Genomic DNA, 72,089 nt, shown 5'->3' with positions numbered 1-72,089 from the left:
ACAACAGGCACGATGCCGACTTCTATCGAAGTGAGTAATACTTCAAGCGGTCTGTGTTTGGAACCGATCCTATGAGTTCAGTATTAGTTTCCGATGAACCACTGCAGGTTCACTGTAACCCTTGGACGTTCACAGTGCCGATGCAACAATGATATTGTATCGGAATTGAATACAACAGGCACGATGCCGACTTCTGTCCAAGTGAGTAATACTTCAAGCGGTCTGTGTATGGAACCGATCCTATGAGTTCAGTAATAGTTTCCGATGAACCACTGCAGGTTCACTGTAACCCTTGGACGTTCACAGTGACGATGCAACACTGATATTGTATCGCAATTGAATACAACAGGCACGATGCCGACTTCTGTCCAAGTGAGTAATACTTCAAGCGGACTGTGTTTGGAACCGATCCCATGAGTTCAGTAACAGTTTCCGATGAACCACTGCAGGTTCATTGTAACCCTTGGACGTTCACAGTGACGATACAACACTGATATTGTATCGGAATTGAATACAACAGGCACGATGCCGACTTCTGTCCAAGTGAGTAATACTTCAAGCGGTCTGTGTTTGGAACCGATCCTATGAGTCCAGTAATAGTTTCCGAAGAACCACTGCAGGTTCACTGTAACCCTTGGACGTTCACAGTGACGATGCAAAACTGATATTGTATCGGAATTGAATACAACAGGCACGATGCCTACTTCTGTCCAAGTGAGTAATACTTCAAGCGGTCAGTGTTTGGAACCGATCCTATGAGTTCAGTAATAGTTTCCGATGAACCACTGCAGGTTCATTGAAACCCTTGGACATTCACAGTGACGATGCAACACTGATATAGTATCGGCATTGAATACAACAGGCACGGTGCCTACTTTGGTCCAAGTAAGTAATACTTCAAGCGGACTGTGCTTGGAACCGATCCCATGAGTTCAGTAACAGTTTCCGATGAACCACTGCAGGTTCATTGTAACCCTTGGACGTTCACAGTGACGATAAAACACTGATATTGTATCGGAATTGAATACAACAGGCACGATGCCGACTTCTGTCCAAGTGTGTAATACTTCAAGCGGTCTGTGTTTGGAACCGATCCTATTAGTCCAGTAATAGTTTCCGATGAACCACTGCACGTACACTGTAACCCTTAAAACGTTCGCAGTGACGATGCAACACTGATATTGTATCGGAATTGAATACAACAGGCACGATGCCGACTTCAGTCCAAGTGAGTAATACTTCAAGCGGTCTGTGTTTGTAACCGATCCTATGAGTTCAGTAATAGTTTCCAATGAACTACTGCACGTTCACTGTAACCCTTGGACGTTCACAGTGACGATACAACACTGATATTGTATCGGAATTGAATACAACAGGCACGATGCCGACTTCTGTCCAAGTGAGTAATACTTCAAGCGGTCTGTGTTTGGAACCGATCCTATGAGTCCAGTAATAGTTTCCGAAGAACCACTGCAGGTTCACTGTAACCCTTGGACGTTCACAGTGACGATGCAAAACTGATATTGTATCGGAATTGAATACAACAGGCACGATGCCTACTTCTGTCCAAGTGAGTAATACTTCAAGCGGTCAGTGTTTGGAACCGATCCTATGAGTTCAGTAATAGTTTCCGATGAACCACTGCAGGTTCATTGAAACCCTTGGACATTCACAGTGACGATGCAACACTGATATAGTATCGGCATTGAATACAACAGGCACGGTGCCTACTTTGGTCCAAGTAAGTAATACTTCAAGCGGACTGTGCTTGGAACCGATCCCATGAGTTCAGTAACAGTTTCCGATGAACCACTGCAGGTTCATTGTAACCCTTGGACGTTCACAGTGACGATAAAACACTGATATTGTATCGGAATTGAATACAACAGGCACGATGCCGACTTCTGTCCAAGTGTGTAATACTTCAAGCGGTCTGTGTTTGGAACCGATCCTATTAGTCCAGTAATAGTTTCCGATGAACCACTGCACGTACACTGTAACCCTTAAAACGTTCGCAGTGACGATGCAACACTGATATTGTATCGGAATTGAATACAACAGGCACGATGCCGACTTCAGTCCAAGTGAGTAATACTTCAAGCGGTCTGTGTTTGTAACCGATCCTATGAGTTCAGTAATAGTTTCCAATGAACCACTGCACGTTCACTGTAACCCTTGGACGTTCACAGTGACGATGCAACACTGATATTGTATCGGAATTGAATACAACAGGCACGATGCCGACTTCTGTCCAAGTGAGTAATACTTGAAGCGGTCTGTGTTTGGAACCGATCCTATGAGTTCAGTTATAGTTTCCGATGAACCACTGCAGGTTCCTGTAACCCTTGGACGTTCACAGTGACGATGCAACACTGATATTGTATCGGAATTGAATACAACAGGCACGATGCCGACTTCTGTCCCAGTGAGTAATACTTCAAGCGGTCTGTAATAGGAACCGATCCTGTGAGTTCAGTAATAGTTTCAGATGAACCACTGCAGGTTCACTGTAACCCTTGGACTATCACATTGACGATGCAACACTGATATTGTATAGGAATTGAATACAACAGACACGATGCCGACTTCTGTACAAATGAGTAATATTTCAAGCGGTCTGTGTTTGGAACCGATGCTATGAGTTCAGTAATAGTTTCCAATGAACCACTGCAGGTTCACTGTAACCCTTGGACGTTCACAGTGACGAAGCAACACTGATATTGTATCGGAATTGAATACAACAGGCACGATGCCGACTTCTATCGAAGTGAGTAATACTTCAAGCGGTCTGTGTTTGGAACCGATCCTATGAGTTCAGTAATAGTTTCCGATGAACCACTGCAGGTTCACTGTAACCCTTGGACGTTCACAGTGCCGATGCAACAATGATATTGTATCGGAATTGAATACAACAGGCACGATGCCGACTTCTGTCCAAGTGAGTAATACTTCAAGCGGTCTGTGTATGGAACCGATCCTATGAGTTCAGTAATAGTTTCCGATGAACCACTGCAGGTTCACTGTAACCCTTGGACGTTCACAGTGACGATGCAACACTGATATTGTATCGCAATTGAATACAACAGGCACGATGCCGACTTCTGTCCAAGTGAGTAATACTTCAAGCGGACTGTGTTTGGAACCGATCCCATGAGTTCAGTAACAGTTTCCGATGAACCACTGCAGGTTCATTGTAACCCTTGGACGTTCACAGTGACGATACAACACTGATATTGTATCGGAATTGAATACAACAGGCACGATGCCGACTTCTGTCCAAGTGAGTAATACTTCAAGCGGTCTGTGTTTGGAACCGATCCTATGAGTCCAGTAATAGTTTCCGAAGAACCACTGCAGGTTCACTGTAACCCTTGGACGTTCACAGTGACGATGCAAAACTGATATTGTATCGGAATTGAATACAACAGGCACGATGCCTACTTCTGTCCAAGTGAGTAATACTTCAAGCGGTCAGTGTTTGGAACCGATCCTATGAGTTCAGTAATAGTTTCCGATCAACCACTGCAGGTTCACTGTAACCCTTGGACGTTCACAGTGACGATGCCACACTGATATTGTATCGGAATTGAATACAACAGGCACGATGAAGACTTCTGTCCAAGTGAATAATACTTCAAGCGGTCTGTGTTTGGAACCGATTTCTATGAGTTCAGTAATAGTTTCCGATGAACCACCGCAGGTTCACTGCAACCCTTGGACCTTCACATTGACGATGCAAAACTAATATTGTATCGGAATTGAATACAACGGGCACGATGTCGAGTTCTGTCCAAGTGAGTAATACTTCAAGCGGTCCGTGTTTGGAACCAATCCTATGAGTTCAGTAATAGTTTCTGATGAACCGCTGCAGGTTCACTGTAACCCTTGGACGTTCACAGTGACGATGCAACACTGATATTCTAACGGAATTGAATACAACAGGCACGATGCCGACTTCTGTCCAAGTGAGTAATACTTCAAGCGGTCTGTGTTTGGAACCGATCCTATGAGTTCAGTAATAGTTTCCGATGAACCACTGCAGGTTCATTGTAACCCTTGGGCAATCGCAGTGACGATGCAACTCTGATATTGTATCGGTATTGAATAGAACAGGCACGATGCTGACTTCTGTCCAAGTGCGTAGTACTTCAAGCGGTCTGTGTTTGGAACCGATCCTATGAGTTCAGTAATAGTTTCCGATGAACCACTGCAGGTTCACTGTAAACCTTGGACGTTCACAGTGACGATGCAACACTGATATTGTATCGGAATTGAATACAACAGGCACGATGCCGACTTCTGTCCAAGTGAGTAAAACTTCAAGCGGTCTGTGTTTGTAACCGATCCTATGAGTTCAGTAATAGTTTCCGATGAACCACTGCAGGTTCACTGTATCCCTTGGACGTTCACAGTGGCGATACAACACTGATATTGTATCGGAATTGAATACAACAGGCACGATGCCGACTTCTGTCCAAGTGAGTAATACTTCAAGCGGCCTGTGTTTGGAACCGATCCTATGAGTTCAGTAATAGTTTCCGATGAACCACTGCAGGTTCACTGTAACCCTTGGACGTTCACAGTATCGATGCAACACTGATATTGTATCGGAATTGAATACAACAGGCACGATGCCGACTTCTGTCCAAGTGAGTAATACTTCAAGCGGTCTGTGTTTGGAACCGATCCTATGAGTTCAGTAATAGTTTTCGATGGACCACTGCAGGTTCACTGTAACCCTTGCACGTTCACAGTGACAGTGCAACACTGATATAGTATCGGAATTGAATACAACAGGCACGATGCCGACTTCTGTCCAAGTGAGTAATACTTCAAGCGGTCCGTGTTTGGAGCCGTTCCTATGAGTTCAGTAATAGTTTCCAATGAACCACTGCAGGTTCACTGTAACCCTTGGACGTTCACAGTGACAATGCAACACTGATATTGTATCGGAATTGAATACAACAGGCACGATGCCGGCTTCTGTCCAAGTGAGTAATACTTCAATCGGTCTGTGTTTGGAACCGATCCTGTGAGTTCAGTAATAGTTTCCGATGAACCACTGCATGTTCACTGTAACACTTGGACGTTCACATTGACGATGCAACACTGATATTGTATCGGAATTGAATACAACAGGCACGATGCCGACTACTGTCCAAGTGAGTAATACTTCAAGCGGTCTGTGTTTGGAACCGATCCTATGAGTTCAGTAATAGTTTCCGATGAACCACTGCAGGTTCACTGTTACCCTTGGACGTTCACAGTGACGATGCAACACTGATATTGTATCGGAATTGAATACAACAGGCACGATGCCGACTTCTGTCCAAGTGAGTAATACTTCAAGCTGTCTGTGTTTGGAACCGATCCTATGAGTTCAGTAATAGTTTCCGTTGAACCACTGCAGGTTCATTGTAACCCTTGGACAATCGCAGTGACGATGCAACACTGATATTGTATCGGCATTGAATAGAACAGGCACGATGCTGACTTCTGTCCAAGTGAGTAATACTTCAAGCGGTCTGTGTTTGGAACCGATCCTATGAGTTCATTAATAGTTTTCGATGGACCACTGCAGGTTCACTGTAACCCTTGCACGTTCACAGTGACAGTGCAACACTGATATTGTATCGGAATTGAATACAACAGACACGATGCCGACTTCTGTCCAAGTGAGTAATACTTCAAGCGGTCCGTGTTTGGAGCCGTTCCTATGAGTTCAGTAATAGTTTCCAATGAACCACTGCAGGTTCACTGTAACCCTTGGACGTTCACATTGACGATGCAACACTGATATTGTATTGGAATTGAATACAACATGCACGATGCCGACCTCTATCCAAGTGAGTAATACTTCAAGCGGTCTGTGTTTGGAACCGAACCTATGAGTTCAGTAATAGTTTCCGATGAACCACTGCACGTTCACTGTAACCCTTGGACGTTCACAGTGACGATGCAACACTGATATTGTATCGGAATTGAATACAACAGGCACGATGCCGACTTCTGTCCAAGTGAGTAATACTTGAAGCGGTCTGTGTTTGGAACCGATCCTATGAGTTCAGTAATAGTTTCCGATGAACCACTGCACGTTCACTGTAACCCTTGGACGTTCACAGTGACGATGCAACACTGATATTGTATCGGAATTGAATACAACAGGCACGATGCCGACTTCTGTCCAAGTGAGTAATACTTGAAGCGGTCTGTGTTTGGAACCGATCCTATGAGTTCAGTAATAGTTTCCGATGAACCACTGGAGGTTCCTGTAACCCTTGGACGTTCACAGTGACGATGCAACACTGATATTGTATCGGAATTGAATACAACAGGCACGATGCCGACTTCTGTCCCAGTGAGTAATACTTCAAGCGGTCTGTAATAGGAACCGATCCTGTGAGTTCAGTAATAGTTTCCGATGAACCACTGCAGGTTCACTGTAACCCTTGGACGTTCACAGTGACGATGCAACACTGATATTGTATCGCAATTGAATACAACAGGCACGATGCGTACTTCTGTCCAAGTGAGTAATACTTCAAGCGGTCTGTGTTTGCAACTGATCCTATGAGTTCAGTAATAGTTTCCGTTGAACCACTGCAGGTTCATTGAAACCCTTGGACATTCACAGTGACGATGCAACACTGATATAGTATCGGCATTGAATACAACAGGCACGGTGCCTACTTCGGTCCAAGTGAGTAATACTTCAAGCGGACTGTGTTTTGAAGCGATCCCATGAGTACAGTAACAGTTTCCGATGAACCACTGCAGGTTCATTGTAACCCTTGGACGTTCACAGTGACGATACAACACTGATATTGTATGGGAATTGAATACAACAGCCACGATGCCGACTTCTGTCCAAGTGAGTAATACTTCAAGGGGTCTGTGCTTGGAACCGATCCTATGAGTCCAGTAATAGTTTCCGATGAACCACTGCAGGTTCACTGTAACCATTGGACTTTCACAGTGACGATGCGACACTGATATTGTATCGGAATTGAATACAAGAGGCACGATGCTGACTTCTGTTCAAGTGAGTAGTGCTTCAAGCGGTCTGTGTTTGGAACCGATCCTATGAGTTCAGTAATAGTTTCCGATGAACCACTGCAGGTTCACTGTAACCCTTGCACGTTCACAGTGACGATGCAACACTGATATTGTATCGGAATTGAATACAACAGGCACGATGCCGACTTCTGTCCAAGTGAGTAATACTTCAGCGGGCTGTGTTAGGAGCCGTTCCTATGAGTTCAGTAAGAGTTTCCAATGAACCACTGAAGTTTCTCTGTAACACTTGGACGTTCACAGTGACCATGCAACACTGATATTGTATCGGAATTGAATACAACAGGCACGATGCCGGCTTCTGTCCAAGTGAGTAATACTTCAATCGGTCTGTGTTTGGAACCGTTCCTATGAGTTCAGTAATAGTTTCCGATCAACCACTGCAGGTTCACTGTAACCCTTGGACGTTCACAGTGACGATGCCACACTGATATTGTATCGGAATTGAATACAACAGGCACGATGCCGACTTCTGTCCAAGTGAGTAATACTTCAAGCGGTCTGTGTTTGGAACCGATTTCTATAAGTTCAGTAATAGTTTCCGATGAACCACTGCAGGTTCACTGCAACCCTTGCACCTTCACATTGACGATGCAAAACTGATATTGTATCGGAATTGAATAGAACAGGCACGATGCTGACTTCTGTCCAAGAGAGTAATACTTCAAGCGGTCTGTGTTTGGAACCGATCCTATGAGTTCATTAATAGTATCCGATGAACCACTGCAGGTTCACTGTAAACCTTGGACATTCACAGTGACGATGCAACACTGATATTGTATCGGAATTGAATACAACAGGCACGATGCCGACTTCTGTCCAAGTGAGTAAAACTTCAAGCGGTCTGTGTTTGGAACCGATTCTATGAGTTCAGTAATAGTTTCCGATGAACCACTGCAGGTTCACTGTAACCCTTGGACGTTCACAGTGACGATACGACACTGATATTGTATCGGAATTGAATACAACAGGCACGATGCCGACTTCTGTCCAAGTGAGTAATACTTCAAGTGGCCTGTGTTTGGAACCGATCCTATGAGTTCAGTAATTGTTTCCGATGAACCACTGCAGGTTTACTGTAACCCTTGGACGTTCACAGTATCGATGCAACACTGATATTGTATCGCAATTGAATACAACAGGCACGATGCCGACTTCTGTCCAAGTGAGTAATACTTCAAGCGGTCTGTGTTTGGAACCGATCCTATGAGTTCAGTAATAGTTTCCGATGAACCACTGCAGGTTCATTGAAACCCTTGGACATTCACAGTGACGATGCAACACTGATATAGTATCGGCATTGAATACAACAGGCACGATGCCTACTTTGGTCCAAGTAAGTAATACTTCAAGCGGACTGTGTTTGGAACCGATCCCATGAGTTCAGTAACAGTTTCCGATGAACCACTGCAGGTTCATTGTAACCCTTGGACGTTCACAGTGACGATAAAACACTGATATTGTATCGGAATTGAATACAACAGGCACGATGCCGACTTCTGTCCAAGTGTGTAATACTTCAAGCGGTCTGTGTTTGGAACCGATCCTATTAGTCCAGTAATAGTTTCCGATGAACCACTGCAGGTTCACTGTAACCCTTGGAGGTTCACAGTGACGATGCAACACTGATATTGTATCGGAATTGAATACAAGAGGCACGATGCTGACTTCTGTCCAAGTGAGTAATGCTTCAAGCGGTCTGTGTTTGGAACCGATCCTATGAGTTCAGTAATAGTTTCCGATGAACCACTGCAGGTTCACTGTAACCCTTGGACGTTCACAGTGCCGATGCAACAATGATATTGTATCGGAATTGAATACAACAGGCACGATGCCGACTTCTGTCCAAGTGAGTAATACTTCAAGCGGTCTGTGTTTGGAACCGATCCTATGAGTTCAGTAATAGTTTCCGATGAACCACTGCAGGTTCACTGTAACCCTTGGACGTTCACAGTGACGATGCAACACTGATATTGTATCGCAATTGAATACAACAGGCACGATGCCGGCTTCTGTCCAAGTGAGTAATACTTCAAGCGGACTGTGTTTGGAACCGATCCCATGAGTTCAGTAACAGTTTCCGATGAACCACTGCAGGTTCATTGTAACCCTTGGACGTTCACAGTGACGATACAACACTGATATTGTATCGGAATTGAATACAACAGGCACGATGCCGACTTCTGTCCAAGTGAGTAATACTTCAAGCGGTCTGTGTTTGGAACCGATCCTATGAGTCCAGTAATAGTTTCCGAAGAACCACTGCAGGTTCACTGTAACCCTTGGACGTTCACAGTGACGATGCAAAACTGATATTGTATCGGAAATGAATACAACAGGCACGATGCCTACTTCTGTCCAAGTGAGTAATACTTCAAGCGGTCAGTGTTTGGAACCGATCCTATGAGTTCAGTAATAGTTTCCGATCAACCACTGCAGGTTCACTGTAACCCTTGGACGTTCACAGTGACGATGCCACACTGATATTGTATCGGAATTGAATACAACAGGCACGATGAAGACTTCTGTCCAAGTGAATAATACTTCAAGCGGTCTGTGTTTGGAACCGATTTCTATGAGTTCAGTAATAGTTTCCGATGAACCACTGCAGGTTCACTGCAACCCTTGGACCTTCACATTGACGATGCAAAACTAATATTGTATCGGAATTGAATACAACGGGCACGATGCCGAGTTCTGTCCAAGTGAGTAATACTTCAAGCGGTCCGTGTTTGGAACCAATCCTATGAGTTCAGTAATAGTTTCTGATGAACCGCTGCAGGTTCACTGTAACCCTTGGACGTTCACAGTGACGATGCAACACTGATATTGTAACGGAATTGAATACAACAGGCACGATGCCGACTTCTGTCCAAGTGAGTAATACTTCAAGCGGTCTGTGTTTGGAACCGATCCTATGAGTTCATTAATAGTTTCCGATGAACCACTGCAGGTTCATTGTAACCCTTGGGCAATCGCAGTGACGATGCAACTCTGATATTGTATTGGTATTGAATAGAACAGGCACGATGCTGACCTCTGTCCAAGTGCGTAATACTTCAAGCGGTCTGTGTTTGGAACCGATCCTATGAGTTCAGTAATAGTTTCCGATGAACCACTGCAGGTTCACTGTAAACCTTGGACGTTCACAGTGACGATGCAACACTGATATTGTATCGGAATTGAATACAACAGGCACGATGCCGACTTCTGTCCAAGTGAGTAAAACTTCAAGCGGTCTGTGTTTGTAACCGATCCTATGAGTTCAGTAATAGTTTCCGATGAACCACTGCAGGTTCACTGTAACCCTTGGACGTTCACAGTGGCGATACAACACTGATATTGTATCGGAATTGAATACAACAGGCACGATGCCGACTTCTGTCCAAGTGAGTAATACTTCAAGCGGCCTGTGTTTGGAACCGATCCTATGAGTTCAGTAATAGTTTCCGATGAACCACTGCAGGTTCACTGCAACCCTTGGACGTTCACAGTATCGATGCAACACTGATATTGTATCGGAATTGAATACAACAGGCACGATGCCGACTTCTGTCCAAGTGAGTAATACTTCAAGCGGTCTGTGTTTGGAACCGATCCTATGAGTTCAGTAATAGTTTTCGATGGACCACTGCAGGTTCACTGTAACCCTTGCACGTTGACAGTGACAGTGCAACACTGATATTGTATCGGAATTGAATACAACAGGCACGATGCCGACTTCTGTCCAAGTGAGTAATACTTCAAGCGGTCCGTGTTTGGAGCCGTTCCTATGAGTTCAGTAATAGTTTCCAATGAACCACTGCAGGTTCACTGCAACCCTTGGACGTTCACAGTGACAATGCAACACTGATATTGTATCGGAATTGAATACAACAGGCACGATGCCGGCTTCTGTCCAAGTGAGTAATACTTCAATCGGTCTGTGTTTGGAACCGATCCTGTGAGTTCAGTAATAGTTTCCGATGAACCACTGCATGTTCACTGTAACACTTGGACGTTCACATTGACGATGCAACACTGATATTGTACCGGAATTGAATACAACAGGCACGATGCCGACTTCTGTCCAAGTGAGTAATCCTTCAAGCGGTCTGTGTTTGGAACCGATCCTATGAGTTCAGTAATAGTTTCCGATGAACCACTGCAGGTTCACTGTTACCCTTGGACGTTCACAGTGACGATGCAACACTGATATTGCATCGGAATTGAATACAACAGGCACGATGCCGACTTCTGTCCAAGTGAGTAATACTTCAAGCTGTCTGTGTTTGGAACCGATCCTATGAGTTCAGTAATAGTTTCCGTTGAACCACTGCAGGTTCATTGTAACCCTTGGACAATCGCAGTGACGATGCAACACTGATATTGTATCGGCATTGAATAGAACAGGCACGATGCTGACTTCTGTCCAAGTGAGTAATACTTCAAGCGGTCTGTGTTTGGAACCGATCCTATGAGTTCAGTAATAGTTTTCGATGGACCACTGCAGGTTCACTGTAACCCTTGCACGTTCACAGTGACAGTGCAACACTGATATTGTATCGGAATTGAATACAACAGGCACGATGCCGACTTCTGTCCAAGTGAGTAATACTTCAAGCGGTCCGTGTTTGGAGCCGTTCCTATGAGTTCAGTAATAGTTTCCAATGAACCACTGCAGGTTCACTGTAACCCTTGGACGTTCACATTGACGATGCAACACTGATATTGTATTGGAATTGAATACAACAGGCACGATGACGACTTCTATCCAAGTGAGTATTACTTCAAGCGGTCTGTGTTTGGAACCGAACCTATGAGTTCAGTAATAGTTTCCGATGAACCACTGCACGTTCACTGTAACCCTTGGACGTTCACAGTGACGATGCAACACTGATATTGTATCGGAATTGAATACAACTGGCACGATGCCGACTTCTGTCCAAGTGAGTAATACTTGAAGCGGGCTGTGTTTGGAACCGATCCAATGAGTTCAGTAATAGTTTCCGATGAACCACTGCACGTTCACTGTAACCCTTGGACGTTCACAGTGACGATGCAACACTGATATTGTATCGGAATTGAATACAACAGGCACGATGCCGACTTCTGTCCAAGTGAGTAATACTTGAAGCGGTCTGTGTTTGGAACCGATCCTAGGAGTTCAGTAATAGTTTCCGATGAACCACTGCAGGTTCCTGTAACCCTTGGACGTTCACAGTGACGATGCAACACTGATATTGTATCGGAATTGAATACAACAGGCACGATGCCGACTTCTGTCCCAGTGAGTAATACTTCAAGCGGTCTGTAATAGGAACCGATCCTGTGAGTTCAGTAATAGTTTCCGATGAACCACTGCAGGTTCACTGTAACCCTTGGACGTTCACAGTGACGATGCAACACTGATATTGTATCGCAATTGAATACAACAGGCACGATGCCTACTTCTGTCCAAGTGAGTAATACTTCAAGCGGTCTGTGTTTGCAACTGATCCTATGAGTTCAGTAATAGTTTCCGATGAACCACTGCAGGTTCATTGAAACCCTTGGACATTCACAGTGACGATGCAACACTGATATAGTATCGGAATTGAATACAACAGGCACGGTGCCTACTTCGGTCCAAGTGAGTAATACTTCAAGCGGACTGTGTTTTGAACCGATCCCATGAGTACAGTAACAGTTTCCGATGAACCACTGCAGGTTCATTGTAACCCTTGGACGTTCACAGTGACGATACAACACTGATATTGTATGGGAATTGAATACAACAGGCACGATGCCGACTTCTGTCCAAGTGAGTAATACTTCAAGGGGTCTGTGTTTGGAACCGATCCTATGAGTCCAGTAATAGTTTGCGATGAACCACTGCAGGTTCACTGTAACCATTGGACGTTCACAGTGACGATGCAACACTGATATTGTATCGGAATTGAATACAAGAGGCACGATGCTGACTTCTGTTCAAGTGAGTAATGCTTCAAGCGGTCAGTGTTTGGTACCGATCCTATGAGTTCAGTAATAGTTTCCGATGAACCACTGCAGGTTCACTGTAACCCTTGCACGTTCACAGTGACGATGCAACACTGATATTGTATCGGAATTGAATACAACAGGCACGATGCCGACTTCTGTCCAAGTGAGTAATACTTCAGCGGGCTGTGTTAGGAGCCGTTCCTATGAGTTCAGTAAGAGTTTCCAATGAACCACTGCAGGTTCACTGTAACACTTGGACGTTCACAGTGACCATGCAACACTGATATTGTATCGGAATTGAATACAACAGGCACGATGCCGGCTTCTGTCCAAGTGAGTAAAACTTCAATCGGTCTGTGTTTGGAACCGTTCCTATGAGTTCAGTAATAGTTTCCGATCAACCACTGCAGGTTCACTGTAACCCTTGGACGTTCACAGTGACGATGCCACACTGATATTGTATCGGAATTGAATACAACAGGCACGATGCCGACTTCTGTCCAAGTGAGTAATACTTCAAGCGGTCTGTGTTTGGAACCGATTTCTATAAGTTCAGTAATAGTTTCCGATGAACCACTGCAGGTTCACTGCAACCCTTGCACCTTCACATTGACGATGCAAAACTGATATTGTATCGGAATTGAATAGAACAGGCACGATGCTGACTTCTGTCCAAGAGAGTAATACTTCAAGCGGTCTGTGTTTGGAACCGATCCTATGAGTTCATTAATAGTTTCCGATGAACCACTGCAGGTTCACTGTAAACCTTGGACATTCACAGTGACGATGCTACACTGATATTGTATCGGAATTGAATACAACAGGCACGATGCCGACTTATGTCCAAGTGAGTCAAACTTCAAGCGGTCTGTGTTTTGAACCGATTCTATGAGTTCAGTAATAGTTTCCGATGAACCACTGCAGGTTCACTGTAACCCTTGGACGTTCACAGTGACGATACGACACTGATATTGTATCGGAATTGAATACAACAGGCACGATGCCGACTTCTGTCCAAGTGAGTAATACTTCAAGCGGCCTGTGTTTGGAACCAATCCTATGAGTTCAGTAATAGTTTCCGTTGAACCACTGCAGGTTCACTGTAACCCTTGGACGTACACAGTATCGATGCAACACTGATATTGTATCGCAATTGAATACAACAGGCACGATGCCGACTTCTGTCCAAGTGAGTAATACTTCAAGCGGTCTGTGTTTGGAACCGATCCTATGAGTTCAGTAATAGTTTCCGATGAACCACTGCAGGTTCATTGAAACCCTTGGACATTCACAGTGACGATGCAACACTGATATAGTATCGGCATTGAATACAACAGGCACGGTGCCTACTTTGGTCCAAGTAAGTAATACTTCAAGCGGACTGTGTTTGGAACCGATCCCATGAGTTCAGTAACAGTTTCCGATGAACCACTGCAGGTTCATTGTAACCCTTGGACGTTCACAGTGACGATAAAACACTGATATTGTATCGGAATTGAATACAACAGGCATAATGCCGACTTCTGTCCAAGTGTGTAATACTTCAAGCGGTCTGTGTTTGGAACCGATCCTATTAGTCCAGTAATAGTTTCCGATGAACCACTGCAGGTTCACTGTAACCCTTGGAGGTTCACAGTGACGATGCAACACTGATATTGTATCGGAATTGAATACAAGAGGCACGATGCTGCCTTCTGTCCAAGTGAGTAAAGCTTCAAGCGGTCTGTGTTTGGAACCGATCCTATGAGTTCAGTAATAGTTTCCGATGAACCACTGCAGGTTCACTGTAACCCTTGGACGTTCACAGTGCCGATGCAACAATGATATTGTATCGGAATTGAATACAACAGTCACGATGCCGACTTCTGTCCAAGTGAGTAATACTTCAAGCGGACTGTGTTTGCAACTGATCCTATGAGTTCAGTAATAGTTTCCGATGAACCACTGCAGGTTCATTGAAACCCTTGGACATTCACAGTGACGATGCAACACTGATATAGTATCGGCATTGAATACAACAGGCACGGTGCCTACTTCGGTCCAAGTGAGTAATACTTCAAGCGGACTGTGTTTTGAACCGATCCCATGAGTACAGTAACAGTTTCCGATGAACCACTGCAGGTTCATTGTAACCCTTGGACGTTCACAGTGACGATACAACACTGATATTGAATGGGAATTGAATACAACAGGCACGATGCCGACTTCTGTCCAAGTGAGTAATACTTCAAGGGGTCTGTGTTTGGAACCGATCCTATGAGTCCCGTAATAGTTTCCGATGAACCACTGCAGGTTCACTGTAACCCTGGACGTTCACAGTGACGATGCAACACTGATATTGTATCGGAATTGAATACAAGAGGCACGATGCTGACTTCTGTTCAAGTGAGTAATGCTTCAAGCGGTCTGTGTTTGGAACCGATCCTATGAGTTCAGTAATAGTTTCCGATGAACCACTGCAGGTTCACTGTAACCCTTGCACGTTCACAGTGACGATGCAACACTGATATTGTATCGGAATTGAATACAACAGGCACGATGCCGACTTCTGTCCAAGTGAGTAATACTTCAGCGGGCTGTGTTAGGAGCCGTTCCTATGAGTTCAGTAAGAGTTTCCAATGAACCACTGCAGGTTCACTGTAACACTTGGACGTTCACAGTGACCATGCAACACTGATATTGTATCGGAATTGAATACAACAGGCACGATGCCGGCTTCTGTCCAAGTGAGTAATACTTCAATCGGTCTGTGTTTGGAACCGTTCCTATGAGTTCAGTAATAGTTTCCGATCAACCACTGCAGGTTCACTGTAACCCTTGGACGTTCACAGTGACGATGCCACACTGATATTGTATCGGAATTGAATACAACAGGCACGATGCCGACTTCTGTCCAAGTGAGTAATACTTCAAGCGGTCTGTGTTTGGAACCGATTTCTATAAGTTCAGTAATAGTTTCCGATGAACCACTGCAGGTTCACTGCAACCCTTGCACCTTCGCATTGACGATGCAAAACTGATATTGTATCGGAATTGAATAGAACAGGCACGATGCTGACTTCTGTCCAAGAGAGTAATACTTCAAGCGGTCTGTGTTTGGAACCGATCCTATGAGTTCATTAATAGTTTCCGATGAACCACTGCAGGTTCACTGTAAACCTTGGACATTCACAGTGACGATGCTACACTGATATTGTATCGGAATTGAATACAACAGGCACGATGCCGACTTATGTCCAAGTGAGTAAAACTTCAAGCGGTCTGTGTTTGGAACCGATTCTATGAGTTCAGTAATAGTTTCCGATGAACCACTGCAGGTTCACTGTAACCCTTGGACGTTCACAGTGACGATACGACACTGATATTGTATCGGAATTGAATACAACAGGCACGATGCCGACTTCTGTCCAAGTGAGTAATACTTCAAGCGGCCTGTGTTTGGAACCGATCCTATGAGTTCAGTAATAGTTTCCGATGAACCACTGCAGGTTCACTGTAACCCTTGGACGTTCACAGTATCGATGCAACACTGATATTGTATCGCAATTGAATACAACAGGCACGATGCCGACTTCTGTCCAAGTGAGTAATACTTCAAGCGGTCTGTGTTTGGAACCGATCCTATGAGTTCAGTAATAGTTTCCGATGAACCACTGCAGGTTCATTGAAACCCTTGGACATTCACAGTGACGATGCAACACTGATATAGTATCGGCATTGAATACAACATGCACGGTGCCTACTTTGGTCCAAGTAAGTAATACTTCAAGCGGACTGTGTTTGGAACCGATCCCATGAGTTCAGTAACAGTTTCCGATGAACCACTGCAGGTTCATTGTAACCCTTGGACGTTCACAGTGACGATAAAACACTGATATTGTATCGGAATTGAATACAACAGGCACGATGCCGACTTCTGTCCAAGTGTGTAATACTTCAAGCGGTCTGTGTTTGGAACCGATCATATTAGTCCAGTAATAGTTTCCGATGAACCACTGCAGGTTCACTGTAACCCTTGGAGGTTCACAGTGACGATGCAACACTGATATTGTATCGGAATTGAATACAAGAGGCACGATGCTGACTTCTGTCCAAGTGAGTAATGCTTCAAGCGGTCTGTGCTTGGAACCGATCCTATGAGTTCAGTAATAGTTTCCGATGAACCACTGCAGGTTCACTGTAACCCTTGGGCGTTCACAGTGCCGATGCAACAATGATATTGTATCGGAATTGAATACAACAGGCACGATGCCGACTTCTGTCCAAGTGAGTAATACTTCAAGCGGTCTGTGTTTGGAACCGATCCTATGAGTTCAGTAATAGTTTCCGATGAACCACTGCAGGTTCACTGTAACCCTTGGACGTTCACAGTGACGATGCAACACTGATATTGTATCGCAATTGAATACAACAGGCACGATGCCGACTTCTGTCCAAGTGAGTAATACTTCAAGCGGACTGTGTTTGGAACCGATCCCATGAGATCAGTAACAGTTTCCGATGAACCACTGCAGGTTCATTGTAACCCTTGGACGTTCACAGTGACGATACAACACTGATATTGTATCGGAATTGAATACAACAGGCACGATGCCGACTTCTGTCCAAGTGAGTAATACTTCAAGCGGTCTGTGTTTGGAACCGATCCTATGAGTCCAGTAATAGTTTCCGAAGAACCACTGCAGGTTCACTGTAACCCTTGGACGTTCACAGTGACGATGCAAAACTGATATTGTATCGGAATTGAATACAACAGGCACGATGCCTACTTCTGTCCAAGTGAGTAATACTTCAAGCGGTCAGTGTTTGGAACCGATCCTATGAGTTCAGTAATAGTTTCCGATCAGCCACTGCAGGTTCACTGTAACCCTTGGACGTTCACAGTGACGATGCAACACTGATATTGTAACGGAATTGAATACAACAGGCACGATGCCGACTTCTGTCCAAGTGAGTAATACTTCAAGCGGTCTGTGTTTGGAACCGATCCTATGAGTTCAGTAATACTTTCCGATGAACCACTGCAGGTTCATTGTAACCCTTGGGCAATCGCAGTGACGATGCAACTCTGATATTGTATTGGTATTGAATAGAACAGGCACAATGCTGACTTCTGTCCAAGTGCGTAATACTTCACGCGGTCTGTGTTTGGAACCGATCCTATGAGTTCAGTAATAGTTTCCGATGAACCACTGCAGGTTCACTGTAAACCTTGGACGTTCACAGTGACGATGCAACACTGATATTGTATCGGAATTGAATACAACAGGCACGATGCCGACTTCTGTCCAAGTGAGTAAAACTTCAAGCGGTCTGTGTTTGTAACCGATCCTATGAGTTCAGTAATAGTTTCCGATGAACCACTGCAGGTTCACTGTAACCCTTGGACGTTCACAGTGGCGATACAACACTGATATTGTATCGGAATTGAATACAACAGGCACGATGCCGACTTCTGTCCAAGTGAGTAATACTTCAAGCGGCCTGTGTTTGGAACCGATCCTATGAGTTCAGTAATAGTTTCCGATGAACCACTGCAGGTTCACTGTAACCCTTGGACGTTCACAGTGTCGATGCAACACTGATATTGTATCGGAATTGAATACAACAGGCACGATGCCGACTTCTGTCCAAGTGAGTAATACTTCAAGCGGTCTGTGTTTGGAACCGATCCTATGAGTTCAGTAATAGTTTTCGATGGACCACTGCAGGTTCACTGTAACCCTTGCACGTTCACAGTGACAGTGCAACACTGATATTGTATCGGAATTGAATACAACAGGCACGATGCCGACTTCTGTCCAAGTGAGTAATACTTCAAGCGGTCCGTGTTTGGAGCCGTTCCTATGAGTTCAGTAATAGTTTCCAATGAACCACTGCAGGTTCACTGTAACCCTTGGACGTTCACAGTGACAATGCAACACTGATATTGTATCGGAATTGAATACAACAGGCACGATGCCGGCTTCTGTCCAAGTGAGTAATACTTCAATCGGTCTGTGTTTGGAACCGATCCTGTGAGTTCAGTAATAGTTTCCGATCAACCACTGCATGTTCACTGTAACACTTGGACGTTCACATTGACGATGCAACACTGATATTGTATCGGAATTGAATACAACAGGCACGATGCCGACTTCTGTCCAAGTGAGTAATCCTTCAAGCGGTCTGTGTTTCGAACCGATCCTATGAGTTCAGTAATAGTTTCCGATGAACCACTGCAGGTGCACTGTTACCCTTGGACGTTCACAGTGACGATGCAACACTGATATTACATCGGAATTGAATACAACAGGCACGATGCCGACTTCTGTCCAAGTGAGTAATACTTCAAGCTGTCTGTGTTTGGAACCGATCCTATGAGTTCAGTAATAGTTTCCGTTGAACCACTGCAGGTTCATTGTAACCCTTGGACAATCGCAGTGACGATGCAACACTGATATTGTATCGGCATTGAATAGAACAGGCACGATGCTGACTTCTGTCCAAGTGAGTAATACTTCAAGCGGTCTGTGTTTGGAACCGATCCTATGAGTTCAGTAATAGTTTTCGATGGACCACTGCAGGTTCACTGTAACCCTTGCACGTTCACAGTGACAGTGCAACACTGATATTGTATCGGAATTGAATACAACAGGCACGATGCCGACTTCTGTCCAAGTGAGTAATACTTCAAGCGGTCCGTGTTTGGAGCCGTTCCTATGAGTTCAGTAATAGTTTCCAATGAACCACTGCAGGTTCACTGTAACCCTTGGACGTTCACATTGACGATGCAACACTGATATTGTATTGGAATTGAATACAAGAGGCACGATGCCGACTTCTATCCAAGTGAGTATTACTTCAAGCGGTCTGTGTTTGGAACCGAACCTATGAGTTCAGTAATAGTTTCCGATGAACCACTGCACGTTCACTGTAACCCTTGGACGTTCACAGTGACGATGCAACGCTGATATTGTATCGGAATTGAATACAACAGGCACGATGCCGACTTCTGTCCAAGTGAGTAAAACTTCAAGCGGTCTGTGTTTGTAACCGATCCTATGAGTTCAGTAATAGTTTCCGATGAACCACTGCAGGTTCACTGTAACCCTTGGACGTTCACAGTGGCGATACAACACTGATATTGTATCGGAATTGAATACAACAGGCACGATGCCGACTTCTGTCCAAGTGAGTAATACTTCAAGCGGCCTGTGTTTGGAACCGATCCTATGAGTTCAGTAATAGTTTCCGATGAACCACTGCAGGTTCACTGTAACCCTTGGACGTTCACAGTGTCGATGCAACACTGATATTGTATCGGAATTGAATACAACAGGCACGATGCCGACTTCTGTCCAAGTGAGTAATACTTCAAGCGGTCTGTGTTTGGAACCGATCCTATGAGTTCAGTAATAGTTTTCGATGGACCACTGCAGGTTCACTGTAACCCTTGCACGTTCACAGTGACAGTGCAACACTGATATTGTATCGGAATTGAATACAACAGGCACGATGCCGACTTCTGTCCAAGTGAGTAATACTTCAAGCGGTCCGTGTTTGGAGCCGTTCCTATGAGTTCAGTAATAGTTTCCAATGAACCACTGCAGGTTCACTGTAACCCTTGGACGTTCACAGTGACAATGCAACACTGATATTGTATCGGAATTGAATACAACAGGCACGATGCCGGCTTCTGTCCAAGTGAGTAATACTTCAATCGGTCTGTGTTTGGAACCGATCCTGTGAGTTCAGTAATAGTTTCCGATCAACCACTGCATGTTCACTGTAACACTTGGACGTTCACATTGACGATGCAACACTGATATTGTATCGGAATTGAATACAACAGGCACGATGCCGACTTCTGTCCAAGTGAGTAATCCTTCAAGCGGTCTGTGTTTCGAACCGATCCTATGAGTTCAGTAATAGTTTCCGATGAACCACTGCAGGTGCACTGTTACCCTTGGACGTTCACAGTGACGATGCAACACTGATATTGCATCGGAATTGAATACAACAGGCACGATGCCGACTTCTGTCCAAGTGAGTAATACTTCAAGCTGTCTGTGTTTGGAACCGATCCTATGAGTTCAGTAATAGTTTCCGTTGAACCACTGCAGGTTCATTGTAACCCTTGGACAATCGCAGTGACGATGCAACACTGATATTGTATCGGCATTGAATAGAACAGGCACGATGCTGACTTCTGTCCAAGTGAGTAATACTTCAAGCGGTCTGTGTTTGGAACCGATCCTATGAGTTCAGTAATAGTTTTCGATGGACCACTGCAGGTTCACTGTAACCCTTGCACGTTCACAGTGACAGTGCAACACTGATATTGTATCGGAATTGAATACAACAGGCACGATGCCGACTTCTGTTCAAGTGAGTAATACTTCAAGCGGTCCGTGTTTGGAGCCGTTCCTATGAGTTCAGTAATAGTTTCCAATGAACCACTGCAGGTTCACTGTAACCCTTGGACGTTCACATTGACGATGCAACACTGATATTGTATTGGAATTGAATACAAGAGGCACGATGCCGACTTCTATCCAAGTGAGTATTACTTCAAGCGGTCTGTGTTTGGAACCGAACCTATGAGTTCAGTAATAGTTTCCGATGAACCACTGCACGTTCACTGTAACCCTTGGACGTTCACAGTGACGATGCAACGCTGATATTGTATCGGAATTGAATACAACAGGCACGATGCCGACTTCTGTCCAAGTGAGTAATACTTGAAGCGGTCTGTGTTTGGAACCGTTCCTATGAGTTCAGTAATAGTTTCCGATGAACCACTGCACGTTCACTGTAACCCTTGGACGTTCACAGTGACGATGCAACACTGATATTGTATCGGAATTGAATACAACAGGCACGATGCCGACTTCTGTCCAAGTGAGTAATACTTGAAGCGGTCTGTGTTTGGAACCGATCCTAGGAGTTCAGTAATAGTTTCCGATGAACCACTGCAGGTTCCTGTAACCCTTGGACGTTCACAGTGACGATGCAACACTGATATTGTATCGGAATTGAATACAACAGGCACGATGCCGACTTCTGTCCCAGTGAGTATTACTTCAAGCGTTCTGTAATAGGAACCGATCCTGTGAGTTCAGTAATAGTTTCCGATGAACCACTGCAGGTTCACTGTAACCCTTGGACGTTCACGGTGACGATGCAACACTGATATTGTATCGCAATTGAATACAACAGGCACGATGTCTACTTCTGTCCAAGTGAGTAATACTTCAAGCGGTCTGTGTTTGCAACTGACCCTATGAGTTCAGTAATAGTTTCCGATGAACCACTGCAGGTTCATTGAAACCCTTGGACATTCACAGTGACGATGCAACACTGATATAGTATCGGCATTGAATACAACAGGCACGGTGCCTACTTCGGTCCAAGTGAGTAATACTTCAAGCTGACTGTGTTTTGAACCGATCCCATGAGTACAGTAACAGTTTCCGATGAACCACTGCAGGTTCATTGTGACCCTTGGACGTTCACAGTGACGATACAACACTGATATTGTATGGGAATTGAATACAACAGGCACGATGCCGACTTCTGTCCAAGTGAGTAATACTTCAAGGGGACTGTGTTTGGAACCGATCCTATGAGTCCAGTAATAGTTTCCGATGAACCACTGCAGGTTCACTGTAACCATTGGACGTTCACAGTGACGATGCAACACTGATATTGTATCGGAATTGAATACAAGAGGCACGATGCTGACTTCTGTTCAAGTGAGTAATGCTTCAAGCGTTCTGTGTTTGGAACCGATCCTATGAGTTCAGTAATAGTTTCCGATGAACCACTGCAGGTTCACTGTAACCCTTGCACGTTCACAGTGACGATGCAACACAGATATTGTATCGGAATTGAATACAACAGGCACGATGCCGACTTCTGTCCAAGTGAGTAATACTTCAGCGGGCTGTGTTAGGAGCCGTTCCTATGAGTTCAGTAAGAGTTTCCAATGAACCACTGCAGGTTCACTGTAACACTTGGACGTTCACAGTGACAATGCAACACTGATATTGTATCGGAATTGAATACAACAGGCACGATGCCGGCTTCTGTCCAAGTGAGTAATACTTCAATCGGTCTGTGTTTGGAACCGTTCCTATGTGTTCAGTAATAGTTTCCGATCAACCACTGCAGGTTCACTGTAACCCTTGGACGTTCACAGTGACGATGCCACACTGATATTGTATCGGAATTGAATACAACAGGCACGATGCCGACTTCTGTCCAAGTGAGTAATACTTCAAGCGGTCTGTGTTTGGAACCGATTTCTATAAGTTCAGTAATAGTTTCCGATGAACCACTGCAGGTTCACTGCAACCCTTGCACCTTCACATTGACGATGCAAAACTGATATTGTATCGGAATTGAATAGAACAGGCACGATGCTGACTTCTGTCCAAGAGAGTAATACTTCAAGCGGTCTGTGTTTGGAACTGATCCTATGAGTTCATTAATAGTTTCCGATGAACCACTGCAGGTTCACTGTAAACCTTGGACATTCACAGTGACGATGCAACACTGATATTGTATCGGAATTGAATACAACAGGCACGATGCCGACTTTTGTCCAAGTGAGTAAAACTTCAAGCGGTCTGTGTTTGGAACCGATCCTATGAGTTCAGTAATAGTTTCCGATGAACCACTGCAGGTTCACTGTAACCCTTGGACGTTCACAGTGACGATACGACACTGATATTGTATCGGAATTGAATACAACAGGCACGATGCCGACTTCTGTCCAAGTGAGTAATACTTCAAGCGGCCTGTGTTTGGAACCGATCCTATGAGTTCAGTAATAGTTTCCGATGAACCACTGCAGGTTCACTGTAACCCTTGGACGTTCACAGTATCGATGCAACACTGATATTGTATCGCAATTGAATACAACAGGCACGATGCCGACTTCTGTCCAAGTGAGTAATACTTCAAGCGGTCTGTGTTTGGAACCGATCCTATGAGTTCAGTAATAGTTTCCGATGAACCACTGCAGGTTCATTGAAACCCTTGGACATTCACAGTGACGATGCAACACTGATATAGTATCGGCATTGAATACAACAGGCACGGTGCCTACTTTGGTCCAAGTAAGTAATACTTCAAGCGGATTGTGTTTGGAACCGATCCCATGAGTTCAGTAACAGTTTCCGATGAACCACTGCAGGTTCATTGTAACCCTTGGACGTTCACAGTGACGATAAAACACTGATATTGTATCGGAATTGAATACAACAGGCACGATGCCGACTTCTGTCCAAGTGTGTAATACTTCAAGCGGTCTGTGTTTGGAACCGATCCTATTAGTCCAGTAATAGTTTCCGATGAACCACTGCAGGTTCACTGTAACCCTTTGAGGTTCACAGTGACGATGCATCACTGATATTGTATCGGAATTGAATACAAGAGGCACGATGCTGACTTCTGTCCAAGTGAGTAATGCTTCAAGCGGTCTGTGTTTGGAACCGATCCTATTAGTCCAGTAATAGTTTCCGATGAACCACTGCAGGTTCACTGTAACCCTTGGACGTTCACAGTGACGATGCAACACTGATATTGTATCGGAATTGAATACAAGAGACACGAAGCTGACTTCTGTCCAAGTGAGTAATGCTTCAAGCGGTCTGTGTTTGAAACCGATCCTATGAGTTCAGTAATAGTTTTCGATGAACCACTGCAGGTTGACTGTAACCCTTGCACGTTCACAGTGACGATGCAACACTAATATTGTATCGGAATTGAATACAACAGGCACGATGCCGTCTTCTGTCCAAGTGAGTAATACTTCTAGCGGTCTGTGCTTGGAGCCGTTCCTATGAGTTCAGTAATAGTTTCCAATGAACCACTGCAGGTTCACTGTAACCCTTGGACGTTCACAGTGACAATGCAACACTGATATTGTATCGGAATTGAATACAACAGGCACGATGGCGGCTTCTGTCCAAGTGAGTAATACTTCAATCGGTCTGTGTTTGGAACCGATTCTATGAGTTCAGTAATAGGTTCCGATGAACCACTGGAGGTTCACTGTAACCCTTGGACGTTCACAGTGACGATGCAACACTGATATTGTATCGGCATTGAATAGAACAGGCACGATGCTGACTTCTGTCCAAGTGAGTAATACTTCAAGCGGTCTGTGTTTGGAACCGATCCTATGAGTTCAGTAATAGTTTTCGATGGACCACTGCAGGTTCACTGTAACCCTTGCACGTTCACAGTGACGATGCAACACTGATATTGTATCGGAATTGAATACAACAGGCACGATGCCGACTTCTGTCCAAGTGAGTAATACTTCAAGCGGTCCGTGTTTGGAGCCGTTCCTATGAGTTCAGTAATAGTTTCCAATGAACCACTGCAGGTTCACTGTAACCCTTGGACGTTCACATTGACGATGCAACACTGATATTGTATTGGAATTGAATACAAGAGGCACGATGCCGACTTCTATCCAAGTGAGTATTACTTCAAGCGGTCTGTGTTTGGAACCGAACCTATGAGTTCAGTAATAGTTTCCGATGAACCACTGCACGTTCACTGTAACCCTTGGACGTTCACAGTGACGATGCAACGCTGATATTGTATCGGAATTGAATACAACAGGCACGATGCCGACTTCTGTCCAAGTGAGTAATACTTGAAGCGGTCTGTGTTTGGAACCGTTCCTATGAGTTCAGTAATAGTTTCCGATGAACCACTGCACGTTCACTGTAACCCTTGGACGTTCACAGTGACGATGCAACACTGATATTGTATCGGAATTGAATACAACAGGCACGATGCCGACTTCTGTCCAAGTGAGTAATACTTGAAGCGGTCTGTGTTTGGAACCGATCCTAGGAGTTCAGTAATAGTTTCCGATGAACCACTGCAGGTTCCTGTAACCCTTGGACGTTCACAGTGACGATGCAACACTGATATTGTATCGGAATTGAATACAACAGGCACGATGCCGACTTCTGTCCCAGTGAGTATTACTTCAAGCGGTCTGTAATAGGAACCGATCCTGTGAGTTCAGTAATAGTTTCCGATGAACCACTGCAGGTTCACTGTAACCCTTGGACGTTCACGGTGACGATGCAACACTGATATTGTATCGCAATTGAATACAACAGGCACGATGTCTACTTCTGTCCAAGTGAGTAATACTTCAAGCGGTCTGTGTTTGCAACTGATCCTATGAGTTCAGTAATAGTTTCCGATGAACCACTGCAGGTTCATTGAAACCCTTGGACATTCACAGTGACGATGCAACACTGATATAGTATCGGCATTGAATACAACAGGCACGGTACCTACTTCGGTCCAAGTGAGTAATACTTCAAGCTGACTGTGTTTTGAACCGATCCCATGAGTACAGTAACAGTTTCCGATGAACCACTGCAGGTTCATTGTGACCCTTGGACGTTCACAGTGACGATACAACACTGATATTGTATGGGAATTGAATACAACAGGCACGATGCCGACTTCTGTCCAAGTGAGTAATACTTCAAGGGGACTGTGTTTGGAACCGATCCTATGAGTCCAGTAATAGTTTCCGATGAACCACTGCAGGTTCACTGTAACCATTGGACGTTCACAGTGACGATGCAACACTGATATTGTATCGGAATTGAATACAAGAGGCACGATGCTGACTTCTGTTCAAGTGAGTAATGCTTCAAGCGTTCTGTGTTTGGAACCGATCCTATGAGTTCAGTAATAGTTTCCGATGAACCACTGCAGGTTCACTGTAACCCTTGCACGTTCACAGTGACGATGCAACACAGATATTGTATCGGAATTGAATACAACAGGCACGATGCCGACTTCTGTCCAAGTGAGTAATACTTCAGCGGGCTGTGTTAGGAGCCGTTCCTATGAGTTCAGTAAGAGTTTCCAATGAACCACTGCAGGTTCACTGTAACACTTGGACGTTCACAGTGACAATGCAACACTGATATTGTATCGGAATTGAATACAACAGGCACGATGCCGGCTTCTGTCCAAGTGAGTAATACTTCAATCGGTCTGTGTTTGGAACCGTTCCTATGTGTTCAGTAATAGTTTCCGATCAACCACTGCAGGTTCACTGTAACCCTTGGACGTTCACAGTGACGATGCCACACTGATATTGTATCGGAATTGAATACAACAGGCACGATGCCGACTTCTGTCCAAGTGAGTAATACTTCAAGCGGTCTGTGTTTGGAACCGATTTCTATAAGTTCAGTAATAGTTTCCGATGAACCACTGCAGGTTCACTGCAACCCTTGCACCTTCACATTGACGATGCAAAACTGATATTGTATCGGAATTGAATAGAACAGGCACGATGCTGACTTCTGTCCAAGAGAGTAATACTTCAAGCGGTCTGTGTTTGGAACTGATCCTATGAGTTCATTAATAGTTTCCGATGAACCACTGCAGGTTCACTGTAAACCTTGGACATTCACAGTGACGATGCAACACTGATATTGTATCGGAATTGAATACAACAGGCACGATGCCGACTTTTGTCCAAGTGAGTAAAACTTCAAGCGGTCTGTGTTTGGAACCGATCCTATGAGTTCAGTAATAGTTTCCGATGAACCACTGCAGGTTCACTGTAACCCTTGGACGTTCACAGTGACGATACGACACTGATATTGTATCGGAATTGAATACAACAGGCACGATGCCGACTTCTGTCCAAGTGAGTAATACTTCAAGCGGCCTGTGTTTGGAACCGATCCTATGAGTTCAGTAATAGTTTCCGATGAACCACTGCAGGTTCACTGTAACCCTTGGACGTTCACAGTATCGATGCAACACTGATATTGTATCGCAATTGAATACAACAGGCACGATGCCGACTTCTGTCCAAGTGAGTAATACTTCAAGCGGTCTGTGTTTGGAACCGATCCTATGAGTTCAGTAATAGTTTCCGATGAACCACTGCAGGTTCATTGAAACCCTTGGACATTCACAGTGACGATGCAACACTGATATAGTATCGGCATTGAATACAACAGGCACGGTGCCTACTTTGGTCCAAGTAAGTAATACTTCAAGCGGATTGTGTTTGGAACCGATCCCATGAGTTCAGTAACAGTTTCCGATGAACCACTGCAGGTTCATTGTAACCCTTGGACGTTCACAGTGACGATAAAACACTGATATTGTATCGGAATTGAATACAACAGGCACGATGCCGACTTCTGTCCAAGTGTGTAATACTTCAAGCGGTCTGTGTTTGGAACCGATCCTATTAGTCCAGTAATAGTTTCCGATGAACCACTGCAGGTTCACTGTAACCCTTTGAGGTTCACAGTGACGATGCATCACTGATATTGTATCGGAATTGAATACAAGAGGCACGATGCTGACTTCTGTCCAAGTGAGTAATGCTTCAAGCGGTCTGTGTTTGGAACCGATCCTATTAGTCCAGTAATAGTTTCCGATGAACCACTGCAGGTTCACTGTAACCCTTGGACGTTCACAGTGACGATGCAACACTGATATTGTATCGGAATTGAATACAAGAGACACGAAGCTGACTTCTGTCCAAGTGAGTAATGCTTCAAGCGGTCTGTGTTTGAAACCGATCCTATGAGTTCAGTAATAGTTTCCGATGAACCACTGCAGGTTGACTGTAACCCTTGCACGTTCACAGTGACGATGCAACACTAATATTGTATCGGAATTGAATACAACAGGCACGATGCCGTCTTCTGTCCAAGTGAGTAATACTTCTAGCTGTCTGTGCTTGGAGCCGTTCCTATGAGTTCAGTAATAGTTTCCAATGAACCACTGCAGGTTCACTGTAACCCTTGGACGTTCACAGTGACAATGCAACACTGATATTGTATCGGAATTGAATACAACAGGCACGATGGCGGCTTCTGTCCAAGTGAGTAATACTTCAATCGGTCTGTGTTTGGAACCGATTCTATGAGTTCAGTAATAGGTTCCGATGAACCACTGGAGGTTCACTGTAACCCTTGGACGTTCACAGTGACGATGCAACACTGATATTGTATCGGAATTGAATACAACATGCATGATGCCGACTTTTGTTCAAGTGAGTAATACGTCAAGCGGTCTGTGTTAGGAACCGATCCTGTGAGTTCAGTAATAGTTTCCGATGAACCACTGCATGTTCACTGTAAACCTTGGACGTTCACATTGACGATGCAACACTGATATTGTATCGGAATTGAATACAACAGTCCTGGTGCCGACTTCTGTCCAAAAGAGTAATACTTCAAGCGGTCTGTGTTTGGAACCGATCCTATGAGTTCAGTAATAGTTTCCGATGAACCACTGCAGGTTCACTGTAACCCTGGGACGTTCACAGTGACGATGCAACACTGATATTGTATCGCAATTGAATACAACAGGCACGATGCCGACTTCTATCCAAATGAGTAATACTTTAAGCGGTCTGTGTTTGGAACCGATCCTATGAGTTCAGTAATAGTTTCCGATGAACCACTGCACGTACACTGTAACCCTTAAAACGTTCGCAGTGAAGATGCAACACTGATATTGTATCGGAATTGAATACAAGCTGCACGATGCCGACTTCAGTCCAAGTGAGTAATACTTCAAGCGGTCTGTGTTTGTAACCGATCCCATGAGTTCAGTAATAGTTTCCAATGAACCACTGCACGTTCACTGTAACCCTTGGACGTTCACAGTGACAATGCAACACTGATATTGTATCGGAATTGAATACAACAGGCACGATGCCGACTTCTGTCCAAGTGAGTAATACTTGAAGCGGTCTGTGTTTGGAACCGATCCTATGAGTTCAGTAATAGTTTCCGATGAACCACTGCAGGTTCCTGTAACCCTTGGACGTTCACAGTGACGATGCAACACTGATATTGTATCGGAATTGAATACAACAGGCACGATGCCGATTTCTGTCCCAGTGAGTAATACTTCAAGCGGTCTGTAATAGGAACCGATCCTGTGAGTTCAGTAATAGTTTCCGATGAACCACTGCAGGTTCACTGTAACCCTTGGACTATCACATTGACGATGCAACACTGATATTGTATAGGAATTGAATACAACAGACACGATGCCGACTTCTGTACAAATGAGTAATATTTCAAGCGGTCTGTGTTTGGAACCGAAGCTATGAGTTCAGTAATAGTTTCCAATGAACCACTGCAGGTTCACTGTAACCCTTGGACGTTCACAGTGACGAAGCAACACTGATATTGTATCGGAATTGAATACAACAGGCACGATGCCGACTTCTATCGAAGTGAGTAATACTTCAAGCGGTCTGTGTTTGGAACCGATCCTATGAGTTCAGTAATAGTTTCCGATGAACCACTGCAGGTTCATTGTAACCCTTGGACGTTCACAGTGACGATGCAACAATGATATTGTATCGGAATTGAATACAACAGGCACGATGCCGACTTCTGTCCAAGTGAGTAATACTTCAAGCGGTCTGTGTTTGGAACCGATCCTATGAGTTCAGTAATAGTTTCCGATGAACCACTGCAGGTTCACTGTAACCCTTGGACGTTCACAGTGACGATGCAACACTGATATTGTATCGCAACTGAATACAACAGGCACGATGCCGACTTCTGTCCAAGTGAGTATTACTTGAAGCGGTCTCTTTTTGGAACCGATCCTATGAGTTCAGTAATAGTTTCCGATGAACCACTGCAGCTTCACTGTAACCCTTGGACGTTGACAGTGACGATGCAACACTGATATTGTATCGGAATTGAATACAACAGGCACGGTGACGACTTCTGTCCCCGTGAGTAATTCTTCAAGCGGTCCATAAAAGGAACCGATCCTGTGAGTTCAGTAATAGTTTCCGATGAACCACTGCAGGTTCACTGTAACCCTTGGACGTTCACAGTGACGATGCAACACTGATATTGTACCGCAATTGAATACAACAGGCACGATGCCGACTTCTGTCCAAGTGAGTAATACTTCAAGCGGTCTGTGTTTGGAACCGATCCTATGAGTTCAGTAATAGTTTCCGATGAACCACTGCAGGTTCATTGAAACCCTTGGACATTAACAGTGACGATGCAACACTGATATAGTATCGGCATTGAATACAACAGGGACGGTGCCTACTTCGGTCCAAGTGAGTAATACTTCAGGCGGACTGTGTTTGGAACCGATCCCATGAGTACAGTAACAGTTTCCGATGAACCACTGCAGGTTCATTGTAACCCTTGGACGTTCACAGTGACGATACAACACTGATATTGTATGCGAATTGAATACAACAGGCACGATGCCGACTTCTGTCCAAGTGAGTAATACTTCAAGCGGTCTGTGTTTGGAACCGATCCTATGAGTCCAGTAATAGTTTCCGATGAACCACTGCAAGTTCACTGTAACCCTTGGACGTTCACAGTGACGATGCAACACTGATATTGTATCGGAATTGAATACAACAGGCACGATGCTGACTTCTGTTCAAGTGAGTAATGCTTCAAGCGGTCTGTGTTTTGAACCGATCCTATGAGTTCAGTAATAGTTTCCGATGAACCACTGCAGGTTCACTGTAACCCTTGCACGTTCACAGTGACGATGCAACACTGATATTGTATCGGAATTGAATACAACAGGCACGATGCCGACTTCTGTCCAAGTGAGTAATACTTCAGCGGGCTGTGTTAGGAGCCGTTCCTATGAGTTCAGTAATAGTTTCCAATGAACCACTGCAGGTTGACTGTAACTCTTGGACGTTCACAGTGACAATGCAACACTGATATTGTATCGGAATTGAATACAACAGGCACGATGCCGGCTTCTGTCCAAGTGAGTAATACTTCAATCGGTCTGTGTTTGGAACCGATTCTATGAGTTCAGTAATAGTTTCCGATCAACCACTGCAGGTTCACTGTAACCCTTGGACGTTCACAGTGACGATGCCACACTGATATTGTATCGGAATTGAATACAACAGGCACGATGCCGACTTCTGTCCAAGTGAGTAATACTTCAAGCAGTCTGTGTTTGGAACCGATTTCTATAAGTTCAGTAATAGTTTCCGATGAACCACTGCAGGTTCACTGCAACCCTTGCACCTTCACATTGACGATGCAAAACTGATATTGTATCGGAATTGAATACAACGGGCACGATGCCGAGTTCTGTCCAAGTGAGTAATACTTCAAGCGTTCCGTGTTTTGAACCAATCCTATGAGTTCAGTAATAGTTTCTGATGAACCACTGCAGGTTCACTGTAACCCTTGGACGTTCACAGTGCCGATGCAACACTGATATTGTATCGGAATTGAATACAAGAGACACGATGCTGACTTCTGTCCAAGTGAGTAATGCTTCAAGCGGTCTGTGTTTGAAACCGATCCTATGAGTTCAGTAATATTTTCCGATGAACCACTGCAGGTTGACTGTAACCCTTGCACGTTCACAGTGACGATGCAACACTAATATTGTATCGGAATTGAATACAACAGGCACGATGCCGTCTTCTGTCCAAGTGAATAACACTTCTAGCGGTCTGTGTTTGGAGTGTTCCTATGAGTTCAGTAATAGTTTCCAATGAACCACTGCAGGTTCACTGTAACCCTTGGACGTTCACAGTGACAATGCAACACTGATATTGTATCGGAAGTGAATACAACAGGCACGATGGCGGCTTCTGTCCAAGTGAGTAATGCTTCAATCGGTCTGTGTTTGGAACCGATCCTATGAGTTCAGTAATAGGTTCCGATGAACCACTGGAGGTTCACTGTAACCCTTGGACGTTCACAGTGACGATGCAACACTGATATTGTATCGGAATTGAATACAACATGCATGATGCCGACTTCTGTCCAAGTGAGTAATACGTCAAGCGGTCTGTGTTAGGAACCGATCCTGTGAGTTCAGTAATAGTTTCCGATGAACCACTGCATGTTCACTGTAAACCTTGGACGTTCACATTGACGATGCAACACTGATATTGTATCAGAATTGAATACAACAGTCCTGATGCCGACTTCTGTCCAAAAGAGTAATACTTCAAGCGGTCTGTGTTTGGAACCGATCCTATGAGTTCAGTAATAGTTTCCGATGAACCACTGCAGGTTCACTGTACCCTTGGACGTTCACAGTGACGATGCAACACTGATATTGTATCGCAATTGAATACAACAGGCACGATGCCGACTTCTGTCCAAGTGAGTATTACTTCAAGCGGTCTGTGTTTGGAACCGATCCTATGAGTTCAGTAATAGTTTCCGATGAACCACTGCAGGTTCACTGTAACCCTTGGACGTTGACAGTGACGATGCAACACTGATATTGTATCGGAATTGAATACAACAGGCACGGTGCCGACTTCTGTCCCCGTGAGTAATTCTTCAAGCGGTAAATAAAAGGAACCGATCCTGTGAGTTCAGTAATAGTTTCCGATGAACCACTGCAGGTTCACTGTAACCCTTGGACGTTCACAGTGACGATGCAACACTGATATTGTATCGCAATTGAATACAACAGGCACGATGGCGACATCTGTCCAAGTGAGTAATACTTCAAGCGGTCTGTGTTTGGAACCGATCCTATGAGTTCAGTAATAGTTTCCGATGAACCACTGCAGGTTCATTGAAACCCTTGGACATTCACAGTGACGATGCAACACTGATGTAGTATCGGCATTGAATACAACAGGCACGGTGCCTACTTCGGTCCAAGTGAGTAATACTTCAAGGGGACTGTGTTTGGAACCGATCCCATGAGTACAGTAACAGTTTCCGATGAACCACTGCAGGTTCATTGTAACCCTTGGACGTTCACAGTGACGATACAACACTGATATTGTATGGGAATTGAATACAACAGGCACGATGCCGACTTCTGTCCAAGTGAGTAATACTTCAAGCGGTCTGTGTTTGGAACCGATCCTATGAGTCCAGTAATAGTTTCCGATGAACCACTGCAGGTTCACTGTAACCCTTGGACGTTCACAGTGACGATGCAACACTGATATTGTATCGGAATTGAATACAAGAGGCACGATGCTGACTTCTGTTCAAGTGAGTAATGCTTCAAGCGGTCTGTGTTTGGAGCCGATCCTATGACTTCAGTAATAGTTTCCGATGAACCACTGCAGGTTCACTGTAACCCTTGCACGTTCACAGTGACGATGCAACACTGATATTGTATCGGAATTGAATACAACAGGCACGATGCCGCCTTCTGTCCAAGTGAGTAATACTTCAGCGGGCTGTGTTAGGAGCCGTTCCTATGAGTTCAGTAATAGTTTCCAATGAACCACTGCAGGTTCACTGTAACACTTGGACGTTCACAGTGACAATGCAACACTGATATTGTATCGGAATTGAATACAACAGGCATGTTGCCGCCTTCTGTCCAAGTGAGTAATACTTCAATCGGTCTGTGTTTGGAACCGATCCTGTGAGTTCAGTAATAGTTTCCGATCAACCACTGCAGGTTCACTGTAACCCTTGGACGTTCACAGTGACGATGCCACACTGATATTGTATCGGAATTGAATACAACAGGCACGATGCCGACTTCTGTCCAAGTGAGTAATACTTCAAGCGGTCTGTGTTTGGAACCGATCCTATGAGTTCAGTAATAGTTTCCGATGAACCACTGCAGGTTCACTGTAACCCTTGGACGTTCACAGTGACGATACAACACTGATATTGTATCGGAATTGAATACAAGAGGCACGATGCTGACTTATGTCCAAGTGAGTAATGCTTCAAGCGGTCTGTGTTTGGAACCGATACTATGAGTTCAGCAATAGTTTCCGATGAACCACTGCAGGTTCATTGAAACCCTTGGACATTCACAGTGACGATGCAACACTGATATAGTATCGGCATTGAATACAAAAGGCACGGTGCCTACTTTGGTCCAAGTAAGTAATACTTCAAGCGGACTGTGTTTGGAACCGATCCCATGAGTTCAGTAACAGTTTCCGATGAACCACTGCAGGTTCATTGTAACCCTTGGACGTTTACAGTGACGATAAAACACTGATATTGTATCGGAATTGAATACAACAGGCACGATGCCGACTTCTGTCCAAGTGTGTAATACTTCAAGCGGTCTGTGTTTGGAACCGATCCTATTAGTCCAGTAATAGTTTCCGATGAACCACTGCAGGTTCACTGTAACCCTTGGACGTTCACAGTGACGATGCAACACTGATATTGTATCGGAATTGAATACAAGAGGCACGATGCTGACTTATGTCCAAGTGAGTAATGCTTCAAGCGGTCTGTGTTTGGAACCGATCCTATTAGTCCAGTAATAGTTTCCAATGAACCACTGCAGGTTCACTGTAACCCTTGGACGTTCACAGTGACGATGCAACACTGATATTGTATCGGAATTGAATACAAGAGACACGATGCTGACTTCTGTCCAAGTGAGTAATGCTTCATGCGGTCTGTGTTTGAAACCGATCCTATGAGTTCAGTAATAGTTTCCGATGAACCACTGCAGGTTGACTGTAACCCTTGCACGTTCACAGTGACGATGCAACACTAATATTGTATCGGAATTGAATACAACAGGCACGATGCCGTCTTCTGTCCAAGTAAGTAATACTTCTAGCGGTCTGTGTTTGGAGCCGTTCCTATGAGTTCAGTAATAGTTTCCAATGAACCACTGCAGGTTCACTGTAACCCTTGGACGTCACAGTGACAATGCAACACTGATATTGTGTCGGAATTGAATACAACAGGCACGATGGCGGCTTCTGTCCAAGTGAATAATACTTCAATCGGTCTGTGTTTGGAACCGATCCTGTGAGTTCAGTAATAGGTTCCGATGAACCACTGGAGGTTCACTGTAACCCTTGGACGTTCACAGTGACGATGCAACACTGACATTGTATCGGAATTGAATACATCATGCATGATGCCGACTTCTGTCCAAGTGAGTAATACGTCAAGCGGTCTGTGTTTGGAACCGATTTCTATAAGTTCAGTAATAGTTTCCGATGAACCACTGCAGGTTCACTGCAACCCTTGCACCTTCACATTGACGATGCAAAACTGATATTGTATCGGAATTGAATACAACGGGCACGATTCCGAGTTCTGTCCAAGTGAGTAATACTTCAAGCGGTCCGTGTTTTGAACCAATCCTATGAGTTCAGTAATAGTTTCTGATGAACCACTGCAGGTTCACTGTAACCCTTGGACGTTCACAGTGCCGATGCAACACTGATATTGTATCGGAATTGAATACAACAGGCACGATGCCGACTTCTGTCCAAGTGAGTAATACTTCAAGCGGTCTGTATTTGGAACCGATCCTATGAGTTCAGTAATAGTTTCCGATGAACCACTGCAGGTTCATTGTAACCTTGGACAATCGCAGTGACGATGCAACACTGATATTGTATCGGCATTGAATTGAACAGGCACGATGCTGACTTCTGTCCAAGAGAGTAATACTTCAAGCGGTCTGTGTTTGGAACCGATCCTATGAGTTCATTAATAGTTTCCGATGAACCACTGCAGGTTCACTGTAAACTTTGGACATTCACAGTGACGATGCAACACTGATATTGTATCGGAATTGAATACAACAGGCACGATGCCGACTTCTGTACAAGTGAGTAAAACTCTAAGCGGTCTGTGTTTGGAACCGATCCTATGAGTTCAGTAATAGTTTCCGATGAACCACTGCAGGTTCACTGTAACCCTTGGACGTTCACAGTGACGATACAACACTGATATTGTATCGGAATTGAATACAACAGGCACGATGCTGACTTCTGTCCAAGTGAGTAATACTTCAAGCGGCCTGTGTTTGGAACCGATCCTATGAGTTCAGTAATAGTTTCCGATGAACCACTGCAGGTTCACTGTAACCCTTGGACGTTCACAGTATCGATGCAACACTGATATTGTATAGCAATTGAATACAACAGGCACGATGCCGACTTCTGTCCAAGTGAGTAATACTTCAAGCGGTCTGTGTTTCGAACCGATCCTATGAGTTCAGCAATAGTTTCCGATGAACCACTGCAGGTTCATTGAAACCCTTGGACATTCACAGTGACGATGCAACACTGATATAGTATCGGCATTGAATACAACAGGCACGGTGCCTACTTTGGTCCAAGTAAGTAATACTTCAAGCGGACTGTGTTTGGAACCGATCCCATGAGTTCAGTAACAGTTTCCGATGAACCACTGCAGGTTCATTGTAACCCTTGGACGTTTACAGTGACGATAAAACACTGATATTGTATCGGAATTGAATACAACAGGCACGATGCCGACTTCTGTCCAAGTGTGTAATACTTCAAGCGGTCTGTGTTTGGAACCGATCCTATTAGTCCAGTAATAGTTTCCGATGAACCACTGCAGGTTCACTGTAACCCTTGGTCGTTCACAGTGACGATGCAACACTGATATTGTATCGGAATTGAATACAAGAGGCACGATGCTGACTTATGTCCAAGTGAGTAATACTTCAAGCGGTCTGTGTTTGGAACCGATCCTATTAGTCCAGTAATAGTTTCCGATGAACCACTGCAGGTTCACTGTAACCCTTGGACGTTCACAGTGACGATGCAACACTGATATTGTATCGGAATTGAATACAAGAGACACGATGCTGACTTCTGTCCAAGTGAGTAATGCTTCAAGCGGTCTGTGTTTGAAACCGATCCTATGAGTTCAGTAATAGTTTCCGATGAACCACTGCAGGTTGACTTTAACCCTTGCACGTTCACAGTGACGATGCAACACTAATATTGTATCGGAATTGAATACAACATGCACGATGCCGTCTTCTGTCCAAGTAAGTAATACTTCTAGCGGTCTGTGTTTGGAGCCGTTCCTATGAGTTCAGTAATAGTTTCCAATGAACCACTGCAGGTTCACTGTAACCCTGGGATTTTCACAGTGACAATGCAACACTGATATTGTGTCGGAATTGAATACAACAGGCACGATGGCGGCTTCTGTCCAAGTGAGTAATACTTCAATCGGTCTGTGTTTGGAACCGATCCTATGAGTTCAGTAATAGGTTCCGATGAACCACTGGAGGTTCACTGTAACCCTTGGACGTTCACAGTAACGATGCAACACTGATATTGTATCGGAATTGAATACATCATGCATGATGCCGACTTCTGTCCAAGTGAGTAATACGTCAAGCGGTCTGTGTTAGGAACCGATCCTGTGAGTTCAGTAATAGTTTCCGATGAACCACTGCATGTTCACTGTAAACCTTGGACGTTCACATTGACGATGCAACACTGATATTGTATCGGAATTGAATACAACAGTCCTGATGGCGACTTCTGTCCAAAAGAGTAATACTTCAAGCGGTCTGTGTTTGGAACCGATCCTATGAGTTCAGTAATAGTTTCCGATGAACCACTGCAGGTTCACTGTAACCCTTGGACGTTCACAGTGACGATGAAAAACTGATATTGTATCGGAATTGAATACAACAGGCACGATGCCTACTTCTGTCCAAGTGAGTAATACTTCAAGCGGTCTGTGTTTGGAACCGATTTCTATGAGTTCAGTAATAGTTTCCGATGAACCACTGCAGGTTCACTGCAACCCTTGGACCTTCACATTGACGATGCAAAACTGATATTGTATCGGAATTGAATACAACAGGCACGATGCCGAGTTCTGTCCAAGTGAGTAATACTTCAAGCGGTCCTTGTTTGGAACCAATCCTATGAGTTCAGTAATAGTTTCTGATGAACCACTGCAGGTTCACTGTAATCCTTGGACGTTCACAGTGACGATGCAACACTGATATTGTATCGGAATTGAATACAACAGGCACGATGCCGGCTTCTGTCCAAGTGAGTAATACTTCAATCGGTCTGTGTTTGGAACCGATCCTATGAGTTCAGTAATAGGTTCCGATGAACCACTGGAGGTTCACTGGAACCCTTGGACGTTCACAGTGACGATGCAACACTGATATTGTATCATAATTGAATACAACAGGCATGATGCCGACTTCTGTCCAAGTGAGTAATACGTCAAGCGGTCTGTGTTAGGAACCGATCCTGCGAGCTCAGTAATAGTTTCCGATGAACCACTGCAGCTTCACTGCAACCCTTGGACGTTCACATTGACGATGCAACACTGATATTGTATCGGAATTGAATACAACAGGCATGATGCCGACTTCTATCCAAGTGAGTAATACTTCAAGCGGTCTGTGTTTGGAACCGATCCTATGAGTTCAGCAATAGTTTCCGATGAACCACTGCAGGTTCATTGAAACCCTTGGACATTCACAGTGACGATGCAACACTGATATAGTATCGGCATTGAATACAACAGGCACGGTGCCTACTTTGGTCCAAGTAAGTAATACTTCAAGCGGACTGTGTTTGGAACCGATCCCATGAGTTCAGTAACAGTTTCCGATGAACCACTGCAGGTTCATTGTAACCCTTGGACGTTTACAGTGACGATAAAACACTGATATTGTATCGGAATTGAATACAACAGGCACGATGCCGACTTCTGTCCAAGTGTGTAATACTTCAAGCGGTCTGTGTTTGGAACCGATCCTATTAGTCCAGTAATAGTTTCCGATGAACCACTGCAGGTTCACTGTAACCCTTGGACGTTCACAGTGACGATGCAACACTGATATTGTATCGGAATTGAATACAAGAGGCACGATGCTGACTTATGTCCAAGTGAGTAATACTTCAAGCGGTCTGTGTTTGGAACCGATCCTATTAGTCCAGTAATAGTTTCCGATGAACCACTGCAGGTTCACTGTAACCCTTGGACGTTCACAGTGACGATGCAACACTGATATTGTATCGGAATTGAATACAAGAGACACGATGCTGACTTCTGTCCAAGTGAGTAATGCGTCAAGCGGTCTGTGTTTGAAACCGATCCTATGAGTTCAGTAATAGTTTCCGATGAACCACTGCAGGTTGACTTTAACCCTTGCACGTTCACAGTGACGATGCAACACTAATATTGTATCGGAATTGAATACAACATGCACGATGCCGTCTTCTGTCCAAGTAAGTAATACTTCTAGCGGTCTGTGTTTGGAGCCGTTCCTATGAGTTCAGTAATAGTTTCCAATGAACCACTGCAGGTTCACTGTAACCCTGGGATTTTCACAGTGACAATGCAACACTGATATTGTGTCGGAATTGAATACAACAGGCACGATGGCGGCTTCTGTCCAAGTGAGTAATACTTCAATCGGTCTGTGTTTGGAACCGATCCTATGAGTTCAGTAATAGGTTCCGATGAACCACTGGAGGTTCACTGTAACCCTTGGACGTTCACAGTGACGATGCAACACTGATATTGTATCGGAATTGAATACATCATGCATGATGCCGACTTCTGTCCAAGTGAGTAATACGTCAAGCGGTCTGTGTTAGGAACCGATCCTGTGAGTTCAGTAATAGTTTCCGATGAACCACTGCATGTTCACTGTAAACCTTGGACGTTCACAGTGACGATTCAACACTGATATTGTATAGGAATTGAATACAACAGGCACGATGCCGACTTCTGTACAAATGAGTAATATTTCAAGCGGTCTGTGTTTGGAACCGATGTCATGAGTTCAGTAATAGTTTCCAATGAACCACTGCAGGTTCACTGCAACCCTTGGACGTTCACAGTGACAATGCAAAACTGATATTGTATCGGAATTGAATACAACAGGCACGATGCCGAGTTCTGTCCAAGTGAGTAATACTTCAAGCGGTCCTTGTTTGGAACCAATCCTATGAGTTCAGTAATAGTTTCTGATGAACCACTGCAGGTTCACTGTAATCCTTGGACGTTCACAGTGACGATGCAACACTGATATTGTATCGGAATTGAATACAACAGGCACGATGCCGGCTTCTGTCCAAGTGAGTAATACTTCAATCGGTCTGTGTTTGGAACCGATCCTATGAGTTCAGTAATAGGTTCCGATGAACCACTGGAGGTTCACTGGAACCCTTGGACGTTCACAGTGACGATGCAACACTGATATTGTATCATAATTGAATACAACAGGCATGATGCCGACTTCTGTCCCAGTGAGTAATACGTCAAGCGGTCTGTGTTAGGAACCGATCCTGCGAGCTCAGTAATAGTTTCCGATGAACCACTGCAGCTTCACTGCAACCCTTGGACGTTCACATTGACGATGCAACACTGATATTGTATCGGAATTGAATACAACAGGCATGATGCCGACTTCTATCCAAGTGAGTAATACTTCAAGCAGTCTGTGTTTGGAACCGATCCTATGAGTTCAGTAATAGTTTCCGATGAACCACTGCAGGTTCACTGTAACACTTGGACGTTCACAGTGACGATTCAACACTGATATTGTATAGGAATTGAATACAACAGGCACGATGCCGACTTCTGTACAAATGAGTAATATTTCAAGCGGTCTGTGTTTGGAACCGATGTCATGAGTTCAGTAATAGTTTCCAATGAACCACTGCAGATTCACTGCAACCCTTGGACGTTCACAGTGACAATGCAAAACTGATATTGTATCGGAATTGAATACAACAGGCACGATGCCGACTTCCATCCAAGTGAGTAATACTTCAAGCGGACTGTGTTTGGAACCGATCCTATGAGTTCAGTAATAGCTTCCGATGAACCACTGCAGGTTCACTGTAACCCTTGGACGTTCACAGTGACGATGGAACACTGACATTGTATCGGAATTGAATACAACAGGCACGATGCCGACTTCTGTCCAAGTGAGTAATACTTCAAGCGGTCTGTGTTAGGGACCGATCCTATGAGTTCAGTAATAGTTTCCGATGAACCACTGCAGGTTCACTGTAACCCTTGGACGTTGACAGTGACGATGCAACACTGATATTGTATCGGAATTGAATACAACAGGCACTGTGCCGACTTCTGTCCCCGTGAGTAATTCTTCAAGCGGTCCATAAAATGAACCGATCCTGTGAGTTCAGTAATAGTTTCCGATGAACCACTGCAGGTTCACTGTAACCCTTGGACGTTCACAGTGACGATGCAACACTGATATTGTATCGGAATTGAATAGAAGGGGCACGATGCTGACTTCTGTCCAAGTGAGTAATGCTTCAAGGGTTCTGTGTTTGGAACCGATCCTATGAGTTCAGGAATAGTTTCCAATGAACCATTGCAGGTTCACTGTAACCCTTGCACGTTCACAGTGACCATGCAACACTGATATTGTATCGGAATTGAATACAATAGGCACGATGCCGACTTCTGTCCAAGTGAGTAATACTTCAAGCGGGCTGTGCTTGGAGCCGTTCCTATGAGTTCAGTAATAGTTTCCAATGAACCACTGCAGGTTCACTGTAACCCTTGGACGTTCACAGTGACAATGCAACACTGATATTGTATCGGAATTGAATACAACAGGCACGATGCTGGCTTCTGTCCAAGTGAGTAATACTTCAATCGGTCTGTGTTTGGAACCGATCCTATGAGTTCAGTAATAGGTTCCGATGAACCACTGGAGGTTCACTGTAACCCTTGGACGTTCACAGTGACGATGCAACACTGATATTGTATCGGAATTGAATACAACAGGCATGATGCCGACTTCTGTCCAAATGAGTAATACTTCAAGCGGTCTGTGTTTGGAACCGATCCTATGAGTTCAGTAATAGTTTCCGATGAACCACTGCAGGTTCACTGTAACCCTTGGACGTTCACAGTGACGATGAAAAACTGATATTGTCTCGGAATTGAATACAACAGGCACGATGCCTACTTCTGTCCAAGTGAGTAAAACTTCAAGCGGACTGTGTTTGGAACCGATCCTATGAGTTCAGTAATAGTTTCCGATCAACCACTGCAAGTTCACTGTAACCCTTGGACGTTCACAGTGACGATGCCACACTGATATTGTATCGGAATTGAATACAACAGGCACGATGCCGACTTCTATCCAAGTGAGTAATACTTCAAGCGGTCTGTGTTTGGAACCGATTTCTATGAGTTCAGTAATAGTTTCCGATGAACCACTGCAGGTTCAATGCAACCCTTGGACCTTCACATTGACGATGCAAAACTGATATTGTATCGGAATTGAATACAACGGGCACGATGCCGAGTTCTGTCCAAGTGAGTAATACTTCAAGCGGTCCGTGTTTGGAACCAATCCTATGAGTTCAGTATTACTTTATGATGAACCACTGCAGGTTCACTGTAACCCTTTGACATTCACAGTGACGATGCAACACTGATATTGTATCGAAATTGAATACAACATGCACGATGCCGACTTCTGTCCAAGTGAGTAATACTTCAAGCGGTCTGTGTTTGGAACCGATCCTATGAGTTCAGTAATAGTTTCCGATGAACCACTGCAGGTTCAGTGTAGCCCTTGGACGTTCACAGTGACGATACAACACTGATATTGTATCGGAATTGAATACAACAGGCACGATGCCGACTTCTATCCAAGTGAGTAATACTTCAAGCGGTCTGTGTTTGGAACCGATCCTATGAGTTCAGTAATAGTTTCCGATGAACCACTGCACGTACACTGTAACCCTTAAAACGTTCGCAGTGACGATGCAACACTGATATTGTATCGGAATTGAATACAACAGGCACGATGCCGACTTCTGTCCCAGTGAGTAATACTTCAAGCGGTCTGTAATAGGAACCGATCCTGTGAGTTCAGTAATAGTTTCCGATGAACCACTGCAGGTTCACTGTAACCCTTGGACTATCACATTGACGGTGCAACACTGATATTGTATAGGAATTGAATACAACAGACACGATGCCGACATCTGTACAAATGAGTAATATTTCAAGCGGTCTGTGTTTGGAACCGATGCTATGAGTTCATTAATAGTTTCCAATGAACCACTGCAGGTTCACTGTAACCCTTGGACGTTCACAGTGACGAAGCAACACTGATATTGTATCGGAATTGAATACAACAGGCACGATGCCGACTTCTATCCAAGTGAGTAATACTTCAAGCGGTCTGTGTTTGGAACCGATCCTATGAGTTCAGTAATAGTTTCCGATGAACCACTGCAGGTTCACTGTAACCCTTGGACGTTCACAGTGACGATGCAACAATGATATTGTATCGGAATTGAATACAACAGGCACGATGCCGACTTCTGTCCAAGTGAGTAATACTTCAAGCGGTCTGTGTTTGGAACCGATCCTATGAGTTCAGTAATAGTTTCCAATGAACCACTGCAGGTTCACTGTAACCCTTGGACGTTCACAGTGACGATGCAACACTGATATTGTATCGCAATTGAATACAACAGGCACGATGCCGACTTCTGTCCAAGTGAGTATTACTTCAAGCGGTCTGTGTTTGGAACCGATCCTATGAGTTCAGTAATAGTTTCCGATGAACCACTGCAGGTTCACTGTAACGCTTGGACGTTGACAGTGACGATGCAACACTGATATTGTATCGGAATTGAATACAACAGGCACGGTGCCGACTTCTGTCCCCGTGAGTAATTCTTCTTGCGGTCCATAAAATGAAGCAATCCTGTGAGTTCAGTATTAGTTTCCGATGAACCACTGCAGGTTCACTGTAACCCTTGGACGTTCACAGTTACGATGCAACACTGATATTGTATCGCAATTGAATACAACAGGCACGATGCCGACTTCTGTCCAAGTGAGTAATACTTCAAGCGGTCTGTGTTTGGAACCGATCCTATGAGTTCTGTAATAGTTTCCGATGAACCACTGCATGTTCATTGAAACCCTTGGACATTCACAGTGACGATGCAACACTGATATAGTATCGGCATTGAATAGAACAGGCACGGTGCCTACTTCGGTCCAAGTGAGTTATACTTCAAGCGGACTGTGTTTGGAACCGATCCCATGAGTACAGTAACAGTTTCCGATGAACCACTGCAGGTTCACTGTAACCCTTGGACGTTCACAGTGACGATGCAACACTGATATTGTATCGGAATTGAATACAAGAGGCACGATGCTGACTTCTGTTCAAGTGAGTAATGCTTCAAGCGGTCTGTGTTTGGAACCGATCCTATGGGTTCAGTAATAATTTCCGATGAACTACTGCAGGTTCACTGTAACCCTTGCACGTTCACAGTGACGATGCAACACTGATATTGTATCGGAATTGAATACAACAGGCACGATGCCGACTGCTGTCCAAGTGAGTAATACTTCAAGCGGGCTGTGTTAGGAGCCGTTCCTATGAGTTCAGTAATAGTTTCCAATGAACCACTGCAGGTTCACTGTAACACTTGGACGTTCACAGTGACAATGCAACACTGATATTGTATCGGAATTGAATACAACAGGCACGATGCCGGCTTCTGTCCAAGTGAGTAATACTTCAATCGGTCTGTGTTTGGAACCGATCCTATGAGTTCAGTAATAGTTTCCGATCAACCACTGCAGGTTCACTGTAACCCTTGGACGTTCACAGTGACGATGCCACACTGATATTGTATCGGAATTGAATACAACAGGCACGATGCCGACTTCTGTCCAAGTGAGTAATACTTCAAGCGGTCTGTGTTTGGAACCGATTTCTATAAGTTCAGTAGTAGTTTCCGATGAACCACTGCAGGTTCACTGCAACCCTTGGACCTTCAGATTGACGATGCAAAACTGATATTGTATTGGAATTGAATACAACGGGCACGATGCCGAGTTCTGTCCAAGTGAGTAATACTTCAAGCGGTCCGTGCTTTGAACCAATCCTATGAGTTCAGTAATAGATTCTGATGAACCACTGCAGGTTCACTGTAACCCTTGGACGTTCACAGTGCCGATGCAACACTGATATTGTATCGGAATTGAATACAACAGGCACGATGCCGACTTCTATCCAAGTGAGTAATACTTCAAGCGGTCTGTGTTTGGAACCGATCCTATGAGTTCAGTAATAGTTTCCGATGAACCACTGCAGGATCATTGTAACCTTGGACAATCGCAGTGACGATGCAACACTGATATTGTATCGGCATTGAATAGAACAGGCACGATGCTGACTTCTGTTCAAGAGAGTAATACTTCAAGCGGTCTGTGTTTGGAACCAATCCTATGAGTTCATTAATAGTTTCCGATGAACCACTGCAGGTTCACTGTAAACCTTGGACGTTCACAATGACGATGCAACACTGATATTGTATCGGAATTGAATACAACAGGCACGATGCCGACTTTTGTACAAATGAGTAATATTTCAAGCGCTCTGTGCTTGGAACCGATGCTATGAGTTCAGTAATAGTTTCCAATGAACCACTGCAGGTTCACTGTAACCCTTGGACGTTCACAGTATCGATGCAACACTGATATTGTATAGCAATTGAATACACCAGGCACGATGCCGACTTCTGTCCAAGTGAGTAATACTTCAAGCGGTCTGTGTTTGGAACCGATCCTATGAGTTCAGCAATAGTTTCCGATGAACCACTGCAGGTTCATTGAAACCCTTGGACATTCACAGTGACGATGCAACACTGATATAGTATCGGCATTGAATACAACAGGCACGGTGCCTACTTTGGTCCAAGTAAGTAATACTTCAAGCGGACTGTGTTTGGAACCGATCTCATGAGTTCAGTAACAGTTTCCGATGAACCACTGCAGGTTCATTGTAACCCTTGGACGTTTACAGTGACGATAAAACACTGATATTGTATCGCAATTGAATACAACAGGCACGATGCCGACTTCTGTCCAAGTGAGTATTAATTCAAGTGGTCTGTGTTTGGAACCGATACTATGAGTTCAGTAATAGTTTCCGATGAACCACTGCAGGTTCACTGTAACCCTTGGACGTTGACAGTGACGATGCAACACTGATATTGTATCGGAATTGAATACAACAGGCACGGTGCCGACTTCTGTCCCCGTGAGTAATTCTTCAAGCGGTCCATAAAATGAACCGATCCTGTGAGTTCAGTAATAGTTTCCGATGAACCACTGCAGGTTCACTGTAACCCTTGGACGTTCACAGTGACGTTGCAACACTGATATTGTATGGCAATTGATTACAACAGGCACGATGCCGACTTTTGTCCAAGTGAGTAATACTTCAAGCGGTCTGTGTTTGGAACCGATCCTATGAGTTCAGTAATAGTTTCCGATCAACCACTGCAGGTTCATTGAAACCCTTGGACATTCACAGTGACGATGCAACACTGATATAGTATCGGCATTGAATACAACAGGCACGATGCCTACTTCGGTCCAAGTGAGTAATACTTCAAGTGGACTGTGTTTGGAACCGATCCCATGAGTTCAGTAACAGTTTCTGATGAACCACTGCAGGTTCATTGTAACCCTTGGACGTTCACAGTGACGATACAACACTGATATTGTATCGGAACTGAATACAACAGGCACGATGCCGACTTCTGTCCAAGTGAGTAATACTTCAAGCGGCCTGTGTTTGGAACCGATCCTATGAGTCCAGTAATAGTTTCCGATGAACCACTACAATTCACTGTAACCCTTGGGCGTTCACAGTGACGATGCAACACTGATATTGTATCGGAATTGAAGACAAGAGGCACGATGCTGACTTCTGTCCAAGTGAGTAATGCTTCAAGGGGTCTGTGTTTGTAACCGATCCTATGAGTTCAGTAATAGTTTCCAATGAACCACTGCAGGTTCACTGTAACCCTTGCACGTTCACAGTGACGATGCAACAGTGATATTGTATCGGAATTGAATACAACAAGCACGATGCCGACTTCTGTCCAAGTGAGTAATACTTCAAGCGGGCTGTGTTTGGAGCCGTTCCTATGAGTTCAGTAATAGTTTCCAATGAACCACTGCAGGTTCACTGTAACCCTTGGACTTTCAAAGTGACAATGCAACACTGATATTGTATCGGAATTGAACACAACAGGCACGATGCCGGCTTCTGTCCAAGTGAGTAATACTTCAATCGGTCTGTGTTTTGAACCGATCCTATGAGTTCAGTAATAGGTTCCGATGAACCACTGGAGGTTCACTGTAACCCTTGGACGTTCACAGTGATGATGCAACACTGATATTGTATCGGAATTGAATACAACATTCATGATGCCGACTTCTGTCCAAGTGAGTAATACGTCAAGCGGTCTGTGTTAGGAACCGATCCTGTGAGTTCAGTAATAGTTTCCGATGAACCACTGCAGGTTCACTGTAACCCTTGGACGTTCACAGTGACGATGAAAAACTGATATTGTATCGGAATTGAATACAACAGGCACGATGCCTACTTCTGTCCAAGTGAGTAATACTTCAAGCGGTCTGTGTTTGGAACCGATCCTATGAGTTCAGTAATAGTTTACGATCAACCACTGCAAGTTCACTGTAACCCTTGGACGTTCACAGTGACGATGCCACACTGATATTTTATCGGAATTGAATACAACAGGCACGATGCCGACTTCTATCCAAATGAGTAATACTTCAAGCGGTCTGTGTTTGGAACCGATTTCTATGAGTTCAGTAATAGTTTCCGATGAACCACTGCAGGTTCACTGCAACCCTTGGATCTTCACATTGACGATGCAAAACTGATATTGTATCGGAATTGAATAAAACGGGCACGATGCCGAGTTCTGTCCAAGTGAGTAATACTTCAAGCGGTCCGTGTTTGGAACCAAGCCTATGAGTTCAGTATTAGTTTATGATGAACCACTGCAGGTTCAATGTAACCCTTGGACATTCACAGTGACGATGAAACACTGATATTGTATCGAAATTGAATACAACAGGCACGATGCCGACTTCTGTCCAAGTGAGTAATACTTCAAGCGGTCTGTGTTTGGAACCGATCCTATGAGTTCAGTAATAGTTTCCGATGAACCACTGCAGCTTCGCTGTTACCCTTGGACGTTCACATTGACTATGCAACACTGACATTGTATCGGAATTGAATACAACAGGCACGACGCCGACTTCTGTCCAAGTGAGTAATACTTCAAGCGGTCTGTGTTTGGAGCCGTTCCTATGAGTTCAGTAATAGTTTCCAATGAACCACTGCAGGTTCACTGTAACCCTTGGACGTTCACAGTGACAATGCAACACTGATATTGTATCGGAATTGAATACAGCAGGCACGATGCCGGCTTCTGTCCAAGTGAGTAATACTTCAAGCGGTCTGTGTTTGGAACCGATTCTATGAGTTCAGTAATAGTTTCCGATGAACCACTGCAGGTTGACTGTAACCCTTGGACGTTCACAGTGACGATGCCACACTGATATTGTATCGGAATTGAATACAACAAGCACGATGCCGACTTCTGTCCAAGTGAGTAATACTTCAAGCGGGCTGTGTTTGGAGCCGTTCCTATGAGTCCAGTAATAGTTTCCAATGAACCACTGCAGAATCACTGTAACCCTTGGACGTTCACAGTGACAATGCCACACTGATATTGTATCGGAATTGAATACAACAGGCACGATGCCGACTTCTGTCCAAGTGAGTAATACTTCAATCGGTCTGTGTTTGGAACCGATCCTATGAGTTCAGTAATAGGTTCCGATGAACCACTGGAGGTTCACTGTAACCCTTGGACGTTCACAGTGACGATGCAACACTGATATTGTTTCGGAACTGAATACAACAGGCATGATGCCGACTTCTGTCCAAGTGAGTAATACGTCAAGCGGTCTGTTTCTAGGAACCGATCCTGTGAGTTCAGTAATAGTTTCCGATGAACCACTGCAGGTTCACTGTAACCCTTGGACGTTCACATTGACGATGCAACACTGATATTGTATCGGAATTGAATACAACAGTCCTGATGCCGTCTTCTGTCAAAATGAGTAATACTTCAAGCGGTCTGTGTTTGGAACCGATCCTATGAGTTCAGTAATAGTTTCCGATGAACCACTGCAGGTTCACTGTAATACTTGGACGTTCACAGTGACGATGAAAAACTGATATTGTATCGGAATTGAATACAACAGGCACGATGCCGACTTCTGTCCAAGTGAGTAATACTTCAAGCGGTCTGTGTTTGGAACCGATCCTATGAGTTCAGTAATAGTTTCCGATCAACCACTGCAAGTTCACTGTAACCCTTGGACGTTCACACTGACGATGCCACACTGATATTGTATCGCAATTGAATACAACAGGCACGATGCCGACTTCTGTCCAAGTGAGTAATACTTCAAGCCGTCTGTGTTTGGAACCGATTTCTATGAGTTCAGTAATAGTTTCCGATGAACCACTGCAGGTTCACTGCAACCCTTGGACCGTCACATTGACGATGCAAAACTGATATTTTATAGGAATTGAATACAACGGGCACGATGCCGAGTTCTGTCCAAGTGAGTAATTCTTCAAGCGGTCCGTGTTTGGAACCAATCCTATGAGTTCAGTATTAGTTTCTGATGAACCACTGCAGGTTCACTGTAACCCTTGGACATTCACAGTGACGATGCAACACTGATATTGTATCGGAATTGAATACAACAGGCACGATGCCGACTTCTGTCCAAGTGAGTAATACTTCAAGCGGTCTGTGTTTGGAACCGATCCTATGAGTTCAGTAATAGTTTCCGATGAACCACTGCAGGTTCATTGTAACCCTTGGACAATCGCAGTGACGATGCAACACTGATATTGTATCGGCATAGGATAGAACAGGCACGATGCTGACTTCTGTCCAAGACAGTAATACTTCAAGCGGTCTGTGTTTGGAACCGATCCTATGAGTTCAGTAATAGTTTCCGATGAACCACTGCAGGTTCACTGTAACCCTTGGACGTTCACAGTGACAATACAACACTGATATTGCATCGGAATTGAATACAACAGGCACGATGCCGACTTCTGTCCAAGTGAGTAATACTTCAAGCGGCCTGTGTTTGGAACCGATCCTATGAGTTCAGTAATAGTTTCCGAAGAACCACTGCAGGTTCACTGTAACCCTTGGACGTTCACAGTGACGATGCAACACTGATATTGTATCAGAATTGAATAGAACAGGCACGATGCCGACTTCTGTCCAAGTGAGTAAAACTTAAAGCGGTCTGTGTTTGGAACCGATCCTATGAGTTCAGTAATAGTTTCCGATGAACCACTGTAGGTTCACTGTAACCCTTGGACGTTCACAGTGACGATACAACACTGATATTGTATCGGAATTGAATACAACAGGCACGATGCCGACTTCTGTCCAAGTGAGTAATACTTCAAGCGGTCTGTGTTTGGAACCGATCCTATTAGTTCAGTAATAGTTTCTGATGAACCACTGCAGGTTCACTGTAACCCTTGGACGTTCACAGTGACGATGCAACACTGATTTTGTATCGGAATTGGATACAACAGGCACGATGCCGACTTCTGTCCAAGTGAGTAATACTTCAAGCGGTCTGTGTTTGGAACCGATCCTATGAGTTCAGTAATAGTTTCCGATGAACCACTGCAGGTTCACTGTAACCCTTGGACGTTGACAGTGACGATACAACACTGATATTGTATCGGCATTGAATACAACAGGCACGATGCCGACTTCTGTCCAAGTGAGTAATACTTCAAGCGGCCTGTGTTTGGAACCGATCCTATGAGTTCAGTAATAGTTTCCGATGAACCACTGCAGCTTCGCTGTTACCCTTGGACGTTCACATTGACGATGCAACACTGACATTGTATCGGAATTGAATACAACAGGCACGATGCCGACTTCTGTTTAAGTGAGTAATACTTCAAGCGGCCTGTGTTTGGAGCCGTTCCTATGAGTCCAGTAATAGTTTCCGATGAACCACTGCAGGTTCACTGTAACCCTTGGACGTTCACATTGACGATGCAACACTGATATTGTATCGGAATTGAATACAACAGTCCTGATGCCGACTTCTGTCCAAATGAGTAATACTTCAAGCGGTCTGTGTTTGGAACCGTTCCTATGAGTTCAGTAATAGTTTCCGATGAACCACTGCAGGTTCACTGTAACCCTTGGACGCTCACAGTGACGATGAAAAACTGATATTGTATCGGAATTGAATACAACAGGCACGATGCCTACTTCTGTCCAAGTGAGTAATACTTCAAGCGGTCTGTGTTTGGAACCGATCCTATGAGTTCAGTAATAGTTTCCGATCAACCACTGCAAGTTCACTATAACCCTTGGACGTTCACAGTGACGATGCCACACTGATATTGTATCGGAATTGAATACAACAGGCACGATGCCGACTTCTGTCCAAGTGAGTATACTTCAAGCGATCTGTGTTTGGAACCGATTTCTATGAGTTCAGTAATAGTTTCCGATGAACCACTGCAGGTTCACTGCAACCTTGGACCTTCGCATTGACGATGCAAAACTGATATTGTATCGGAATTGAATACAACGGGCAGGATGCCGAGTTCTGTCCAAGTGAGTAATACTTCAAGCGGTCGTGTGTTTGGAACCAATCCTATGAGTTCAGTATTAGTTTCTGATGAACCACTGCAAGTTCACTGTAACCCTTGGACATTCACAGTGACGATGCAACACTGATATTGTATCGAAATTGAATACAACAGGCACGATGCCGACTTCTGTCCAAGTGAGTAATACTTCAAGCGGTCTGTGTATGGAACCGATCCTATGAGTTCATTAATAGTTTCCGATGAACCACTGCAGGTTCATTGTAACCCCTGGACAATCGCAGTGACGATGAAACACTGATATTGTATCGGCATAGAATAGAACAGGCACGATGCTGACTTCTGTCCAAGTGAGTAATACTTCAAGCGGTCTGTGTTTGGAACCGATCCTATGAGTTCAGTAATAGTTTCCGATGAACCACTGCAGGTTCAGTGTAACCCTTGGACGTTCACAGTGACGATGCAACACTGATATTGTATCGGAATTGAATAGAACAGGCACGATGCCGACTTCTGTCCAAGTGAGTAAAGCTTCAAGCGGACTGTGTTTGGAACCGATCCTATGAGTTCAGTAATAGTTTCCGATGAACCACTGCAGGTTCACTGTAACCCTTGGACGTTCACAGTGACGATACAACACTGATATTGTATCGGAATTGAATACAACAGGCACGATGCCGACTTCTGTCAAAGTGAGTAATACTTCAAGAGGTCTGTGTTTGGAACCGATCCTATTAGTTCAGTAATAGTTTCTGATGAACCACTGCAGGTTCACTGTAACCCTTGGACGTTCACAGTGACGATGCAACACTGATTTTGTATCGGAATTGGATACAACAGGCACGATGCCGACTTCTGTCCAAGTGAGTAATACTTCAAGCGGTCTGTGTTTGGAACCGATCCTATGAGTTCAGTAATAGTTTCCGATGAACCACTGCAGGTTCACTGTAACCCTTGGACGTTGACAGTGACGATACAACACTGATATTGTATCGGCATTGAATACAACAGGCACGATGCCGACTTCTGTCCAAGTGAGTAATACTTCAAGCGGCCTGTGTTTGGAACCGATCCTATGAGTTCAGTAATAGTTTCCGATGAACCACTGCAGCTTCGCTGTTACCCTTGGACGTTCACATTGACGATGCAACACTGACATTGTATCGGAATTGAATACAACAGGCACGATGCCGACTTCTGTTTAAGTGAGTAATACTTCAAGCGGCCTGTGTTTGGAGCCGTTCCTATGAGTCCAGTAATAGTTTCCGATGAACCACTGCAGGTTCACTGTAACCCTTGGACGTTCACATTGACGATGCAACACTGATATTGTATCGGAATTGAATACAACAGTCCTGATGCCGACTTCTGTCCAAATGAGTAATACTTCAAGCGGTCTGTGTTTGGAACCGTTCCTATGAATTCAGTAATAGTTTCCGATGAACCACTGCAGGTTCACTGTAACCCTTGGACGCTCACAGTGACGATGAAAAACTGATATTGTATCGGAATTGAATACAACTGGCACGATGCCTACTTCTGTCCAAGTGAGTAATACTTCAAGCGGTCTGTGTTTGGAACCGATCCTATGAGTTCAGTAATAGTTTCCGATCAACCACTGCAAGTTCATTGTAACCCTTGGACGTTCACAGTGACGATGCCACACTGATATTGTATCGGAATTGAATACAACAGGCACGATGCCGACTTCTGTCCAAGTGAGTAATACTTCAAGCGATCTGTGTTTGGAACCGATTTCTATGAGTTCAGTAATAGTTTCCGATGAACCACTGCAGGTTCACTGCAACCTTGGACCTTCGCATTGACGATGCAAAACTGATATTGTATCGGAATTGAATACAACAGGCAGGATGCCGAGTTCTGTCCAAGTGAGTAATACTTCAAGCGGTCGTGTGTTTGGAACCAATCCTATGAGTTCAGTATTAGTTTCTGATGAACCACTGCAAGTTCACTGTAACCCTTGGACATTCACAGTGACGATGCAACACTGATATTGTATCGAAATTGAATACAACAGGCACGATGCCGACTTCTGTCCAAGTGAGTAATACTTCAAGCGGTCTGTGTATGGAACCGATCCTATGAGTTCATTAATAGTTTCCGAAGAACCACTGCAGGTTCATTGTAACCCCTGGACAATCGCAGTGACGATGAAACACTGATATTGTATCGGCATAGAATAGAACAGGCACGATGCTGACTTCTGTCCAAGTGAGTAATACTTCAAGCGGTCTGTGTTTGGAACCGATCCTATGAGTTCAGTAATAGTTTCCGATGAACCACTGCAGGTTCAGTGTAACCCTTGGACGTTCACAGTGACGATGCAACACTGATATTGTATCGGAATTGAATAGAACAGGCACGATGCCGACTTCTGTCCAAGTGAGTAAAGCTTCAAGCGGACTGTGTTTGGAACCGATCCTATGAGTTCAGTAATAGTTTCCGATGAACCACTGCAGGTTCACTGTAACCCTTGGACGTTCACAGTGACGATACAACACTGATATTGTATCGGAATTGAATACAACAGGCACGATGCCGACTTCTGTCAAAGTGAGTAATACTTCAAGCGGCCTGTGTTTGGAACCGATCCTATGAGTTCAGTAATAGTTTCCGATGAACCACTGCAGGTTCACTGTTACCCTTGGACGTTCACAGTGACGATGCAACACTGATATTGTATCGGAATTGAATACAACAGGCACGATGCCGACTTCTGTCCAAGTGAGAAACACTTCAAGCGGTCTGTGTTTGGAACCGATCCTATGAGTTCAGTAATAGTTTCCGATGAAGCACTGCAGGCTAACTGTAACCCTTGGACGTTCACAGTGACGATGGAACACTGATATCGTATCGGAATTGAATACAACAGGCACGATACCGACTTCTGTCCAAGTGAGTAATACTTCAAGCGGTCTGTGTTTGGAACCGATCCTATGAGTTCAGTAATAGTTTCCGATGAACCACTGCAGGTTCAGTGTAACCCTTGGACGTTCACAGTGACGATGCAACACTGATATTGTATCGGAATTGAATACAACAGGCACGATGCCGACTTCTGTCCAAGTGAGTAATACTTCAAGCGGTCTGTGTTAGGAACCGATCCTATGAGGTCAGTAATAGTTTCCGATGAACCACTGCAGCTTCACTGTTACCCTTGGACGTTCACATTGACGATGCAACACTGACATTGTATCGGAATTGAATACAACAGGCACGACGCCGACTTCTGTCCAAGTGAGTAATACTTCAAGCGGTCTGTGTTTGGAGCCGTTCCTATGAGTTTAGTAATAGTTTCCAATGAACCACTGCAGGTTCACTGTAACCCTTGGACGTTCACAGTGACAATGCAACACTGATATTGTATCGGAATTGAATACAACAGGCACGATGCCGGCTTCTGTCCAAATGAATAATACTTCAAGCGGTCTGTGTTTGGAACCGATCCTATGAGTTCAGTAATAGTTTCCGATGAACCACTGCCGGTTCACTGTAAAACTTGGACTTTCACAGTGACGATGCAAAACTGATATTGTATCGGAATTGAATACAACAGGCACGATGCCGACTTCTGTCCAAGTGAGTAATACTTCAAGCGGTCTGTGTTTGGAACCGATCCTATGAGTTCAGTAATAGTTTCCGATGAACCACTGCAGGTTGACTGTAACCCTTGGACGTTCACAGTGACGATGCCACACTGATATTGTATCGGAAGTGAATACAATTAGCACGATGCCGACTTCTGTCCAAGTGAGTAATACTTCAAGCGGTCTGTGTTAGGAACCGATCCTATGAGGTCAGTAATAGTTTCCGATGAACCACTGCAGCTTCGCTGTTACCCTTGGACGTTCACATTGACGATGCAACACTGACATTGTATCGGAATTGAATACAACAGGCACGACGCCGACTTCTGTCCAAGTGAGTAATACTTCAAGCGGGTTGTGTTTGGAACCGATCCTATGAGTTCAGTAATAGTTTCCAATGAACCACTGCAGGTTCACTGTAACCCTTGGACGTTCACAGTGACAATGCAACACTGATATTGTATCGGAATTGAATACAACAGGCACGATGCCGGCTTCTGTCCAAATGAGTAATACTTCAAGCGGTCTGTGTTTGGAACCGATCCTATGAGTTCAGTAATAGTTTCCGATGAACCACTGCAGGTTCACTGTAAAACTTGGACGTTCACAGTGACGATGCAAAACTGATATTGTATCGGAATTGAATACAACGGGCACGATGCCGACTTCTGTCCAAGTGAGTAATACTTCAAGCGGTCTGTGTTTGGAACCAATCCTATAAGTTCAGTAATAGTTTCCGATGAACCACTGCAGGTTGACTGTAACCCTTAACGTTCACAGTGACGATGCCACACTGATATTGTATCGGAATTGAATACAACAGGCACGATGCCGACTTCTGTCCAAGTGAGTAATACTTCAAGTGGTCTGTGTTTGGAACCGATCCTATTAGTTCAGTAATAGTTTCTGATGAACGACTGCAGGTTCACTGTAACCCTTGGACGTTCACAGTGACGATGCAACACTGATTTTGTATCGGAATTGGATACAACAGGCACGATGCCGACTTCTGTCCAAGTGAGTAATACTTCAAGCGGTCTGTATTTGGAACCGATCCTATGAGTTCAGTAATAGTTTCCGATGAACCACTGCAGGGTCACTGTAACCCATGGACGTTCACAGTGACGATGCAACACTGATATTGTATCGGAATTGAATACTACAGGCACGGTGCCTACTTCTATCCAAGTGAGTAATACTTCGAGCGGTCTGTGTTTGGAACCAATCCTATGAGTTCAGTAATAGTTTCCGATGAACCACTGCAGGTTCACTGTAACCCTTGGACGTTCACAGTGACGATGCAACACTGATATTGTATCGGAATTGAATACAACAGGCACGATGACGACTTCTGTCCTAGTGAGTAATACTTCAAGCGGTCTGTGTTTGGAACCGATCCTATGAGTTCAGTAATAGTTTCCGATGAACCACTGCAGGTTCACTGTAACCCTTGGACGTTCACAGTGACGATAAAACACTGATATTGTATCGGAATTGAATACAACTGGCACGATGCCGACTTCTGTCCAAGTGAGTAATACTTCAAGCGGCCTGTGTTTGGAACCGATCCTATGAGTTCAGTAATAGTTTCCGATGAACCACTGCAGCTTCGCTGTTACCCTTGGACGTTCACATTGACGATGCAACACTGACATTGTATCGGAATTGAATACAACAGGCACGATGCCGACTTCTGTCCAAGTGAGTAAAACTTCAAGCGGGCTGTGTTTGGAGCCGTTCCTATGAGTCCAGTAATAGTTTCCGATGAACCACTGCAGGTTCACTGTAACCCTTGGACGTTCACATTGACGATGCAACACTGATATTGTATCGGAATTGAATACAACAGTCCTGATGCCGACTTCTGTCCAAATGAGTAATACTTCAAGCGGTCTGTGTTTGGAACCGATCCTATGAGTTCAGTAATAGTTTCCGATGAACCACTGCAGGTTCATTGTAACCCTTGGACAATCGCAGTGACGATGCAACACTGATATTGTATCGGCATAGAATAGAACAGGCACGATGCTGACTTCTGTCCAAGACAGTAATACTTCAAGCGGTCTGTGTTTGGAACCGATCCTATGAGTTCAGTAATAGTTTCCGATGAACCGCTGCAGGTTCACTGTAAACCTTGGACGTTCACAGTGACGATGCAACACTGATATTGTATCAGAATTGAATAGAACAGGCACGATGCCGACTTCTGTCCAAGTGAGTAAAACTTCAAGCGGTCTGTGTTTGGAACCGATCCTATGAGTTCAGTAATAGTTTCCGATGAACCACTGCAGGTTCACTGTAACCCTTGGACGTTCACAGTGACGATACAACACTGATATTGCATCGGAATTGAATACAACAGGCGCGATGCCGACTTCTGTCCAAGTGAGTAATACTTCAAGCGGCCTGTGTTTGGAACCGATCCTATGAGTTCAGTAATAGTTTCCGAAGAACCACTGCAGGTTTACTGTAACCCTTGGACGTTCACAGTGACGATGCAACACTGATATTGTATCGGAATTGAATACAACAGGCACGATGCCGACTTCTGTCCAAGAGAGAAACACTTCAAGCGGTCTGTGTTTGGAACCGATCCTATGAGTTCAGTAATAGTTTCCGATGAAGCACTGCAGGCTCACTGTAACCCTTGGACGTTCACAGTGACGATGGAACACTGATATCGTATCGGAATTGAATACAACAGGCACGATACCGACTTCTGTCCAAGTGAGTAATACTTCAAGCGGTCTGTGTTTGGAACCGATCGTATCAGTTCAGTAATAGTTTCCGATGAACCACTGCAGGATCAGTGTAACCCTTTGACGTTCACAGTGACGATGCAACACTGATATTGTATCGGAATTGAATACAACAGGCACGATGCCGACTTCTGTCCAAGTGAGTAATACTTCAAGCGGTCTGTGTTAGGAACCGATCCTATGAGTTCAGTAATAGTTTCCGATTAACCATTGCAGCTTCGCTGTTACCCTTGGACGTCAACATTGACGATGCAACACTGACATTGTATCGGAATTGAATACAACAGGCACGACGCCGTCTTCTGTCCAAGTGAGTAATACTTCAAGCGTTCTGTGTTTGGAACCGATCCTATGAGTTCAGTAATAGTTTCCAATGAACCACTGCAGGTTCACTGTAACCCTTGGACGTTCACAGTGACAATGCAACACTGATATTGTATCGGAATTGAATACAACAGGCACGATGCCGGCTTCTGTCCAAATGAGTAATACTTCAAGCGGTCTGTGTTTGGAACCGATCCTATGAGTTCAGTAATAGTTTCCGATGAACCACTGCAGGTTCACTGTAAAACTTGGACGTTCACAGTGACGATGCAAAACTGATATTGTATCGGAATTGAATACAACGGGCACGATGCCGACTTCTGTCCAAGTGAGTAATACTTCAAGCAGTCTGTGTTTGGAACCGATCCTATGAGTTCAGTAATAGTTTCCGATGAACCACTACAGATTGACTGTAACCCTTGGACGTTCACAGTGACGATGCCACACTGATATTGTATCGGAATTGAATACAACAGGCACGATGCCGACTTCTGTCCAAGTGAGTAATACTTCAAGCGGTCTGTGTTTGGAACCGATCCTATGAGTTCAGTAATAGTTTCCGATGAACCACTGCAGCTTCGCTGTTACCCTTGGACGTTCACATTGACGATGCAACACTGACATTGTATCGGAATTGAATACAACAGGCACGATGCCGACTTCTGTCCAAGTGAGTAATACTTCAAGCGGGCTGTGTTTGGAGCCGTTCCTATGAGTCCAGTAATAGTTTCCGATGAACCACTGCAGGTTCACTGTAACCCTTGGACGTTCACATTGACGATGCAACACTGATATTGTATCGGAATTGCATACAACAGTCCTGATGCCGACTTCTGTCCAAATGAGTAATACTACAAGCGGTCTGTGTTTGGAACCGATCCTATGAGTTCAGTAATAGTTTCCGATGAACCACTGCAGGTTCATTGTAACCCTTGGACAATCGCAGTGACGATGCAACACTGATATTGTATCGGCATAGAATAGAACAGGCACGATGCTGACTTCTGTCCAAGACAGTAATACTTCAAGCGGTCTGTGTTTGGAACCGATCCTATGAGTTCAGTAATAGTTTCCGATGAACCGCTGCAGGTTCACTGTAAACCTTGGACGTTCACAGTGACGATGCAACACTGATATTGTATCAGAATTCAATAGAACAGGCACGATGCCGACTTCTGTCCAAGTGAGTAAAACTTCAAGCGGTCTGTGTTTGGAACCGATCCTATGAGTTCAGTAATAGTTTCCGAAGAACCACTGCAAGTTCACTGTAACCCTTGGACTTTCACAGTGACGATGCAACACTGATATTGTATCGGAATTGAATACAACAGGCACGATGCCGACTTCTGTCCAAGAGAGAAACACTTCAAGCGGTCTGTGTTTTGAACCGATCCTATGAGTTCAGTAATAGTTTCCGATGAGGCACTGCAGGCTCACTGTAACCCTTGGACGTTCACAGTGACGATGGAACACTGATATCGTATCGGAATTGAATACAACAGGCACGATACCGACTTCTGTCCAAGTGAGTAATACTTCAAGCGGTCTGTGTTTGGAACCGATCCTATGAGTTCAGTAATAGTTTCCGATGAACCACTGCAGGTTCAGTGTAACCCTTGGACGTTCACAGTGACGATGCAACACTGATATTGTATCGGAATTGAATACAACAGGCACGATGCCGACTTCTGTCCAAGTGAGTAATACTTCAAGCGGTCTGTGTTAGGAACCGATCCTATGAGTTCAGTAATAGTTTCCGATGAACCACTGCAGCTTCGCTGTTACCCTTGGACGTTCACATTGACGATGCAACACGGACATTGTATCGGAATTGAATACAACAGGCACGACGCCGACTTCTGTCCAAGTGAGTAATACTTCAAGCGGGTTGTGTTTGGAACCGATCCTATGAGTTCAGTAATAGTTTCCAATGAACCACTGCAGGTTCACTGTAACCCTTGGACGTTCACAGTGACAATGCAACACTGATATTGTATCGGAATTGAATACAACAGGCACGATGCCGGCTTGTGTCCAAATGAGTAATACTTCAAGCGGTCTGTGTTTGGAACCGATCCTATGAGTTCAGTAATAGTTTCCGATGAACCACTGCAGGTTCACTGTAAAACTTGGACGTTCACAGTGACGATGCAAAACTGATATTGTATCGGAATTGAATACAACGGGCACGATGCCGACTTCTGTCCAAGTGAGTAATACTTCAAGCAGTCTGTGTTTGGAACCGATCCTATGAGTTCAGTAATAGTTTCCGATGAACCACTGCAGATTGACTGTAACCCTTGGACGTTCACAGTGACGATGCCACACTGATATTGTATCGGAATTGAATACAACAGGCACGATGCCGACTTCTGTCCAAGTGAGTAATACTTCAAGCGGTCTGTGTTTGGAACCGATCCTATTAGTTCAGTAATAGTTTCCGATGAACCACTGCAGCTTCGCTGTTACCCTTGGACGTTCACATTGACGATGCAACACTGACATTGTATCGGAATTGAATACAACAGGCCCGATGCCGACTTCTGTCCAAGTGAGTAATACTTCAAGCGGGCTGTGTTTGGAGCCGTTCCTATGAGTCCAGTAATAGTTTCCGATGAACCACTGCATGTTCACTGTAACCCTTGGACGATCACATTGACGATGCAACACTGATATTGTATCGGAATTGCATACAACAGTCCTGATGCCGACTTCTGTCCAAATGAGTAATACTACAAGCGGTCTGTGTTTGGAACCGATCCTATGAGTTCAGTAATAGTTTCCGATGAACCACTGCAGGTTCATTGTAACCCTTGGACAATCGCAGTGACGATGCAACACTGATATTGTATCGGCATAGAATAGAACAGGCACGATGCTGACTTCTGTCCAAGACAGTAATACTTCAAGCGGTCTGTGTTTGGAACCGATCCTATGAGTTCAGTAATAGTTTCCGATGAACCGCTGCAGGTTCACTGTAACCCTTGGACGTTCACAGTGACGATGCAACACTGATATTGTATCAGAATTCAATAGAACAGGCACGATGCCGACTTCTGTCCAAGTGAGTAAAACTTCAAGCGGTCTTGGTTGGAACCGATCCTATGAGTTCAGTAATAGTTTCCGAAGAACCACTGCAAGTTCACTGTAACCCTTGGACTTTCACAGTGACGATGCAACACTGATATTGTATCGGAATTGAATACAACAGGCACGATGCCGACTTCTGTCCAAGAGAGAAACACTTCAAGCGGTCTGTGTTTTGAACCGATCCTATGAGTTCAGTAATAGTTTCCGATGAGGCACTGCAGGCTCACTGTAACCCTTGGACGTTCACAGTGACGATGGAACACTGATATCGTATCGGAATTGAATACAACAGGCACGATACCGACTTCTGTCCAAGTGAGTAATACTTCAAGCGGTCTGTGTTTGGAACCGATCCTATGAGTTCAGTAATAGTTTCCAATGAACCACTGCAGGTTCAGTGTAACCCTTGGACGTTCACAGTGACGATGCAACACTGATATTGTATCGGAATTGAATACAACAGGCACGATGCCGACTTCTGTCCAAGTGAGTAATACTTCAAGCGGTCTGTGTTAGGAACCGATCCTATGAGTTCAGTAATAGTTTCCGATTAACCACTGCAGCTTCGCTGTTACCCTTGGACGTTCACATTGACGATGCAACACGGACATTGTATCGGAATTGAATACAACAGGCACGACGCCGACTTCTGTCCAAGTGAGTAATACTTCAAGCGGGTTGTGTTTGGAACCGATCCTATGAGTTCAGTAATAGTTTCCAATGAACCACTGCAGGTTCACTGTAACCCTTGGACGTTCACAGTGACAATGCAACACTGATATTGTATCGGAATTGAATACAACAGGCACGATGCCGGCTTGTGTCCAAATGAGTAATACTTCAAGCGGTCTGTGTTTGGAACCGATCCTATGAGTTCAGTAATAGTTTCCGATGAACCACTGCAGGTTCACTGTAAAACTTGGACGTTCACAGTGACGATGCAAAACTGATATTGTATCGGAATTGAATACAACGGGCACGATGCCGACTTCTGTCCAAGTGAGTAATACTTCAAGCAGTCTGTGTTTGGAACCGATCCTATGAGTTCAGTAATAGTTTCCGATGAACCACTGCAGCTTCGCTGTTACCCTTGGACGTTCACATTGACGATGCAACACTGACATTGTATCGGAATTGAATACAACAGGCACGATGCCGACTTCTGTCCAAGTGAGTAATACTTCAAGCGGGCTGTGTTTGGAGCCGTTCCTATGAGTCCAGTAATAGTTTCCGATGAACCACTGCAGGTTCACTGTAACCCTTGGACGATCACATTGACGATGCAACACTGATATTGTATCGGAATTGCATACAACAGTCCTGATGCCGACTTCTGTCCAAATGAGTAATACTACAAGCGGTCTGTGTTTGGAACCGATCCTATGAGTTCAGTAATAGTTTCCGATGAACCACTGCAGGTTCATTGTAACCCTTGGACAATCGCAGTGACGATGCAACACTGATATTGTATCGGCATAGAATAGAACAGGCACGATGCTGACTTCTGTTCAAGACAGTAATACTTCAAGCGGTCTGTGTTTGGAACCGATCCTATGAGTTCAGTAATAGTTCCCGATGAACCGCTGCAGGTTCACTGTAAACCTTGGACGTTCACAGTGACGATGCAACACTGATATTGTATCAGAATTGAATAGAACAGGCACGATGCCGACTTCTGTCCAAGTGAGTAAAACTTCAAGCGGTCTGTGTTTGGAACCAATCCTATAAGTTCAGTAATAGTTTCCGATGAACCACTGCAGGTTGACTGTAACCCTTAACGTTCACAGTGACGATGCCACACTGATATTGTATCGGAATTGAATACAACAGGCACGATGCCGACTTCTGTCCAAGTGAGTAATACTTCAAGCGGTCTGTGTTTGGAACCGATCCTATTAGTTCAGTAATAGTTTCTGATGAACGACTGCAGGTTCACTGTAACCCTTGGACGTTCACAGTGACGATGCAACACTGATTTTGTATCGGAATTGGATACAACAGGCACGATGCCGACTTCTGTCCAAGTGAGTAATACTTCAAGCGGTCTGTGTTTGGAACCGATCCTATGAGTTCAGTAATAGTTTCCGATGAACCACTGCAGGTTCACTGTAACCCATGGACGTTCACAGTGACGATGCAACACTGATATTGTATCGGAATTGAATACTACAGGCACGGTGCCTACTTCTATCCAAGTGAGTAATACTTCGAGCGGTCTGTGTTTGGAACCGATCCTATGAGTTCAGTAATAGTTTCCGATGAACCACTGCAGGTTCACTGTAACCCTTGGACGTTCACAGTGACGATGCAACACTGATATTGTATCGGAATTGAATACAACAGGCACGATGACGACTTCTGTCCTAGTGAGTAATACTTCAAGCGGTCTGTGTTTGGAACCGATCCTATGAGTTCAGTAATAGTTTCCGATGAACCACTGCAGATTGACTGTAACCCTTGGACGTTCACAGTGACGATGCCACACTGATATTGTATCGGAATTGAATACAACAGGCACGATGCCGACTTCTGTCCAAGTGAGTAATACTTCAAGCGGTCTGTGTTTGGAACCGATCCTATTAGTTCAGTAATAGTTTCCGATGAACCACTGCAGCTTCGCTGTTACCCTTGGACGTTCACATTGACGATGCAACACTGACATTGTATCGGAATTGAATACAACAGGCCCGATGCCGACTTCTGTCCAAATGAGTAATACTTCAAGCGGGCTGTGTTTGGAGCCGTTCCTATGAGTCCAGTAATAGTTTCCGATGAACCACTGCATGTTCACTGTAACCCTTGGACGATCACATTGACGATGCAACACTGATATTGTATCGGAATTGCATACAACAGTCCTGATGCCGACTTCTGTCCAAATGAGTAATACTACAAGCGGTCTGTGTTTGGAACCGATCCTATGAGTTCAGTAATAGTTTCCGATGAACCACTGCAGGTTCATTGTAACCCTTGGACAATCGCAGTGACGATGCAACACTGATATTGTATCGGCATAGAATAGAACAGGCACGATGCTGACTTCTGTCCAAGACAGTAATACTTCAAGCGGTCTGTGTTTGGAACCGATCCTATGAGTTCAGTAATAGTTTCCGATGAACCGCTGCAGGTTCACTGTAAACCTTGGACGTTCACAGTGACGATGCAACACTGATATTGTATCAGAATTCAATAGAACAGGCACGATGCCGACTTCTGTCCAAGTGAGTAAAACTTCAAGCGGTCTGTGTTTGGAACCGATCCTATGAGTTCAGTAATAGTTTCCGAAGAACCACTGCAAGTTCACTGTAACCCTTGGACTTTCACAGTGACGATGCAACACTGATATTGTATCGGAATTGAATACAACAGGCACGATGCCGACTTCTGTCCAAGAGAGAAACACTTCAAGCGGTCTATGTTTTGAACCGATCCTATGAGTTCAGTAATAGTTTCCGATGAGGCACTGCAGGCTCACTGTAACCCTTGGACGTTCACAGTGACGATGGAACACTGATATCGTATCGGAATTGAATACAACAGGCACGATACCGACTTCTGTCCAAGTGAGTAATACTTCAAGCGGTCTGTGTTTGGAACCGATCCTATGAGTTCAGTAATAGTTTCCGATGAACCACTGCAGGTTCAGTGTAACCCTTGGACGTTCACAGTGACGATGCAACACTGATATTGTATCGGAATTGAATACAACAGGCACGATGCCGACTTCTGTCCAAGTGAGTAATACTTCAAGCGGTCTGTGTTAGGAACCGATCCTATGAGTTCAGTAATAGTTTCCGATTAACCACTGCAGCTTCGCTGTTACCCTTGGACGTTCACATTGACGATGCAACACGGACATTGTATCGGAATTGAATACAACAGGCACGACGCCGACTTCTGTCCAAGTGAGTAATACTTCAAGCGGGTTGTGTTTGGAACCGATCCTATGAGTTCAGTAATAGTTTCCAATGAACCACTGCAGGTTCACTGTAACCCTTGGACGTTCACAGTGACAATGCAACACTGATATTGTATCGGAATTGAATACAACAGGCACGATGCCGGCTTGTGTCCAAATGAGTAATACTTCAAGCGGTCTGTGTTTGGAACCGATCCTATGAGTTCAGTAATAGTTTCCGATGAACCACTGCAGGTTCACTGTAAAACTTGGACGTTCACAGTGACGATGCAAAACTGATATTGTATCGGAATTGAATACAACGGGCACGATGCCGACTTCTGTCCAAGTGAGTAATACTTCAAGCAGTCTGTGTTTGGAACCGATCCTATGAGTTCAGTAATAGTTTCCGATGAACCACTGCAGCTTCGCTGTTACCCTTGGACGTTCACATTGACGATGCAACACTGACATTGTATCGGAATTGAATACAACAGGCACGATGCCGACTTCTGTCCAAGTGAGTAATACTTCAAGCGGGCTGTGTTTGGAGCCGTTCCTATGAGTCCAGTAATAGTTTCCGATGAACCACTGCAGGTTCACTGTAACCCTTGGACGATCACATTGACGATGCAACACTGATATTGTATCGGAATTGCATACAACAGTCCTGATGCCGACTTCTGTCCAAATGAGTAATACTACAAGCGGTCTGTGTTTGGAACCGATCCTATGAGTTCAGTAATAGTTTCCGATGAACCACTGCAGGTTCATTGTAACCCTTGGACAATCGCAGTGACGATGCAACACTGATATTGTATCGGCATAGAATAGAACAGGCACGATGCTGACTTCTGTTCAAGACAGTAATACTTCAAGCGGTCTGTGTTTGGAACCGATCCTATGAGTTCAGTAATAGTTTCCGATGAACCGCTGCAGGTTCACTGTAAACCTTGGACGTTCACAGTGACGATGCAACACTGATATTGTATCAGAATTGAATACAACAGGCACGATGCCGACTTCTGTCCAAGTGAGTAAAACTTCAAGCGGTCTGTGTTTGGAACCAATCCTATAAGTTCAGTAATAGTTTCCGATGAACCACTGCAGGTTGACTGTAACCCTTAACGTTCACAGTGACGATGCCACACTGATATTGTATCGGAATTGAATACAACAGGCACGATGCCGACTTCTGTCCAAGTGAGTAATACTTCAAGCGGTCTGTGTTTGGAACCGATCCTATTAGTTCAGTAATAGTTTCTGATGAACGACTGCAGGTTCACTGTAACCCTTGGACTTTCACAGTGACGATGCAACACTGATTTTGTATCGGAATTGGATACAACAGGCACGATGCCGACTTCTGTCCAAGTGAGTAATACTTCAAGCGGTCTGTGTTTGGAACCGATCCTATGAGTTCAGTAATAGTTTCCGATGAACCACTGCAGGTTCACTGTAACCCATGGACGTTCACAGTGACGATGCAACACTGATATTGTATCGGAATTGAATACTACAGGCACGGTGCCTACTTCTATCCAAGTGAGTAATACTTCGAGCGGTCTGTGTTTGGAACCGATCCTATGAGTTCAGTAATAGTTTCCGATGAACCACTGCAGATTGACTGTAACCCTTGGACGTTCACAGTGACGATGCCACACTGATATTGTATCGGAATTGAATACAACAGGCACGATGCCGACTTCTGTCCAAGTGAGTAATACTTCAAGCGGTCTGTGTTTGGAACCGATCCTATTAGTTCAGTAATAGTTTCCGATGAACCACTGCAGCTTCGCTGTTACCCTTGGACGTTCACATTGACGATGCAACACTGACATTGTATCGGAATTGAATACAACAGGCCCGATGCCGACTTCTGTCCAAGTGAGTAATACTTCAAGCGGGCTGTGTTTGGAGCCGTTCCTATGAGTCCAGTAATAGTTTCCGATGAACCACTGCATGTTCACTGTAACCCTTGGACGATCACATTGACGATGCAACACTGATATTGAATCGGAATTGCATACAACAGTCCTGATGCCGACTTCTGTCCAAATGAGTAATACTACAAGCGGTCTGTGTTTGGAACCGATCCTATGAGTTCAGTAATAGTTTCCGATGAACCACTGCAGGTTCATTGTAACCCTTGGACAATCGCAGTGACGATGCAACACTGATATTGTATCGGCATAGAATAGAACAGGCACGATGCTGACTTCTGTCCAAGACAGTAATACTTCAAGCGGTCTGTGTTTGGAACCGATCCTATGAGTTCAGTAATAGTTTCCGATGAACCGCTGCAGGTTCACTGTAAACCTTGGACGTTCACAGTGACGATGCAACACTGATATTGTATCAGAATTCAATAGAACAGGCACGATGCCGACTTCTGTCCAAGTGAGTAAAACTTCAAGCGGTCTGTGTTTGGAACCGATCCTATGAGTTCAGTAATAGTTTCCGAAGAACCACTGCAAGTTCACTGTAACCCTTGGACTTTCACAGTGACGATGCAACACTGATATTGTATCGGAATTGAATACAACAGGCACGATGCCGACTTCTGTCCAAGAGAGAAACACTTCAAGCGGTCTATGTTTTGAACCGATCCTATGAGTTCAGTAATAGTTTCCGATGAGGCACTGCAGGCTCACTGTAACCCTTGGACGTTCACAGTGACGATGGAACACTGATATCGTATCGGTTTTGAATACAACAGGCACGATACCGACTTCTGTCCAAGTGAGTAATACTTCAAGCGGTCTGTGTTTGGAACCGATCCTATGAGTTCAGTAATAGTTTCCGATGAACCACTGCAGGTTCAGTGTAACCCTTGGACGTTCACAGTGACGATGCAACACTGATATTGTATCGGAATTGAATACAACAGGCACGATGCCGACTTCTGTCCAAGTGAGTAATACTTCAAGCGGTCTGTGTTAGGAACCGATCCTATGAGTTCAGTAATAGTTTCCGATTAACCACTGCAGCTTCGCCGTTACCCTTGGACTTTCACATTGACGTTGCAACACGGACATTGTATCGGAATTGAATACAACAGGCACGACGCCGACTTCTGTCCAAGTGAGTAATACTTCAAGCGGGTTGTGTTTGGAACCGATCCTATGAGTTCAGTAATAGTTTCCAATGAACCACTGCAGGTTCACTGTAACCCTTGGACGTTCACAGTGACAATGCAACACTGATATTGTATCGGAATTGAATACAACAGGCACGATGCCGGCTTGTGTCCAAATGAGTAATACTTCAAGCGGTCTGTGTTTGGAACCGATCCTATGAGTTCAGTAATAGTTTCCGATGAACCACTGCAGGTTCACTGTAAAACTTGGACGTTCACAGTGACGATGCAAAACTGATATTGTATCGGAATTGAATACAACGGGCACGATGCCGACTTCTGTCCAAGTGAGTAATACTTCAAGCAGTCTGTGTTTGGAACCGATCCTATGAGTTCAGTAATAGTTTCCGATGAACCACTGCAGCTTCGCTGTTACCCTTGGACGTTCACATTGACGATGCAACACTGACATTGTATCGGAATTGAATACAACAGGCACGATGCCGACTTCTGTCCAAGTGAGTAATACTTCAAGCGGGCTGTGTTTGGAGCCGTTCCTATGAGTCCAGTAATAGTTTCCGATGAACCACTGCAGGTTCACTGTAACCCTTGGACGATCACATTGACGATGCAACACTGATATTGTATCGGAATTGCATACAACAGTCCTGATGCCGACTTCTGTCCAAATGAGTAATACTACAAGCGGTCTGTGTTTGGAACCGATCCTATGAGTTCAGTAATAGTTTCCGATGAACCACTGCAGGTTCATTGTAACCCTTGGACAATCGCAGTGACGATGCAACACTGATATTGTATCGGCATAGAATAGAACAGGCACGATGCTGACTTCTGTTCAAGACAGTAATACTTCAAGCGGTCTGTGTTTGGAACCGATCCTATGAGTTCAGTAATAGTTTCCGATGAACCGCTGCAGGTTCACTGTAAACCTTGGACGTTCACAGTGACGATGCAACACTGATATTGTATCAGAATTGAATAGAACAGGCACGATGCCAACTTCTGTCCAAGTGAGTAAAACTTCAAGCGGTCTGTGTTTGGAACTAATCCTATAAGTTCAGTAATAGTTTCCGATGAACCACTGCAGGTTGACTGTAACCCTTAACGTTCACAGTGACGATGCCACACTGATATTGTATCGGAATTGAATACAACAGGCACGATGCCGACTTCTGTCCAAGTGAGTAATACTTCAAGCGGTCTGTGTTTGGAACCGATCCTATTAGTTCAGTAATAGTTTCTGATGAACGACTGCAGGTTCACTGTAACCCTTGGACGTTCACAGTGACGATGCAACACTGATTTTGTATCGGAATTGGATACAACAGGCACGATGCCGACTTCTGTCCAAGTGAGTAATACTTCAAGCGGTCTGTGTTTGGAACCGATCCTATGAGTTCAGTAATAGTTTCCGATGAACCACTGCAGGTTCACTGTAACCCATGGACGTTCACAGTGACGATGCAACACTGATATTGTATCGGAATTGAATACTACAGGCACAGTGCCTACTTCTATCCAAGTGAGTAATACTTCGAGCGGTCTGTGTTTGGAACCGATCCTATGAGTTCAGTAATAGTTTCCGATGAACCACTGCAGGTTCACTGTAACCCTTGGACGTTCACAGTGACGATGCAACACTGATATTGTATCGGAATTGAATACAACAGGCACGATGCCGACTTCTGTCCTAGTGAGTAATACTTCAAGCGGTCTGTGTTTGGAACCGATCCTATGAGTTCAGTAATAGTTTCCGATGAACCACTGCAGGTTCACTGTAACCCTTGGACGTTCACAGTGACGATAAAACACTGATATTGTATCGGAATTGAATACAACAGGCACGATGCCGACTTCTGTCCAAGTGAGTAATACTTCAAGCGGCCTGTGTTTGGAACCAATCCTATGAGTTCAGTAATAGTTTCCGATGAACCACTGCAGCTTCGCTGTTACCCTTGGACGTTCACATTGACGATGCAACACTGACATTGTATCGGAATTGAATACAACAGGCACGATGCCGACTTCTGTCCAAGTGAGTAAAACTTCAAGCGGGCTGTGTTTGGAGCCGTTCCTATGAGTCCAGTAATAGTTTCCGATGAACCACTGCAGGTTCACTGTAACCCTTGGACGTTCACATTGACGATGCAACACTGATATTGTATCGGAATTGAATACAACAGTCCTGATGCCGACTTCTGTCCAAATGAGTAATACTTCAAGCGGTCTGTGTTTGGAACCGATCCTATGAGTTCAGTAATAGTTTCCGATGAACCACTGCAGGTTCATTGTAACCCTTGGACAATCGCAGTGACGATGCAACACTGATATTGTATCGGCATAGAATAGAACAGGCACGATGCTGACTTCTGTCCAAGACAGTAATACTTCAAGCGGTCTGTGTTTGGAACCGATCCTATGAGTTCAGTAATAGTTTCCGATGAACCGCTGCAGGTCCACTGTAAACCTTGGACGTTCACAGTGACGATGCAACACTGATATTGTATCAGAATTGAATAGAACAGGCACGATGCCGACTTCTGTCCAAGTGAGTAAAACTTCAAGCGGTCTGTGTTTGGAACCGATCCTATGAGTTCAGTAATAGTTTCCGATGAACCACTGCAGGTTCACTGTAACCCTTGGACGTTCACAGTGACGATACAACACTGATATTGCATCGGAATTGAATACAACAGGCGCGATGCCGACTTCTGTCCAAGTGAGTAATACTTCAAGCGGCCTGTGTTTGGAACCGATCCTATGAGTTCAGTAATAGTTTCCGAAGAACCACTGCAGGTTTACTGTAACCCTTGGACGTTCACAGTGACGATGCAACACTGATATTGTATCGGAATTGAATACAACAGGCACGATGCCGACTTCTGTCCAAGTGAGTAATACTTCAAGCGGTCTGTGTTAGGAACCGATCCTATGAGTTCAGTAACAGTTTCCGATTAACCATT

This window comes from Schistocerca nitens, chromosome 1 (genome assembly GCF_023898315.1).
Source record: "Schistocerca nitens isolate TAMUIC-IGC-003100 chromosome 1, iqSchNite1.1, whole genome shotgun sequence".
Taxonomy (NCBI): domain Eukaryota; kingdom Metazoa; phylum Arthropoda; class Insecta; order Orthoptera; family Acrididae; genus Schistocerca; species Schistocerca nitens.
Note: the sequence above shows the minus strand (reverse complement) of the source record.